The sequence below is a fragment of the Macrobrachium rosenbergii genome, chromosome 18 (genome assembly GCF_040412425.1).
Source record: "Macrobrachium rosenbergii isolate ZJJX-2024 chromosome 18, ASM4041242v1, whole genome shotgun sequence".
Lineage (NCBI taxonomy): Eukaryota > Metazoa > Arthropoda > Malacostraca > Decapoda > Palaemonidae > Macrobrachium > Macrobrachium rosenbergii.
The window spans coordinates 17,739,586-17,811,674 of NC_089758.1; the positions used below are offsets into that span (position 1 = coordinate 17,739,586).

General features: G+C 38.9%; 1 protein-coding gene and 2 long non-coding RNA genes across 6 annotated transcripts in view; 2 read left to right on the plus strand and 1 right to left on the minus strand.

Moving 5' to 3' along the window:
• Positions 1 to 2,886: 2,886 nt before the first annotated feature.
• On the plus strand, positions 2,887 to 46,472 carry LOC136848161 (F-box only protein 27-like). 4 transcript variants are annotated; one of them, XM_067120441.1, is made up of 8 exons: positions 2,974 to 3,179; positions 6,410 to 6,506; positions 11,513 to 11,616; positions 19,754 to 19,907; positions 26,159 to 26,310; positions 35,635 to 35,860; positions 39,923 to 40,055; positions 45,620 to 46,472. In XM_067120441.1, the coding sequence occupies exons 3-8, from the start codon at positions 11,538 to 11,540 to the stop codon at positions 45,752 to 45,754; spliced, it is 879 nt and encodes a 292-aa protein (XP_066976542.1). In that variant the 5' UTR covers positions 2,974 to 3,179; positions 6,410 to 6,506; positions 11,513 to 11,537; the 3' UTR covers positions 45,755 to 46,472. The 4 variants fall into 4 exon arrangements, with proteins under 4 accessions (XP_066976541.1, XP_066976543.1, XP_066976542.1 ...); XM_067120439.1 differs by having other exon boundaries at positions 3,065 to 3,303; XM_067120440.1 differs by lacking the exon at positions 6,410 to 6,506 and having other exon boundaries at positions 2,887 to 3,303.
• A 9,006-nt stretch (positions 46,473 to 55,478) lies between these two features.
• LOC136848163 (uncharacterized) lies at positions 55,479 to 67,555 on the plus strand. Its single transcript, XR_010855957.1, has 4 exons — positions 55,479 to 55,658; positions 57,267 to 57,374; positions 57,782 to 57,841; positions 67,185 to 67,555. It is a non-coding gene; the product is annotated as an uncharacterized lncRNA (long non-coding RNA).
• A 316-nt stretch (positions 67,556 to 67,871) lies between these two features.
• LOC136847976 (uncharacterized) overlaps positions 67,872 to 72,089 on the minus strand; it is a 12,266-nt gene continuing 8,048 nt past the window's right edge. The window contains exon 3 of the long non-coding RNA XR_010855888.1: positions 67,872 to 68,372. This is a non-coding gene — a long non-coding RNA (uncharacterized lncRNA). The remainder of the gene's footprint in view (positions 68,373 to 72,089) is intronic.

Genomic DNA, 72,089 nt, shown 5'->3' on the forward strand with positions numbered 1-72,089 from the left:
CCATTTACGAGTTGTTTATTGAGCAAGGGTTCGCACTGACATAAGGCCAGGTTGATCTACGCCAACGATAACAAGTGACGAAGTACAGTATATTCAGCTGTTAGTTTGCGTGAATTTTCATGAACGCGTCACAAGTAAATGCATCGTCCTAGTCCTTATCTGGCACTCAAAAAAAAATTAGAAAATAAGACAAACAATAAGTCGAAACTAAACTACTTCACTGTAATGAGGCATCATTTAAAAAAAACTATAATAAAGAACGCGCACCCAGGATATATGTATGTATATACTTGTGTGTGTATATATATGTATACATATACACACACACATATGTACATATAAATACTATATATATATACATAAATATATATATATATATACATAAATATATATATACATATATTCATATCTGTTTGCATGTATTTTTTCTGAAGTTAAATCATATCAATATGTATATATGCATACCCACACAGAGAGGTTAGGCAAGGAAAGCAGGGCAAGGTAGGCTAGGAAAGCAAGGCAAGGTAAACTAGGTAAGACAAGGCTATGCATTTCTGCAACAAACTTCATGTGAAAATATGTCATACTTTTCTAAAACCAAAGTTCTGACAACCACAATCTCAAGAATATTATAGACTATAGGCTAATATTATAGAATATACAATCGTTCAGTTCATCATGATTGTAGTTCAGATGGCCATGATCATTATTCATAGGTAATCTTGCCTACTTAGTAATACTAAAATCATTATACATCATTTCAGTAGATCGTGATGTATTTTCTTACATTTACTAATAAATCTATAAAGGAAAACATGAAAGCATGAATGAACCAAAAACACCATCCCTTTAAATAAACGTACGTGCATTTAAAGGTCGAATTTAAAGACCAACATTTAAAGAGCGCGGTGACACGGGACCACGCCCCCTACTCAGCTGTTTTGTTTACCTTTGTGTTTCGTCTTGCCGGCACAAGATGGCAGCAGCTACTAGGAAGACACCTTAAATAACTTTTCTAGGCATATTAAGCGTCTTTAGCTTTACTTTCTTTAAGACTTCACTAAACTGAGTGTTTATTTTATTCCTTGAACATTACCCTTTCCTGCAATAAGCACTTAAAACAATTCGTCGACAAACGTCAATCAAGCGTTCTTCTTCATAGTGACAATTGCATGGAATTTAGAGGTCGAGGAGGTAAATGATGCATAGTTTGTGAATTGGCGCCTATCAAAATGCAATTTCTGTCATTCCATGGAAATAATAATAATAATAATAATAATAATAATAATAATAATAATAATAATAATAATAATAATAATAATAATAATAATGATGATGATGTTGGTTACAATAACCAAGAATTTTCGTAATCGAGAAAAGGAGCGGCAACAGCAACATTCGTGACACTACGACCACAGATCAACATCACCATTCACATAAACCTTATCATTGATGTTAATAATGATGTCTGGAGACGATTAAGTGTAATTGCCCATGAAATCAATATTTTCCAACAATGAGCTGTGTCATAGCTTCCGGGCCTTTATCTTTAACTAGGGTTGCCACCTCGAGCTCAGAAAAATACAGAACATAGCCCAGTTCTATAAAGAGGGAAAGTTATGGCCAGCGGAGCGACCCCTTTCAGCTGGGGCATGCTGAGGCTGTGCGCAGCTAACATGAGGGTGAGGAAGACATGTTTCATATTTGATGAGGACTGGAAGATCACTTCTCTAGTTGTCAGTTACCAGTGAAGTGACAAGTATATAGAAATTCAAAACTAAATGACATGCTGTGACATAGACAATGAAATAATATATATATGTATGCCATCAAGTTTATTTTATTCCTTCAGAACTATACAGTGAAATGCAGGATTTATTTCCACTGCTAAATTACTGTACAATAGCCATTGAAAAGCAACATCATACAAATTTTCAGTGAATCAAGGACACAGACAATGGGTATCGGCCACTCCCAGGTTTCCTACTTTTTCCTTGTGTTGCTCCTTGCTGCAGCAAGAAGCCTTTTATCCTTTGCAATGGTTGTGAGAAAGTCAGCACAACTCTGTTCGAAATTGAGGGTTACAAGGAGTTCGGATTTAATGAGCTCAGTGGAGCACCTATCCCTGGTGTCAGTCCACTTGTATTGCATAATTGAGAATTTCCTTTCAATATAACCTGTTGAAGCTGGTAGTAGCCAGACCCCTCGTCGCTCACTCGCTCATGAGTCATCTAATACCGCGTACTTAAACGTCCGAAGGCAACCATTGACAAAGTCATAATTTTGCAGTCTGGCAAGAGTGACTGAAAAATACGCTCATGTAATTTTTTTTTAAATAATGATGTTCAGACAGCCAAATACAGAACAAATGGTGTTCTGTATTGGTTCAGTACAGAACGCGACGTCTCACTCTCCAACACAGAACCAATCTGTATTTTAACAGAACCTGGGGAGGCTTTAACTTTCTTTTTCTGTTCTCTCTTTGCCTTAGAGTTCAACTCAAGCCCACTCTCCTTTATTTATTCATTTTTATGTTTATGTTTTGCATTTTATCACACACACACACACACACACACACACACACACACACACACACACACACATATATATATATATATATATATATATATATATATATATATATATATATATATATATATATATATATATATATATATATATATATATATATATATATATATATATATATATATATATACATATATACTGTATATGTGTGTGTGCGTGTGGGGTTTTGTTAATGAATGTTTTAACAAAATACACCCTTATATACACATGTGTGTCTGTATATATATATATATATATATATATATATATATATATATATATATATATATATATATATATATATATATATATATATGTGTGTGTGTGTGTGTGTGTGTGTGTGTGTGTGTGTGTGTGTGTGTGTGCGCGTTTTGTCAATGAATGTTTTAACAAAATAGGCTACACCCTTAGTAGGCCTATAACGGACAAGATTTCTATATGAATCGTTGTTTAAATATATGAAATTTACGTAAATATCACATGATTCTGACCCTAGCACGACTGCATGAGTATCCTCTCTGAACAGCAATCGTGCAAGACATTTATAATGCAAAGCAAACAGATTAAATGATGAAAATGTTCTTGTGCTATTATTAAACGTTACGTGAATGGTAAGTAACAACGTGAATGTAACATGCGTTTGTGAGTGACGAACTACTGTTCCCCGAGGTTGTTTTGACGGAGAAGTATCGCAGAGGAATTACATTCATTACCTGTGATCTTTCAAGTTGACAAGTAAGACCCGTTAAGTGTTAAGAAGGAATAATTGAGGAGTGTCGTTCTTAATTTTAATGCGGTTGTGTCGATTACGGTGCCAGGTTTTATCAGCCGATCAAAAACTGGCGGAAATTGCATCACATTATGCATAACACAGAGCGTCATATTTATGCCGTGAATGCCTTGATTTGAGAATATTTCACCCTGCTGATTATATCTATTCATAATTTTTGTATTCTGATTTACGTAGTATATATCTGTATGTTATGTTAATGGGTTACCCTCCTATGTAGTCTGAGTAGGCCTAAGCCAGCCGAGCTTTTAGGTTTATCCTCTGTAGAACGACGGCTTATGTTGTCCGTCTGATGAAAAGATCCACCAGTCGAAAAATGATATATTATGAACGTGTGTTATGTCGTATGGCTGCAGTAGCTTAGCCTATGATGAATTAGGCTAGACCTAGGCAACTCGCATGTCTGTGCTAGGCCTAAGGGGCCGTTGTTGACGAAAGATTAAATCTGCATAGACTTAATGCATTTCTGAATGTTGGGCATTTCTGAGTATTAACTCCGAATCTTAAAACTTTCCTGAGATGGTGGGGGACCTTGACCCCCGAACCCAGACTTAATCTCCGGACCCCCCATATACCTAACTTAGGGTATCAGGGACTTATTTAGCTGGGGTGGGGAGGTTTGGTTTGCCCCCCCCCCCCTTTGGAACCCCACCTAACCTTATATGGGGCACTTTAAATTAAAATAATTGTGTTGCGACGTAATCAAACCACACCTAACCTAACCTAGAGTGTTGGGGCCTTACCTAGACAGTGGGCCTTCACCCCTGGCCCAGGACCCACAACCTAATCTCTTCATCTAACCTATGGCACTGGGGCCCTTCCTGGCTGGGGGCTTGATCCCCCCCCCCCCCCCCGCCCATCTTGACCTAACTTATGTCACCGTAACCTTGAATAACAGGGTTGTGATCTAATTGAAGCTATCCTAGAATACCAGGTTCTTACCAGACTCGCCACTAACATAACTCAGGTTACCAGGTCCATCACTTATGTAAGGTAAATGTAAAGGAGATGGCCACTTGGAATTATTGTGTATTATTACAATTTTTGGGTTAAAGAATATAGAAAAGGGTGTATATAATGCAATACAGGTTAGATGATTTGAGACGTCTACAGCGGTAATGAGAAATTTACTCTCTTTTGTTTATATTTCTACTATCATGCCCAAGGAGCTGGTACTAAACATGATGTTCCGCAAAGTTTCCAGAATGTTTAATACCACCCCGTCGGTGATGAATATGAAAACATAAACAAAATGTCATAAATTTCTCATCATCTCAGTAGATATCTTGATTATCCCACCTGTACTGCATCATATAAACCCTTAACACAAAAATTTTATTAATTAACGATACCTTCACGCGGCCATCTCCTGTAATAAACGATATCTTCTTGTGTGTTTCTCCTTTACATTTACCCTAACCTAATGCATATTGCCACATTGAAATCCGTCAATAAACCTTACCCTAATCACAATCAGAGTTTGTAAAAGTATCACAGACATGTTAGAATGTGTCCTTGTATCTCACTCTTTTTGTATTTTCCTCCACCCAATAACTCTAGTTTTCCATTATGGTCCAATATATGTAGGGTATGAGAGAGGGTCTCAAAAATTAGGCATGGCCTACAAATTTGCAACCAAAATGAACATTAGACACATTTAAAACACACTAAAGCACGGGAAAATTGTTTTGAACTTTTTAGGGATGTTGGAATATATACCTCCTTGTAGGCCTGTTTCACTATTTTGTATTTTCCTCCATGTAAACAACTGTGGTCCCCCATAATTGTAGGATATAAGGATTTCCAACATCCTTAAGCTACTCACTTGTTCATGAAATGAATATTAGAAATGTCAAAAAAGTAAAAAATCCAGGGACAAGAATAATACATCTGCACCAAATGAAGAATGACCATGAATTGAAGCTGGTTTTTTGGAGCAGGAGCCCCAGAATTCTCAATTCCCCCGTAATTGGTGATGCTTAAAAGAACCAGTCGGCTTTCAGCATAGTTCACGTACCCACACTTGCTAGTGAAAATAATGAGAGATGTTCTAGATACGTACACTAACCATCCTTACCTATAGTGCACTGGGACAAACAAAATCAGATGGAGAACTCCACTTCTGCGATGGTGGCAGCATAAACAAACGATTTGGAAAATATCTGATTAGGTAACAACATTTGTTGGTAGATATCTCAGTAACGGTAAATTTATGATAGATTTGAACATGGTTTTCATACTAATCATGTCAAGGAGACTTTAGATCATCTAGTCCCAAGACAAATTAACATAGTACCGAAGGCCCTAAAAGTAAAGTTGAATGATCATGCAGTAGGCCTAGGTTTACTTTTAATCTTATGTAAGTTATTCCATAAAACTGTTTTCCATTACTTTTATTAGGCTGACGAAATATTTGGAAATGTGAATTGAATGATAGAGAGGCTGAACTTGGTTAAGCCATTCAGTTCACATTATCGAGTCCAAGTGATTGCATCTTTTTATCACTTTTGATGCTCTTTGTCAAGATTAATGGCAATAATTTATTTTGCACCACAAATGATATATCTTACATGTTTAGGCTAGCCTACAGACTACAGAAATCATTTTAATTGAATTGTATGTGATCTTATCCAGAATGTCAGATGGAGTCAGACTGCACATCCATATGTGGAATGGAATGAAAATAATCAGATTCTTTGAAAACTGTAGAAAAATAATCTTGAGTAATTGTTACTTATACCCCATATGATAATTTCTGTGTGACATAATAAATCGCAGTCATGATTGCTTAATAAACCTCAGTCATGATTGCTTTGATTTATTTTTGAGGAAGTACCAGATCATTTTGGTTATTTTCTGTTTTTTGTTGGTCATTGATGGTTTTTAAAGAGTCTTAACAGTCCACATCAAGCATCTTATCCCATTTAGCACCTTACAGACTTTTGAGCAGCTTAATCCAAACCACTCAATTCCACTTGTGTTTTATGCATTGTTAATTGTTATTTAAAATAAAAACCATTTGCTTTTATGGATATTTTTCCCTGTCTGTAGGGCCCTTTATCAGACAAAGTGGTAGCAGCCCAGAGGATAACCAGAGTTCTTTTGTGGCGGAAAGCCATTACCAAAAATGAGAAACTTGCTGCAACAGGTATGGAAAAAATTAGTAAATTACAAGATAAGCTAAATGATAAGCAAGTTATAAATCATAAATATGTGGTAAGGGCTATTATATATCTTAATAACATAACCATAATTAATGTAACCCAGGGTATCAGGTCTTACTTTGCTATATGAATTATAGAGCAAAATACAGGGATGCATCCTAAACTAACCTTCCCTAACTTAATTTGTGGTGCCATGTCTTATCTGGCCAGCCCTCTTGGAACTCCTCGCTCCAACCTGACCTAATGCATCACAAATCGTAGAATGAAATACAGGGATCCACCCTAGCATAACTTTCCAAACAAAATCTATGATGCTGGGGCCTAACTGGGAAGGGGTCCACTTAAACTTGATGTTGCATATGTTTAGTGTGTCTTCTTTTTCTGCACTGTTTCCCACTTCTTTTTGGGGTTGATGTTTCCAACAGCTTTCCTCCACCTAGCTCAGTCAAACACATTGTCCTCTGACAATTTTTTGCCTCTCAGATCTTCTTTAACTACGTCCATCCACCTTTGCTTCAGTCTTCCTCTCACTCTCCTACCAGGCACCTCCATCTGCAGTACTCTCCTCCTTACAAATGTCTCATCCCTTCGCATCACATGGCCAAACTGTAGTAGTTTTTCTTATTTTTTCATTCTTGATCCTGTCCATTTTCGTCACTCTACACATCCCTCTAAGCATTTTCATCTCTACCGCAACCAATTTCTTCTTGTGCGCTCTCTTTACCAGCCATGTTTCATCTCCATATATCAAAGCTGGTCTCACTGCTGTCTTATACACTCTTCCATTAATCTTTATGTTGTTTCTGTGGTACTGGTCACACAACACACTTGACATCTTTCTCCAGTTTTTTCATCTAGCTTGCACTCTGTAATTTCTACATCCAAATTTCCACCACCGGCTACTGTTGAACCAAGATACCTAAATTTTTCTACTCGGTTCAACCTTGTCCCTTCTATGCTAATCTCAGTCTTGATCTTTATGAACCTTAAATATTCAGTCCTCTTGCTGCTGATCTGTAATCCTCTGTCATCCAGTACCTTCTTCCACTGCCCTAGTTTTGACTCCACTACCCTTTTGTTGGTGCTGCATATCGTGATGTCATCAACAAACAGCATGCACCAGGGGGATTGATCTCTTATTCCTTGAGATAACACATCCATAATTAGGTCAGAAAGATATGGACTTAAAGCAGATCCCTGATGTCAACCAACTCTTACTGGTATCCATTCAGTTAACCCAACACTGCTTCTATCATTAACTTTGGTGTTAGTCTGATAAGACGTGATTTTCAGCTTCTCTTTGGATCATACTTAATCTTTGTTTCATGTTAGTATTTTTAAACCTGGAGAAACATGACTTGTTAGGTTGCACTATTAGTTACAATATTTGCATAACTTGGTGCATTATCCATTATCACACAAGTCCTTCATTGCCAGTGATGGTTTAGAGTGAAACTGGGATGTTTCGAAATACTGTGCATCCTTGTTAACACTGAATAATTTCCTAGTACATCACTTCAACTAGATCTTCTTTAGCATATCTAGCTGACACATATTTCCTTGCTGGTTAATGACGGTGCAATTCACACATTTCCATACAAGTGACCTAATATATAATGATCTGAAATGTAAAGTCATATCCACTTTCTTCATTATACAAATGGGCTTAAATATGTATCTTGAGCATCCTTCATCTGCAATCAATTTTAGGATAATGCTAGTATGTATGTCATAACACATCTTAAGGAAATTCAAGAGTCTATTTAAGTGTCTGTTGATAGTAGAATGTGACACAAAAGTTCTATGACGGCCATTTTTGCTCATTTATGAATTCAAGTTAGTGATGGTTATGACTAGGTTAACTTCTGTTAACAGTGTTAATGAGTCTAGTACGTCTGCATCCACTTGTGAAGGGTATCTTGCCATTATCCAATGCCTTGGAATCATTATACAGTTGAATGAATTGTTTTCCTTTTAATTCTTTATCAACAGTCTCCTGTTGGGTTTGAAGTCCTCTCCCTTTCATAACTCTCAGTTATTCTCTGCCGATCTTGACGAGAAATCTTAAGGATATTGGTATCAAATGGAGAACTATGGTTATGACCTCTTCTAGAAGGAATGTTGGGTAACTTCTAAATTCTAACCAGTCTTGTACAAATTCTGGATATCGCTAAAGATTATGTAACAACATGGCCAGATTATCCTTATTTGGCTAGCATGCTTCTGCTTCATCCCAGAATTAGTTTAAAATTATGGTATGCTGGATTAGTTTGTGTCTGTTGAAAGAATTAACAGGTATTTTCTTTATAAGCACTTGATTGTTTCAGGTTTATGTAAGGTGACCATACACTCGTCTTTAGATCTTTGACCATTGTTCAAAGGGTACGAGGCTGTTATTCTTTTTTATCAGTTCATCACTCAATTTTGCATACTGTTCATTTCAGTCTGCACAGTGATGTAAAGAATTGCTATTTATTTATCTTGGGAGCTTGGTTGTTTTGCTGTAGATTTTTGTTTTCACTAATGAAAATGTGATGCATTAATGTAGAATATAAAAAGTTTGTATGTTATGAAATTAAGTTATTTCAGGATTTTTTCTTGTACTCATAAACTACAAGAATGCTTCTGCACTCAAGAACATTTAGTTTTATTGTTAATGTGTAGATAGGTAAATTATTAAACTCACTAATACTGTATTTGAATACTTTTTTATATAAGTAACTTACCAAATAATTACATAGCTATAGTTTCTACTTTACACGGCAGCTCAAAATTCAAAATTCGTGGTAACGCTCTTTTGTTTTGGGTGTAGGTATACTGCCCAGCCCACTTTCGGGGAAGAATAGGTACAACGTAGCTAAAGAGCTCAATTCGTTTCTGCCGGCTAATGACTTAACACTGGTTATTAGAAGCTCTTGATTCGTTTTCACCGGATGGTCAGAGATCGTCTTTTGGTGAAGTACTTTTTGCTTTTGGTGGCGCAGCTATTTAGCTTAGCTAGAATTCTGATATATCTTTTGATTGTGACTATCCTAATTGGACTGTAGACTAATCTGACACTAGTTTGTCTGGCATAAGGTATTGCAGTAAAGGCTGCAAAACTACACTCACTTCTGCAGAATATGACTCTCATACCGTATGTGGTTCTTGCAGGGAGTAAATTTGCTCTCCTGAGCTTGCTTGTAAATAATGTAAGGACTGGGATAAGGGGAAGTGGAAGACCTTACAGACACACTTAGATAAATTACAGCATGACAGATAAATTACAGCATGACCGAGTGAGGAAAGCTACAGCTAGGGCTGAAGCGAAGGCTTCCGCTAGTGCAGTTCATTCTCCAAGAGTTGATACCGCTGTTCTGCCTATCCCTTCAACACCTGTGATGGCCTTTTCTCCCATTTCTAGTCCTCCAGCTTTTCCTGTCACTCCTTTACCTATCTCTCATTCTGCTGATCCAATGCCATTGCCAGCTTAGAACCATGGGTAGATCAGAAATTTAATTTGCTTGTGAATACTGTTTCCCAGATTGGAAATTCTGTAAAGGTCCTGATGGACAAATTTAATAATGTAGTGATGAGTGCAGTGTCAGTGGAGGGGCAGGTGTTCGTCCCACCAATGCTCCTAGACCAAGGTCCCTGCTAAACTCCCCTTGCTCACCTGGGAGGAAATATTTCGGAAGCACATATGGGGGTTCAAGATGATTTACTACCCTTATGTAAATTAAAGGCTCATGAAATAAGAGCAGTGGCTACGTCCTTGGCTTTCAGACGTAATCTGCCTCTCTCTTCAATCTTGCAAGCAACATATTGGAGGTGCAAGTCAGTGTTTGCCATATTCTACCTACAGGATATTGAAACTATACAAAAAATGCAGTACTGTACCTTAGGTCCATTCTTTACAGCTGGCATGGTACTGTATTGGGGGATGAAGGATAGGAGGAATGCCTTCTTTTCCTCTATCCACTCTCCTTGAATAAGGATAGCTGTACTTCTTGGGAAGTCTGGTAAACACTGAGTTGTGAGTGTCACCGATCCGTGTTTTTATGGTTTTGGTTAAAATTTTGTGGTGGTGTAGGTTAAATTTTACAGTATCTGGTCTTTGTTTTTTGTTGTACTGCACCCAGGGCAAGGGCATATACTGTACACATATTTTATGTGTCCTTTTTTGGATTGTAAGCTTTGGTAACATGCAATAAACCTCCTATGTTGCAAAGCACCCACTCAAGTAGAGGCAACCCTTGGCTCTACCGCCACGCTGCTACAGATCGAGAGGTGCTTCATCCAGAGGCAGTACCCATCTGCCTTTGCTCCCTCACCAGTTAAGGTTGCAACAAGCATTTCAAAATGCTAGCTAACTTTCTATTCTTAACTCTTCTCCATATCAGTTTTTTGGGGTAGTATGTCCATTCATCCCACCTCCAATCAATGTGGGATTCAGCTATGTAATTATTTGGTAAGTTACTTATATAAAAATGACATTTTTATAATAAATTAAAGTTTAATATATACATACCAAATAATTACATGATCAGAGGTCTCCCTCCTCCCCTCTCATGGACTTAGAGCATAAATGAATTGAGCTCTTTAGCTACGTTGTACCTATTTTTCCCCGAAAGTGGGTGGGGCTGTACTGTATACCTACACCCAAAACACAAGAACGCTACCACAAATTTTGAATTTTGAGCTGCCGTGTAAAGTAGAAACTATAGCTGTGTAATTATTTGATAAGTATATATAAAACTTTATTTTATAATAAAAATGTCATTTTTTTGTTGTGAAGCTTCTCAGTGTCAGTGATAAAATTTGGTTCCTTTTAGTTGTTCTCTCAGTTACTTCAGTACTTTAAAAAAGAAAATTGTCCTAAACTGTCAGATCCAGTGGACTTGTAGGGGGCACTGGCTTTGCTATAAATGAGTACCACTTGTGTCTCATGTTCGAAGTTGAATGTTAAAATGATGATACATACAATTATAACTGAAGTACTTCTTTTCAGGGGAATTGAAGACTGTTTTGTTGATATGTACTGTAGTGCCATGGGGAACATAGAATCCTCAGTACTTTCTAATGCTGCATCTTCACCATTAGATATTCCTGAAGGTAAGAACAGGAGATGAATTGTCTGTTGGCCATTTATGTGTTTTATGCTGTCATATACAGTATTTTACCAATTTCTTGTAGAGATAATGAATCTTACTCATATACTGTAGCAGAATTGAGAGTTTATGCACCGGTAACTCTGTGACATTATACACTAAATCCCTTTCCCTGTTTGTCAAGGGTAACTACTGAGGGATTCAGAGCCGATGAAACACGGTTTTTCGGGCAACATCTTTTTACCAAAGCATCGGATAAAGGTGAAAGTTGGCAAGTGTATGTATTATAACCCTACCTAATTTTTGCAAGTATTATTTAGTATCTAAGTTCAGTAGTTCTGGTACATATCAGAGTAAAAGTGTGTTTCCTTTGCCAGAGCCATCACAATCGCAGGTAAGGGTTTTGAACACAATAGTGACATTACCTATGGCGTTATGAGGCTCCACCCACAGTGAAGAGAAGTTTACATATGGGAAAAATGTCTCTTCTATGTGGCTCAGCCCACTTGCCAGTGACATATTCACTAATTGATATTAGCACCCAAGGCCAAGAAAAAGAGAAGGTCTGCTCACATCCTCCCCCCAAAATCCCCCATGTAATGAGCAGGTACCTCTAAGATACATCATCGCCTACGTAGTTACCCCAGGTGGGAGGTGACTCCGCCCAACCGGGTAGACCTTGTCTCTCTTGGCCTTGTTAGTACCCATCCTAGGCTTCAGTGATATCAGTGATGGCAAGCAGGATTTTTCATCGTCCCTTTGATTGCATTATCTTTCTCAATAATTGTATTATTATTATTATTATTATTATTTTGTGGAGGTTTCATCGCAACTTCCACAGCAGTTGTTGGGACTAAGTTGTTAGCTTGGAATTCTTCCATTTTCTTGATATTTGTATTGTTTCTACTTTACAAATAATTCAGTGTATGTAATTCATCCACATAATGAACCAGTCTATAGCTCATTTGTTAGAAATACATCTATTCAGGACAGGAATACAAAAAGACAATCCGTTTTGTTTTTCCTCAGGTTTTGACAATACAGTATAGCCTTCTATTTACAGCAAAACAGGAGCGGCCACTAGAAGTAGAATTCAAATGAAAAGCAATGATACCTCATTTCCCTCAACTGTTAGAGGTGTAAAGGTCAACGCCAATGTTTTATTTCAGTTAAGGTAACACATTGCTGTCTTTCTTTGTTTTTTATTTATACCATGCAGCATCCTAAACAGCGCTCGCATACTCGTTGCAAATAAAAGTGATGATAGGAGTCAAGATTTTGATGGCAAGCTATTATTTACCTACTTAATATCAATCAAATGTAACACAATTTATATGCGTGGAAAGGAAAATATATTGAAATCAGTTTGAATGAGGAACATATTGTTATATTCATTGCATTATAATAAATATGTTTTAGATGTACAAATAAAATGTCTAACACTGCTCAATTTATTTACAAAATGTCTTCATTGTCACTCTCGAGGAAGAGGTCATCATCCCTGTCCTCATCATCGCTAACGATGTCAATGATGACTGGTTCCATGCTCTCATGGATATTGTTTGACTTCCAGTACTCCTCCTCAAATGTCTAACAGCCCTTGCCCACACCTCTGGGGTGGCCAAGTAACTATTACCCACTATAGAAATAGTTACCTATTCATGCTATAGTAAATCTTGCCACGGGGCTTCTCACTTGCATACAAAGTGGCAAGCCTTAGCACAAATGCAGTCTTGCAACCACGGGGACAATTCCATATCCTGCTGGCCATTATCAAATTTGTTGAAGCTTAGACTGTGTAAGTATATCCATTCACCGCCTACCTGGTGGATGGGCAGAGCCTCTTGACATCATATTATGTTTACATCATAAATTGCTTTAGGATCCTTATCTGTGATTTTCTCGGTTCCGGCATTGGAGACTTCATTTTATTACTCTACAAATGTCAAAACTATCAAACTTAGGTAGTAAATAATGCTTGCAAAAATTAGGTCAGGTTATGAAATATACACTTGCCAACTTTCACATTTATCAAATGCTTTGATAAAAAGTTGTCGCCGAAAACCGTGTTTCATCGGCTCTGAATCCCTTAGTAGTTACAGTGGTAACCAACAAGGACACTGTGTTCCATCCTTTGTTTAACTTTGTTTAAGAAGAGTAATGGTAACTGATTCACCTCTTCATTTATTCACTGAGTGCCACTACTCGCCAGCCTTGCAGATCTTGCAACAGTGCACATGTGAATACATTTTTCTGTTTGTGTCCTGTGTAGTTCTTTAGTTGTAATACCTATGTTTCGAGAATATTTATTTGTTATTTAATGAGACCACTGAGTTGCATCCCAAGACTTGTAGGGTTTACTGTTTGAAAAGTAAGGAAGTAAGTCGCATAGAATTATTATTATTATAGCCACTGAATTGATTTGTTTGGTCTTTTTTGGACAAGTTAAAATTGATTGCATTGTAGAGTAATTTTATCCTTATTTTAAACCTTTTTGTTTGCATAACTATTAAGGTCTTAACGACATTTAACGTATGATATATTGAACTTTTTTGCATGTAACAGTGTTTTAGATTAGATAACAATAATGGTTGGAAATGCCAACATAGACACTTCATGGTTTTTCTGTACGTGTTGCACATTATTGATTACAAGGTGTTAGAGTGTGTGTTTTGAAGCGTTTTATCAGATTTGAAAAGGTAAATCAGTAAAACATTACAGCTGAATAGCTCATAAAGTATTTTGTTAACCAATGCCTTATAAAGAATAAGCAATTCCTCTAGAAATGGCCCTCCGGTAGCTTGTACTGTCTTAAAGTGTGCCATTGGCATAGTCCTTTTGTTAACATATTTTTACAGTAGGCCTTGGTTGAAAGGGCAACCATTTATAATTTCCATGTTTGTGACACCCTTATGTCCAAATGCACATGACCCTTAAAGTGTATGTAAAGACTGATTGATGCTAATTCACTGAAGGGATGTAAGCACCACAATAGCAAAGTTCATCAAGGATTAAAAGCAAAGTGGAGTTATACACTATACAAATTTCTTATTTTATTTTTATACTACAGTATCTGGAATACTGCAGTGTCAGTTGAGAATTAAGTCACTGTTATTGGCTATTCATATATATGTACAGTTGGCCTATCCCGCTGTCAAATGAGATCTTTTTCTCAATATAAATCGTATTCATGGTTAGCATAGGCAAGCGTAAAATTTGCCATATCAATACAGCAGCTTAAGTGAGTTCATTTTTACCTGTACTGTAATTGCAGAGAGGAGGCATCTTTATCCATTTGCAGATGATGATTGCTCTTATGATCATAAGATTTTAGATAGTGATAGCAGTGATATAGATGATCATTCGTTTAAGAAGGATATGGATGCTTATATAGCTGAGGTAGAGGAAAGTAATCAAAGCATTGAAAGCCATGTTGGTTATGACAGTGGGTATGGTGACATGTTGCTGAATGGCATTAATACATTGATGTGGGAAATTACTTGAGCTAGGAGTGGATTAGCAACGTTGATTGTTATCAAAGTTGCATTTTGTGTAGCTCCCATCTTCAAAGAATTCCATATGATCAGAAATTGTAAGAATAATGATTTATGGGATATCATTAGTAAAGAATACATGTTAGAAATTGCTTCAGTAAATGTACCATGGATCCTATTGGAGAAAGAATGACAGAAATAGTAACTATGACAAAAAATGTGGGTGGTGAAGGGTTAGAAGAAATGGATCTTTAAGAAATTGAAGATTTAAATGATACCATCCCAACAGCGTTATTAGAGAGTCACTTGATGGAACTGACCAAAACAGATGGTGCAATAGACAAAGAAGAAACAGGAGTGCTATAAAATAAGTTTACATTAGCTAATATTGTGGAGGGACTGTCAGCTTACCACTCTCATGGACAATTTTCATATCGGGCAACCAATGATAGGCACATTGAAAGTGAATGAAATGACAGAGATAATTATTTAAAGAAATGAAAGGGTAAGAATGCTAAGCAGAAATCATAATCTTTCATTCCTCCCACTTCCTCCCTGGCCATGGCATAGGTGCTAAAACCAGCCATTCTTCTTCCTCCTCACTTAGAATTTATTAATGTAGAGGATGAAGATCCTGAGGAGTCGCAAACACTTTTCGAGAATTATGGGTGTTGTACAGTTAGTAAACATTTGTCTTTTGTGTATATAATCTTTTGTTCAAGTTTAATACTTACAGTCAGAAATGCATCAAGTGTTTGTGTCGCATCATCATCATCATTGTTCAATATTACTGAGTCATCCTGCAAAAGATTTAACTGGAAGCATCATCATCATCATCATCATCATTACTGAGTCATCCTGCCAGAGACTCAACTGGAAGCATCATCTTCATCATTGTTCAGTTTTACTGAGTCATCCTGCAAAAGACCTAACTGGAATTAGCTAATAGCATATTCTTACATATGCATAAGGTTGAGTGGTATTTTTAAGATTAATACTCTTTCTATAGGTATCGTGTTTTATAGACTTAATGTTATATTTATGGTGAATCTCTCTCTCTCTCTCTCTCTCTCTCTCTCTCTCTCTCTCTCTCTCTCTCTCTCTCTCTCTCTCTCTCTCTCTGTTTTTTGTACTGAACGCTTAAAAGGTATTTTATACTGTATTGTGTATAATTTTATAAATACTGTAATTGACGGTTTATGTTAAAAATCAGTAAGGATTTTGAGCAACAGTACACTGTATAAGAACTTAAGGTTTAGTTGGTGAAGAGTTATTAACAATTTTTCAGTTTTCTCTGGGTCAGCTTAAGTTGAGCTTAACCTTGCTAAGAATAGGGCATGGACTCTCAAAACAACTCAGAAGAAGAAGAAGAAGAAAAAGAAGAAGAACGAGGAAACATCGAAGATGTAACAGAGAGGTCAGAATGGTTGGAAAAGATCAGACAATGGATGAAGCCAGATACAGAAAGAACAAAGATCCCCTCCATAAAAGCCTATAACACAAAGAAAGTAAGGGAAAAAACAAGTGAAGTTAATGAAATAATGAGACTAATCCACACCACCAGTATTACAGAAACAAATAACCTGGCATATGCAGGAGCAAGACTAGTAGTAGAACTCATGGGGGTACAAACACCACCATCACAACCAACCCAACAGAAACCAAAACAACAACCGCCTTGGAAAAGGTGCCTTGGAAAACAAATCATGGTGATGAGATCTGACTTGAGTAAACTGAAAGAGATGGCAGAAAAGAGGCTAAGAAGCAAGAAAACAAGAGAGGAACTGAATGAGAAATACAAAGTACAGGAGAAGGGACTAAACAGTTCAGTAGAAGATATAAAACAGAGGCTTAAAGCCAAAGCACATAAGATCCAACGGTACATGAACAGGAATAAAGGATACCAACAGAACAAACTCTTCAGAACCAACCAGAAAAGACTATACAGCCAACTAAGAGGGAAAGGCAACCACCAGGAAATTCCTGAAGCTGAACCAAGTAAGAGACCCTGGGAAAACATAGCTAGAACAATCCGGTATCACACAACAAACATGCAACATGGGTCCAGGAAATCAAGGCAGAAGAAATGGAGAGATCACGACAGACACAGTTAGACACCAACTAAAGAAAATGCCCAGCTGGAAAGCCCCAGGTCCTGATGAAGTCCATGGATACGAGCTCAAAAACTTCAAGGCCCTACACCCATGAATAGCGGAACAACTCCAGCATTGTATCACAAACCACCATACGCCCAAGTGGATGACCACAGGGAGAACATCCTTAGTACAGAAAGACAGAACAAGGGAAATGTAGCAAGTAACTACAGGCCTATCACCTGCTTACCAATAATGTGGAAGTTACTAACTGGTATCATCAATGAAACACTTTGTAACTACCAAGAGGATACAAACACCATTCCCCTCAACAGAAAGGCTGCAGAAGGAAGTGTAGGGGCACAAAAGACCAGCTCCTGATAGACAAAATGGTAATAAGAACAGTAAGAGAAGGAGAACCAACCTAAGCATTTCATGGATTGACTACAAGAAGCCTTCGACATGATACTACACACGTGGCTAATATAATGCCTGTAAATATATGGGGCAAAGGAAAACACCATCAGCTTCCTTAAAAATACATTGCGCAACTGGAATACAGTACTTACAAGCTCTGGGATAAGACTAGCAGAGGCTAACATCAGGAGAGGGATCTTTCAAGGCGACTCACTGTCCCCACTATTCTTCATAGTAGCCATGATTCCCATGACAAAAGTACTGCAGAAGATGGATGCGGGGTACCAACTCAAGAAAGGAGGCAACAGAATTAACCATCTGATGTTCATGGACGACCTCAAACTGTATGGTAAGAGCATCAAGGAAATAGATATCCTAATCCAGACTGTAAGGATTGTATCTGGGGACATCAGGATGGAGTTTGGAATAGAAAAATGCACCTTGGTCAACATACAAAGAGGCAAAGTAACAGGGACTGAAAGGATAAAGCTACCAGACGGGAATAGCATCAAACACATAGATAAGACAGGATACAAATACTTTGGAATAATAGAAGGAGAGGATGTAAAACACCAAGAGATGAAGGACATGCTCAGGAAAGGATATATGCAGAGACATTAGGCGATACTCAAGTCAAAACTCAATGCCAGAAACATGACAAAAGCCATAAGCACATGGGTAGTACCAGTAATCAGATACAGTGCAGGAGTAGTGGAGTGGATGAAGGCTGAACTCCACAGCATAGACCAGAAGACTAGAAAACACATGACAATACACAAAGCGCTACACCCAAGAGCAAATACAGACAGACTATACATAACACAAAAGGAACGGGGGAGAGGGCTACTAAGCATAGAGGACTGCATCAACATCGAGAGCAGAGCATTGGGGTAGTATCTGAAAACCAGTGAAGATGAGTGGCTATGGAGTGCATGGGAAGAAAACTGATAAAAGTAGATGAAGACCCAGAAATATACAGAGACAGGAGAATGAAAAACAGAACAGAGGAATGGCACAACAAACCAATGCACGGACAGTACATGAGACAGACAAAAGAACTGGTCAGCGATGAAACATGCCAGTGGCTACAGAGGGTAGAACTCAAGAAGGAAACAGAAGCAATGCTAACAGCGCCACAGGATCAGGCCCTAAGAACCAGATATGTACAAAGAACAATACAGTAGATGGAAATAACATCTAACCCATATGCAGGAAGTACAATATGAAAGACGGGACCATAAACCACATAGCAAGCGAATGTCCAGTGCTTGCACAGTACCACTACAAAAAAAGGAATGATTCAGTAGCAAAAGCCCTCCACTGAAGCCTGTGCAAGAAACGCCAGGTAGCCTGCAGTAATAAGTGGTACGAACACCAACCTGAGGGAGTGATAGAAAACGATCAGGCAAAGATCCTCTGCAACTGTGGTATCAGAACAGATAGGGTGATACGTGTCAGTAGACCAGACGTGACGTTGATTGACAAAATCAAGAAGAAAATATCACTCATTGATGTGGCAGTACCATGTGACACCAGAGTAGATGAGAAAGAAAGAGAAAAAATTGATAAGTACAGTATTAAGACCTGAAAATCGAAATAAGGATATGAAATATGCCAGTGGAAATTGTTTCCATAATCACAAGAACACTAGGCACGATCCCAAGATCCCTGAAAAGGAATCTGGAAAAACTAGAAGCCGAAGTAGCTCCAGGACTCATGCAGAAAAGTGTGCTACTAGAAACAGCACACAGTGAGAAAAGTGGACTCCTAAGGAGGCAGGATGCAACCAGGAACCCCACACTATAAAAACCACCCAGTCGAATAGGATGACTGCAATAGACCAAAAAAAAAATAATATTAATACTGTGGTTAACACTGTTTGGTGTTGTATACTATGTAATATTGAAATTATTTTAGGCCATATCCTGTGCTTTTGTGCCATTTTCAGTGTCACATCCTGCTGTTTGTTTATAAAAGCACTCAGGATTATTGGCTTCATGAATAGGATAACAGTATACGAGTTGAAAGAAAACATGCAAATATTTGAAAAAGAGCAAAGTTAGTCCCATTTTTGTTTTTTGTGTGTGGTGGCATTTCTCTTTTGTTTTAGGTAATGGAATTTTCTCTTTTGTTTTAGGAAATGGGCTTTTATTTGCTGGAATATCTTTACCTCATGAGATCTTGAGGTATATCCTCTCTTATGTACCTGCAAGTGATCTGATTGTGTCTGCTACTAGAGTGTGCAAGTACTGGAATGATTTACTATCAGACACTCATTTTTGGCTATATAAGTAAGTTGTCTTTGTATTCCCTTGGTTATATAAATATTTATAAACTAAATATCTAGATTACTTCTGCTAATTGTTATATACATGTACATATACATATACATATACAGGCAGTCCCCGGTTTACGACGGGTCCGGCTTATGACATTCTGAGGTTACGAAGCGTCGTACGCCGATCCGACGGAAGAAATATGGCTCCAAAACAGCAAAATAATCTAAATTTAGAGTTTTTTTTTTTTAATAACTCAATAAAAATGCAGTTTACATCGTTTTCTATACACCCAAAGCATTAAAAGTAAGGTTTTCTTAGGATTTTCGACGATTTTCGACGATTTTTCGGTTTATGACATGGCGGAAAAACGGAACCCCCATCGTAAACCGGGGACTGCCTGTATATATATATTTTAGTAAAATTATAGGGCAGCATATATTTTGAAAATAAAGGAAACAAGATTTTGTCAGTTAGATGTAATTTTCATACAGTAATTACCTCACAACCCTCAGATCATTCCTGTAATATCTCTTTTGGGGTTTTGTAAAACTTGATTGCACTTCATGACTATTTATGATGAGGCTGTTTAAAATAATCATTATAATAGTTTTCATTGCTACAGTGTGCTGTTATATTTTATTTCTGATAAGAATAAGACTTGTTAAATAACTTTTAATTTCTTTGATAAGAGCTTTTTCTTTTTATCTTTCTGATGAAAGCTCATTACAGATCAAACTACAGTACTTCAGTACAGCCCTGTCATTTTTTTCCCTTGCTGACATTTTAATCTATATTCATATTCATTATTACTTCAACTTCATACTCAGTATGTACAGTATCTTTTAAATGTTAATCCTCTGTATGCTCTGGAGACAGGTCATTTTGATATTTTTCCACAATCTTTCATTATTTTATGTAAGAGAATGCCTCACTACCATGAAGGTGACTTAACCTAAGTATGCATTCCAAGTTTTATAATTAACTTATCAAGTAAGTACATAGCTATAGTGTCTAACTAGTTCAGCAGCTAAAATCTGAAAATTCACAGTAGCGATGCTTTTGTTTTGGTGTAGGTAGATGGTCTCACCCACTTTCGGGAAAGAGAGGAACAACTCAGCAAAGCGCTTTAGTTTGTTTCTGCCGGCTGACAACAAGGTTGTTAGCTCTTAGCTAAATTTGGATTTCATTACTGGTGTTGATTGAGGTCAATTTGGTGAAGTACATTTACTTGGTAGCTTTTCAGCAATTATTTAGAGTTAGGGTTTTTTCGTAAGAGGTTTTTTCGTAAGACCTTAGTTTTTTCAAGATTTGATCATTTTTTCCTTACTTTGACTTTTGGTTGCCAACTTGTCTGACGATGTCCGACACAAGTACGTCTTCCACTTGTTATTGCGGCAAAGGCTGCAATACGAGGTTAACTTCAGTGAAATATGACTCGCATACGTTTTGCGCTGATTGCAGAAGTCAAGTTTGTTCTTTAACATGTGAGGAATGCAGAAATTGGGACCCCAAACAGTGGAAAACTTTAAGTTCTCATCTATCTAAGTTAGAGAGGGATAGGAAGAGAAAGGCATCTCCTAGGAACAACAGTAAGACCATAGTTAGCCAGGAATCTGATAAGTCTTCAGTCAATGTTGATATACCTATTATTTCTGCTTCTGTATTATCCCCTATTCCCAGTTCTCTTGCTGTACCACCTGATCCTTTACCCAGCTCCCACACTTCCGACCCCAGTGCCATTGCCAACCTAGAGTCAAGATTCGACCATAAGTTTGAGTTAATTGTGAATTCTATGGCCCAGTTGGCTTCTGTTCTTGCCCTAATGGATCAAGTTAATAAAGTTGGTGTTATCAGTGCAAATGAAGTGTTAGTGGAGGAGCTGGCTGCCTGTCCTGCCTACTCTCCTAGGCAAAGGTCCCTGGCACACTCCCCTGAACCTGGGGGAGGCCATACCAGAGTCCCAAGGGAGGTCGGTGTGGTCTGACCACGGGTAGTCGGCCCCCTCAGTTGCCCCTGTTGCAAAGTCCCAGGGCGCAACAGACAGCCATTGGAAAGGTGTCTTTTCGGAGGTGCATCGTCTTTCTTCAAGTTCGGAGGCATCTAGCCCCGATGTCAGGCGCCAGTGGTGCAAAAGTGATAAATCTAGGCCATTGAAAAGGCCAGCAATGGGTGTATCCCACACCCCTCAGGTGCCCAGTAAGAAGTCTCACAGTACAGCACTTGAGGAGCCTTCATGCAGCTTTTGGGACAGTCTCAAACATTTTTCTCCAGTTTGCTCAGATTTGAAACGATGAGTTTTGGCACCTAAGTGCTCGTCTTCGGCGCAGAGATGCAACCATTCCATATCCCCTGTGGAAGCTACGGTGTCTGAGTGTCCGTTAGCGCCTGATGTTTCGGTATCTTCGGACCACCCAGTAGCTCCTAAGCACTCAGTGACTTCCCAGCGCCAAGTAGCTTTGAGCCCCCATTAGTGCCCGTATGTTCGGAGATTTCTGAGTGCCCATTAGCACCCGAGAGTGCTCTCCTCTAAGGGCTTGGTGCCAGCCCTGTATTGTCAGCACCAAACCCCAGACTTCAGACTTTTTCTTCAGTTATGAACCCATTTTAGGTTTTATGAAAAAGCCTCCTTCTGCTGCTAAGCCAGCTGCAGACATCTCTTTCTTTAGTGTCGCCAGACAAAGAGGAGTCAAATAAGGATGTGGAAGAGGATTCGACTTCTGCTTATGTGGCGTTCCTTCGTTTTTTACTACGGAGTTTCCCTGCCTTTTTCTCGCAAGCGACCCCATCTTTTCTGGTGTCCACTTTGTTGATAAGTAATCAACTTGCTGAACACTCCAGGTTGCCCAAGATGGTGCTCTCTGCTTCCTCTAGGAAGGCACCCAGTGAAGTAGATGCTTGGCTCTTGGCCAAGAGAGAGCATGGGATGGCTTCTTTTTCTTTCCTCCTGCCCGTCTTTTGCATAGAAGGTATTCTTCTTAAGCCACTGGAGAGGCTCCTTCCCTGGGAGCCGCTGCCTCCTCCCAGGGGTATTTCTCTGGCTTGATTGATTCTTCTAGGAGATAAGCTTTTTCATCAGCTAAAGTGACGTTTTCTTCGGCAGAGATTGATCATCTACTTCGAAACCTCTTCAAGGTGTTTGAAGTACGGTAATTAGTTTCTTGGATTGGTCAGTAGGCGCCTTGGCATGGAAAATACAGGACTGTTCCTCTTTCCCCGAGGACTTCGTCTCGGATGTTCTGGGTGTTCTCTCTTGCACCAATAAAGGAGTTAGAGAAAGGACTAGGGAACTAGCCTCTCTTTTTACATTGAGTGTTTTAAAAAAGAGATATGGTGTTCATACACCACCAAAGGAGTGACTACAGCACAGAAGTCTGTTCTCGTTTTTTCTCCCTTGGTGAAGGATTTTCTGTTCCCACAATCGACGGTTAATGACATTGTGTCTCATCTACACAAAAAATCAACCTAGGACCTTCTGTCTCAGCCAGGGAGACATCCTAAGGACCCTCCTTCGTTTAGTGGGAAGTTGGCCTCTCCTCTACAGCCTCGTCCTTTTCATGGTGGGAGAACAAGATCTTCCAGACCATGTTCCAATGTTCGCTTTTTGTCGTGAACAGTCAGAAAGTCTTACATAAGCAAGCAAGGGGGGAACACATTCCTTCTCCCTTTGCAAGGCAGCAAGGGATCTTCTACTTTGGGCAAACCAGAATCAGACAAAATTAATAACGAGATTTGTCCAGGGCAGACTGACTGTCCTGGCAGACCAGCTCAGCAGGTGCGATCAAGTAATCCCACAGAGTGGACTTTTAGGTCCACAGGTTTTCCTGGATCTTTGGAGACTGTGGGGAACTCCGACTTTGGATCTCTTTGCAGATTCCAAAAATCATCGTCTACCTCTTTTTTGTTCGCCAGTTCCAGGCCCCTTAGCATAGGCTATGGATGCCATGTTACAGGACTGGCCAAACAAAGATATGTATGCCTCCCCACTGTTCGGGATGATATGAGAAGCCCTGAACAAGTTCGGTCACACCAAAATGTGTCGATGACACTAATAGCCCTTTTCTGGCCTCTAAGGGAATGGTTCCCGGATCTTCTGGATATGTTGGTAGACTTTCTAAGGCTTCTACCACAAAAATGCAATCTGCTCAGACAACCCCACTTCAGACGGTTCCATATAGGGTTGTCAAATCTAGCACTGACAGGTTACAGATTGTCAAGAAATTACTCAGAGCTAAGGGATTTTCAAAGGCAGTGGCAGACTCTATTGTGAGATGCAGATACCAGTCATCCGCCAACGTCTATCAACATAAGTGGTCCATATTCCACACTTGGCGCATAACTAATGGCATCTCGTCTACTAAGACATCTTTAGCGGAAATCGCTGATTTCCTGTTGTATATGAAGACCACCAGAGGTTTGTCCCTGTCTGCAATTAAAGGTTACAGGTCCATGCTTAGGTCGGTGTTCTGACATAGGGGCCTGGACCTTTCTTCCAAACAGGATATTTCTGATGTTATAGATCATTCAATACATGCAAGACAAGGGATTTGCAACCAGTATCTTGGAACCTAGATGTTGTTCTAAAATGGCTCTCTAACCCTGCCTTTGAACCTCTTAATTCCACATCCCTTAGGAATCTTACAAAGAAGACCCTCTTCCTGATAGCCTTAGCCACTCCTAAGAGAGTCAGTGAGAGACAGGCGATTGACAAAAGAGTCAGATTCACTCAAGAAGCGGTTTGCAACTATGCTCTGGGGTTTCTGGCAAAGAACGAGACTCTGTCTAAACCTTGGCCTCGTTCTTTTCGTATAAAGAATTTAGTGGAAGTGCTTGGTTCAGAGGATGAAGAGAGAGTGCTTTGTCCAGTAAGGGCTTTGAAGTTTTACCTGCATAGGACTGAGAGAATAAGCAGTCCTGCCAGTAACCTATGGTGTTCAGTCAAAGACCCTTCGCGGCCCCTTACGAAGAATGCCCTTTCTTCATAAGGGACCTCATTCGTGAAGCACATTCTCAGATTGAAGAAGAACTTCCTATTCTTAAAGTCAGAGCTCACAATATTAGAGCCATAACTATGTCGTTAGCTTTTAAGCACAATCTCTCCCTCTCTTCCATTCTCCAAACGACTTTTTGGAAATGCAAGCCAGTGTTTGCTTCCCATTACTTAAAAGAAGTGGAAACCATTTTTAACAGTTGCAGTACCCTAGGTCGGTTATCGGTGGCTGGCATGGTATTGGGGGAGGAAGGGTAGGAAGTGTCCCTTCCAACCTAATTCTCGTCGCCTTGACATAGGTCGTTGAGTTTTTGGGGAGTATGGGGGTACTGTGTGCTTGGATACCTGCCGTTTTGTGCTTTTAAATGGATGGGTGAAGATGATTTAATCTTTGTTGTAGGTAATAAGCCTGGTTTATCTGGTTGTCTTTTATGGTACTGCACCCAGGGCAGTGGCAAATTTTGTACGCTTTACTAGCAATCAGAATGGTCCTTTGCTTAAAGCTCCCACTTACATAGCAGACGACTCTTGGCTATACTGCCGTGCTGCTGCGGTTAAGATGAGTGCCAACCAGAAGCAGTTCCTTCCTGCAGCAGCTCTCTTAACAGGTAAGGAAACAACAAGTATTGTCTCAATACTAGCAAATTTTCTGTTCTCAAATTCATTACATTTACTAATGTTTTGGGGTAGAAGATGTCCATGCATCCCACCTCCTGTCAGTGTGGGAATCAGCTGTGTAATTACTTGGTAAGTTACTTTCATAAAAATGACATCTTTGTAATAAAATAAGTTTTATATATACTTACCAAGTAATTACAGAATGGGAGCCCACAAATTGAAGGGCTTTGCTGAGTTGTTCTCTTTCCCGAAAGTGGGCCGAACTATCTACCTACACCAAAACAAAAGAATCACTACTGCGAATTTTCAGATTTTAGCTGTGGAACTAGTTAGAAACTATAGCGATGTAATTACTTGGTAAGTATATATAAAACTTTATTTTATTATAAAAATGTCATTTTTGTCATCTTAGGTGATTTTCCTTTTCGTAATTAACAGATCCTGTTGCCTGTCTTACCATTTTTTGTGTAATTCTCTTTTTCTGTATTATACCAAATGCTACAGTGTGGAGTCTTAAATCTTATATACATAAATTTTCAGTTTCAGAATAGGAACATATGTAACAAGAGGAACACATTAAGCATTTGATAAAATTAATTTTTAAGGAACAGTATCTTACATGCTTGGTGTTTAAGTGTGCTCATAACATTTGATTTAGGTTACAGGTTGATGGAATTGATATACCTGAAGCTGCACGTGTAGAATTAACACAGGATGCCAGTTTTTCAAAAGGGCTCGTTATTTTAAGAATGATATGCAGTGGTCATCTGCCACTAGGTAAAAATCTCATAAAGAACCCATCAGGGGCTGGTAAGTGTTTTACCTACATATTAGTTATCCTTTACATTGTTGTGCTTCCATCATATTCTGCTTTATGTCTGTACTCAATACTGATACCTTTGTGCACAAATGCATGGCTTACTTTTACTCTTTGAACATCGTGTATGGCAGTGATTAATCAGTTGAAGTACTTTCTCCAACCTGTTTATTGTTAACATGGGTTACATAGAAGTTTCCTGTGGCTAATTAGAATTGACATAAAACAATACAATTGTTTTAGTTTTTGGACCGTAAAGTGTTATTAAAATATCGTGAAATGAGCTAACATTAACAATTGAATATATAACACTGCAAAAAATTTCACAATGAAGTTTTGGTATTTGAATTGTAAGGTGTGCTTAAAGGTCGCTTGTGATTGTCAGAGGCAAGGGACAGGCAATTTTACTCTTACACAGTACAAACATAAATATGATCAGTGATCAAACCTTATCCACCCTAGCTAGAACAGGTGAGAAACAGGAAGTGATAGCTTATGACTCAGCAGTTAGGCTTATAGGCTCCTAAAAAACCTCCAATCTCTAGTTCATCATCCCACAAACTGGGCTTGATCTGGGGACCATCATACTGCGAACTCCAGCAAAATCAACTTAGGTATAAAAATAACAAATCAAGACAATTATTTCACAAACTGGAACAGTAATAAAGTGATGATTATAAAATTTATATTTTGAAATCAGTCACTGTAAATTTAGATTTTTAAATCAGTTAATGTAAACAATGCAATCATTGTAGACTATCAATATTTAATACAAGTACAGCAAACCCCCCGTATTTGCAGGGGATGCATACTGCACCTCCCCGCGAATGGCTAAAAGCCACGAATACTTAAAGCCCCACTAAAAGCACTTAGAAGTGCCTAAACACTTAGAACTGCCTGTTTTGATAGTTAAAACAAAAACCTCTAAAAATGCTTATACCAGAGTGTTTTAATAGTTTTACCACAAAAAGTGCATTTAATCATGAAAATATGAAAATACAGCAATTAGTGAATATTTCTCGGTGAAAAATACCGCAAATGGGTGAATTTTCTGTGAATGATGGGTATATACGTTCCACAGAGAAGTCTGCAAATAGGTGAGTCCGCGAATAGTGAGACCACGAATACGGGGGGTTTACTGTAAAACAGTTGCATAGAAGTTCATTTTATTTTTGTGTTGAGCCAGCCCACATGCACTTTCGAGAGAGAGGGCCTGCATCTTATTTTTTTTTTTTTTAATATTTTACTACATAATTTGTACAGTAGATATTAATTTCTAATGCTAGTTTGAGTAAATTAGGCCAAAATGGGTTGTTGAAAACTGTGAAAGCATTAAGGCTAAAGAAGAACAACCATGCTCAGCTTCTACTGTACTGGGCTACCCCAAAACCTTAGACTAATCAGTACAAACATTGCCTGTTATGCAGGAGTATTCCTCAGTATGAGCTGAAATCAGTCTTTGCACCTTTTTTAAAAGTGAAACTTCTTTCGCCTTTTCTGAAAAGTGTGAAAGACATAAGCAGGTGTTTGGTCACTGTATGTCCTTGGTGTTTGTATAACCAGTTTTGTTCCTCTGCATTGGTGCTAGGAGTATGCTGGTTGATTACCACAGTGGAGAGGTTTGGTAGCAGTGGAGAAAGATGTTCACCAGTTTCTATGAAGGGGATTACTCTACTTTTAATATTTCCAAATCTTTTTTATTTCTTCCTCCTGGACTGCCCACTCTCTCTTTCCTCACTTCGTGCTTTAAACCAGGGGATTATACTCATGATGTTAGGTGATTAGCCCAGGTTTTCCAACAGTGCCAGTCCAGGTGCTTATGTTAAGTTCTCCCCAATTCAGACAACTGCATGCTCATGGTTTCCCACCTACTATTAATGCTTCATTGGGCTTAGAGCCTTAGATGAAGTACTGACAGACATCACCACTCAGTATCCCAGGTGACCCATTTCATGTCCACTAAGGAACTCAATGCCGTTGATCCTCTTATAGCAAATGTGTTGCTTGTAAGGATACCCACATCTTGTCTGGGAGGAAACCCCCACAGTACTGTATTGAGTATAGGCCATACTCTGATGCAGCTTTCGTCCTCAGCACATATTGTACTGTGCAGCTGTGGAGAGTAAAACTCATAGGCAGAGTGAGGTAAAGAAACTCTGACCTGTATTTTCATCTCCATCTTTCGCCTCCTCTTCCTGAAGCCCTTCTTTTTCTTCATCTGCATCTTCTTCCTTTCAGGGGAAGGAGAAGAGGAGGTCTTGGAAGCCCTCGTGGAAGCTGTTTTATTGGATCGAGCAAGCACCTTCCTTCTATGTGTTGATGATGGTATTCGCTTATATGTGGGTGAGACACATGCTATAAGAAGGGTTGATGTATGGTTCCCTGATCCTGCTCTTGAACCATTGTTTCCCTGTTTACCCTTGAAACCTGAGGACTGCGCACATTTTTCCTGTTTGTACTTCAGCCAAAGGTATGGAGAGAAGAGTTAGTGCTATTGTCTTCCTCTGATTATGTATTATCCCAGATCCTGTGCTTGAAGGCAGAAGGTTCATGTGCGACAGGTTGCCACTGTACGTTGCCATTGGGTATCGTGTCCTGAGGGTTCTTCTTCTTCAGAACTTCTTGGCTCATTGTGAGCTAAATGATCTTAGGGAAGCAACTAATGCACTATGATGGGCCATCTTATCGATAGAGCATACTCTAGGGTGCACTGAAAATGTGAGACACTTACTCCATGTGGTCATTGCATGCATATGGTGTCTTAGATCAGGTTCACAGTCTGATCTGCAGATCAATAGGATCCCTGCTGTCCAGCAGATTGAGCAAGCTATTCCTGCAAGTGACATGCCAGAGGAAGTTCATGCTTGAAAATACATAAACTACTTACATCTGTGCTCTTCTCCTAACGTGTTTTGACTGAGACTAGTCTAAGTGAAATGGATCGGTCTTGGTGCGTACATAAAACCCACAAATTTGGCATTGGTTGTAATTGAGAAAGTGAGTGCCCAGAGCGATATAAATGAATGGCCTTAAACACCTTCATCAGAAGAGTTTTCTTGCCCTGTTCTTTTTGGAATTACACAGGTATAGTGGAACACGTTGGCCAGGTTATCATCAGTAATGGACATACAAATCATGTCATGAACAGGTGCACTAGAAGAGTTAAGGATAGATGATACCATGAGGAACCTCGCCCTGCCACCGTTGATGACATCAATCTCTTTTATAGGAGCATATTCCTCAATAAATATAAAGAAGACTAGTGCACCCTCAATTCATCATTGAAGGAAATGTCAGCCTATTCAACCCAGAAAAAAAGTTCAGGCTCAGTATATATTACAGAAATAGAGATGATGAAGAATAAACTGGTCTCCTCCATGCAGGGTCCCTGAAGAGAACCAATATGGTCTACTGATACAAATGCCCTGTCCGAGAGGGCCTTGCGCCTGCATCAGTAGGACTACCATGCACTTCTCTAAGACGACCTCCTGCCAAGCTTAGGAAGGAAGGTACCATATATTATCACCCAAGGACTGTGTGCACCATCAGAATGAAAAGATGTGACATCATCCCCAACATTGAAAGCATTAATCATACAACCAATCATCGCTGCCTACATTACTCATGGAAGCCCTACCCATCAGGAGAGAGAAGCCTGGTCTAAATAATACACAGGAGACTCTCTTCCTCCTGACATCAGCATGAAAGGAATGGACTACCAGTATCCCTGATGAGCAAACCTGTCAGGAGCCTCCATTCACTGGCAAAGATCCTTCCAGTACCTCCACCCCCAACCTCCCATTCTCCAGCACTTGCGCTAGGCGAAGGGTACAACCATCAGTGTCTGGGAGAAGGCTTTGCTCAGGCAGAATAATCTCCTAGCAACCAATGAGAATTCAGCGATGTTCCCGCCTGCAGTGCTTGCCTCCTATATATACCGCCACCTGCATTCCTTGTCTCCAAAATCATCTCATCCATCTTGAGAATGACTATTGGTGATGAGAAATGCCAAAAGGAATATCTGAGCTACGACTCCATAATCCATTTGCCAGAAACCTGCTGTTGAATTTTATGGCTTCATTCCCTGTATTTTACCACCACTTTTGTTGGATATAGAATAAAAACTTCTATACACACACTCTGCTAATATATTTCCCTCTACCAGGGTATGAATATTGTCCAATTATTGTCCACTGTTAACATAGAGAAGAGGAGGATTTTACAGAAAACTGAGGGCTCAGTATAAAATTAACTTGAATGATACATCCATCCAATTTAACGAGACATATTATCATAATACATGGTGCTTGGATAAACTGGAGAAGATTGTCAGGGATATTGTGTGACAGGAGGATTAGTGCAAAGGTCAAAGGGAAGTTTAACAGTAACAGAAGTGTAGTTAGATCAGCGATGATTTACAGAGCCGAGACGTGGCCTATGAAGAAGTCTCAAGAATGGAAAATGGATGTGGCAGAGATGATGATGTGGAGGTGGATGTGTGGAGCCATAAGATGAGATAGGATCAGAATGAGCCCCAAGATTTTATCATTTTGTGTGCTGTTTCTGTTAGCACACACTTCTGCATGAGCCCTGGAGCTACTTCAGCATCTAGTTTTTCCAGGTTCCTTTTCAAGAATCTTGAAATCGTGCCTAGTGTTCCTATGATTATTGATATGTACAATTTCCACTGGCATATCCCATATCCTTCTTATTTCTATTTTCAGGTCTTGATACTTGTCAATTTTTCTCTTTCTTTCTCATCTACTCTGGTGTCCCATGGTATTGCGACATCAGTGAGTGATACTTTCTTCTTGATTTTGTCAATCAGCATCAAGTCTGGTCTGTTGGCACATATCACCCTATCTGTTCTGATACCATAGTCCCAGAGGGTCTTTGCCTGATCGTTTTCTATCACTCTCTCAGGTTGGTGTTTGTACCACTTATTACTGCCAGCTAGCTGGTGTTTCTTGCACAGGTTCTTGTGGAGGGCTTTTGCTACTGAATCATGGCTCTTTTTGTACTTGTCTGTGCAAGCGCTGGACATTCGCTTGCTATGTGGTTTATGGTCTTGTCTTTCATATTCCACTTCCTTCATATGGGTTAGATGTTATTTCCATCTGTTGTTCTTTGTACATATCTGGTTCTTAGGGCTTGATCTTCTGCTGCTGTTAGCATTCCTTTTGTTCCCTTCTTGAGTTTTCCCCTCTGTAGCCATTGCCGTGTTTCATTACTGGCCAGTTCTTTTGTCTGTCTCATACTGTCTGTGCATTGGTTTGCTGTGCCATTCCTTTGTTCTGTTTTTTATTCTCTTGTCCTTGTATATTTGTGGGTCTTCATCTACTTTTATCAGTCCTTCCCATGCACTCCTTAACTTCTCGTCTTCACTTGTTTTTAGATATCGCCCCAGTGCTCTGCTCTCGATGTTGATGCAGTCCTCTATACTTAGTAAACCTCTCTCTCCTTCCTTTCATATTATGTATAGCCTGTCTGTATTTTCTCTTGGGTGTTGTGCTTTGTGTATTCATGTGTTTCTTAGTTTTCTGGTCTATGCTGCAGAGTTCAGCCTTCATCCACTCTACTACTCCTGCGCTGTATCTGATTACTGGTACTCCCCATGTGTTTATGGCTTTCATCATGTTTCTGGCATTGAGTTTTGACTTGAGTATCACCTTAAGTCTCTGCATGTATTCTTTTCTGATCGTGTCCTTCATCTCTTGGTGTTTTATATCCTCTCCTATTATTCCCAGGTATTTTTATCCTTTTTCATCTGTGTTTGATGCTATTCCCATCTGGTAGCTTTATCCCTTCAGTCCTTGTCACTTTGCCTTTTTGTATGTAGACCAAGGCACATTTTCTATTCCAAAAATACATCCTGATGTCCCTAAATACAAGCCTCTCAGTCTGGATTAGAGTATTTGTTTCCTTGATGCTCTTACCATACAGCTTGATGTCATCTATGAACATCAGATGGTTAATTCTGTTGCCTCCTTTCTTGAGTTGGTACCCTGCATCCATCTTCTACAGTACTTTTGTCATGGAAATCATGGCTACTACGAAGAGTAGTGGACAGTGAGTCACCTTGAAAAATCCCTTTCTTGATGTTAACCTCTGCTAGTCTTATTCCAGAGCTTGTAAGTACTGTATTCCAGTTGCTCATTGTATTTTTTAGGAAGCTGATGGTGTTCTCCTCAGCCCCATATATTTTCAGTTATTCTGTTAGCTACATGTTGAAAGCTTTCTTGTACTGTACATAGTCAATCCATGCCATTCTTAGGTTGGTTCTCCTTCTCTTACTATTCTTCATTACCATTTTGTCTATCAGGAGCTGGTCTTTTGTGCCCCTACACTTCCTTCTGCAGCCTTTCTATTGTGGGGGATGGTGTTTGTATCCTCTAGGTAGTTATATAGCCTTTCATGGATGATGCCTGTTAGTGATTTCCACATATTGGTAGGCAGGTGATAGGCCTGTACTAGTTACTAGCTATATATACCTTTTTCTTGTCTTTCTGCGCTAAGGATGTTCTCCCTGTGGTCATCCATTTGGGCGCATGGTGGTTTGTGATACAATGCTGGGTTGTTCTGCTATTCTTGGGTGTATGGCCTTCAAGTTTTTGAGCCAGTATTCATAGACTTCATCAGGACCTGGAGCTTTCCAGTTGGGCATTTTCTGTAGTTGGTGTCTGACTGTGTCTGTTATGATCTTGGTGAATCTTTGTTTTATTCTCCCCATTTTTTCTGCCTTGACTTTCTGGAGCCATGTTGCATGTTTGTTGTGTGATACCGGATTGCTCCATATGTTTTCCAATGGTCTCATACTTGGTATGACTTCAGGAATTTCCTGGTGGTTGCCTTCCCCTCTTATTTGGCTGTATAGTCTTTTCTGGTTGGTTCTGAAGAGTTTGTTCTGTTGGTATCCTTGGTGTTGGTGTTTGTATTTCCATGCATTCTACTACTAGTCTTGCTCCTGCATATGCCAGTTTATTTGTTTCTGTGATACTGGTGGTGTGTATTAGTCTCATTATTTCATTAATGTCACATGTTTTCTCCCTTAGTTTCTGTGAGTTGTAGGCTTTCATGGAGGGGATCTTTGTTCTTTCTATATCTGGCTTCATCCATTGTCTGATCTTTTCCACGCATTCCAACCTCTCTGTTACATCTTTGGTATTTCCTTGTGTGCCGTTGTTTGGTAGCTCATCATTCCTGTCGTTTCCTGTGGTAACGTCTCTTAGTTCGTCTTCTTGTTATTCGTTGCTGGGTATTATTTCCCTCTCCAGCTCCTCTCTATCTGTTGTGGAGAGTCAGTTCTTTATCTTTATGTTTCTTACTTGGTCTGCCAGCCTTTGTTGTGTTTGAGGGGTGTTGTTTCTCTCATTCTAGATGTTGACCAATCTTCTTCTGTATCCTCTTCCTGCAGGGTGCCTCTGATGTAGCATCTCCATATTTCCTTATTTTCTTCTCTTGTCCGTTTCTTCTTCTGGTTTGCCTCTGTAGTTCCAGTCTCTGGTTGCTGGTTACTTTCGTTGTGGTGGTCAGTTGTTAGATGATGACCTCCAAGTACCTGACCATCCTCCCCGCTCATTGGGCCGTATACCTGGCTGCCAGACGAAGCTACTCTGTTGCCAGAGGCTCCATTTACATCGTTGTCATTTAATCTTTCATTTCTTTCCATCATTGCTTAGTTTTTGCTCTTTAACCCATAACTGGACCCTAGTCCATCAGGAATAGGTACTCATTTACAGCTGAGTAGCCTGAGGAAATTGTGGTAAAGATCCTTTCCCAAGGAATCAACGCCGAGGAGAGAGGTCACCCATCCAACGACTGACCAGCCCCAATGTTGCGTAACCAATCCATCAATGAGCTAAACTACTATGCCACGGCACCCATTTATTATTATTATTATTATCATTATTATTATTATTATTATTATTATTATTATTATTATTATTATTATTATTATTATTATTACCATACTTTATGTCATGTAGAACCCACCTTTTTTCCTAAAACTGTGCCATATATATCATCTGGTTCTTAAATGCAAAGCTGAAGTATCTACTATATTAGACAAATGATTACTCATATACCATAGACTATCGTAATATTGTAATATTACCAGTACTGTATTTACTATAATTTCGTCATTATCATTATATTGCAATTATTATCATTGTCATTGTTATTATTATGATTACTTTAATTATAAAAGAAATTTTCATAAAAATTAAAGCTGAATGTTTTTTCTGATACCAATAACTTTGATTTGCACCCAACTGTAGAATATAAAAAGTAACTGTTTCTGTGTTACACATGTCTGAGTCATACCTGCCACATATATCTTGTTATTAGGTAATGTTGAGTAATAGTGATCATCATGAAGTTGTAATTAATTGGACAGGTAGGTGGGCAGAGGCTAAAAGAAACATAAAAAGAAAGAAAGCATTGATGAATGCACGTGTATGTGTTGAAAGGATGCTGCAAAGTTAAAAAAAACAATAAGTCATAGGTCTCATTTTTTTCTACCGCAGATGAATTGAACTTATCCAGAAAGTGAGCATTAGCAATACGAGTTTTAGTTTACCTTTCATTTTTGTCAGTTATAATTTACTGTGATTTTTGTGGATTTAAAGATGGTGTCATAAGATGCTTATGATTTTGACAAGATTGTGAAATGCATCACCTTTCATAATGTGCAACTTTATTAGTGTATGTTTGTATCTAAATCAAGTTTGATATTTTAGGTTTCTATTAGTGAAATGTTGACCTGAATTAAGTTTAATATGTTTAAAATTTTATTAGCCAACTTTTGGACCTAAATGAAGTTACATTTTTTGAAATACTTTATATGTTATGGAAGCCATTCAAAACAATTTTGCAGCTGGAAAGTTAGTAATTTGACCAGAGAACTAAATCACATTTGTAGTTTCATAGATCTGATCTGAATGATTTATTCTTAGTTTAGAGGTGCTTTGAATATCAGGTGAGGAGAGACTAAAAGTCCTGCATGAAAAGTAGAGCACCTAAGGCATTGACCAGCTTAGCAGTTGCAATGCCAGATTCCATGAACAAGCAAATATCACTGCCTACAGTATTTTAACATGAGGTGCACTGTTGGTAGTACATACCTCCTCACTTTAATGAAAAGTCGAAGGAACAATGTGATATTAGGCAATTCTGATGGACAGTTTAAAAAGATTAAAACCTTGTAAATCAGTGGAAGGTGTAAAAAGGAGAAATACTATTAAGTCATTTTTATATTTTGTCTTGTGGTTGCACAGACAAATGCAATTAATAATTACAATATCATAATGTATTTACAGAAAGTTTCTCACACTGGAGTGTTGTACATGGAGGTGATGGCCTCATTGTGGAATCTCTTCCAGCTGGGAGTGATCCAATTCCAGAGGAAGCAAAACTCCCGACACAGCATTGTTTTGTCTCATCTTATGGCCTCTGTAGCAGGCGGCAAGTCATTCATCTACCAAGCTTGAGAATCACACCAGTGGTATTAAAGAAGCTAAAACCAAAATTTATCATATCTGAATGGTTTGTTCACTTCTAAAATGTATTTGGTACTGTTAAGATTTAATTAAAGATTATTGCTACGAAAATAGTTTTTGCTTTGCTTTAACAGGTTTTAGTTTCATGGTAATGATATTTAAGAAGTTGGAGTCTGTGTATATCAAATAATATGTTTTCATCTAATGGTATTTGTTAAGCTCAATGTTTAACAGTAGATTTTTTTTTATTACAAACCCATTAATCATAAATATCCTTAATCTGTGCGAAACACGTTCAGAAAGCGAGATCCCAAGCAGGCATGACATGAGGTGGATGTCTTTGTCATACTACCGTGGGGATGTTTTGCCAGTCTACCCAGGACCATCAAGCATTTCTTCCTGCCTTTGCACTGTCATTCTTGGATTAGTTATTGTATATTTTTTCTCATTTCTTACTTTTTACCTTCTGGCCAGCAACTGACACGCTATCTTAGTTCCTGTTTTCAGTGCCTTTGTAGTGATGTTCACTGTTTCATGAGTTCCCATGTGGTTTTCCTGTAGATTTCAATAACTTTCAATAAATCTCAGTAATTTGAGTACTTTAATAGCTTCAGGTTTACATAATTGTAACTTGAAGTTTTTCTTTGCCAAGTCTTGTGAGTTGTTGAGAGTAACTTTTAACCCTTACCCTGCTTTTATCAGAGTTTTTGTTTGCTGAAGGATATTTGCATAAACTTTTCCCCCCTACCACAGCTGCACAGTAAAGATTGCCTTTGGTTAACTGTTCTGTCAGCTTTTCACAACATTATTTTGTATTAATTTTCTAGTGCATTATCTTGTTCATTATGCCTTACTCTAGTTGTTTAGCTTAGTGCAGTTAATCCTGTAATATGTTTATATTCTATAGAAAAGATCTGCAATTACACTCCCTTCTTACAGAGGTGACAACTGCTCTCCTGCCTTATAAGGACTGGCCTATTAGGTATTGATACGGGTACAAACAAAGGTGGGCATACAAGTTATGATATTCTGCTTTGGCTGTTGGTAAGTCATTGAACTCTCCTTCATGGTACCTGATGACACAAGGGGCTAATGTCAACTAAATAAGCCTTCTTCAGTCTCAACTCCTGTATTATCACCTGAAGAGCTTTCACTTCCCATGGATGTGTCCCTTTCTTGAGGATCTTGTGTTCATCCATGGCTTAGATTTCCTGATTTCTTTTTCTACCACTCCTGTCATATTAGCCTTTGGAGTACTTGTTCAGCTTCCTCCTTTTGCTCTTGTTTCTGTTCAGGCTGAGCCTTCCACCTCGATGTCCTTTCTTTGCTCTCTTCAGGATGGCTTTTTGGTCAGACTTAGAACAAAGGTTCCATCTGTATGGTAAGGCCAGTTCCATGCTTCTGTTGATTCTTTCATGCAAAAATTGATCGTGGTCACCCATCCCTTCTTTGGTCTTGTGCCAGAGTCTGTGTCTCTTCTTGCCACTGGTTCAACCTTTAAAGCTGCTGTCCCTTTTGTTTTAACCCTGTTTTATGTATCTATCTGATTCTGAGTATTGTTTTTTCTTATGGAAATATGAAACATTGCCTTTTATATAGAAGTATCCTTCAACCCAAGCTGAAGTGGTTGTTGAACTTGGTAACAAGGCTGTTAACTGCTGGAGATTGGGGTTGAGAGGGGTAGTACCTCTTTCTCACCTTGCATCTTTATTCGCTTTTTCTTTGGCCTCTTTGAAGAGTGGACATGTTCACTCGCTGAGGTTGGTGATCCCTTCCTCTGATGCTACAAGTAGGAGGTTGACTGTCTCGCTACTGGACAAAGTGGCGAGAGTAGGGAGTAGTTTCAGTCATTCAGGACTGGTGCAGGACCCTGTTCAAGGGCCACCAGTCTCCCATACAAATGCACTGAAACTGTTCCAACTATAAACAGCCATGACGGGACATCAGGTAGTGTTACAGTGTCACCAGTAAAGTATCTTCAAGAGGCAGTGGTAGCTAAACAATCAATAACTATAATTGGACATAATGGGACTTTTGTTTTAACTAGAACCTCGGCAGCTGTCTTATTTATTTTTTCTTAAACAAAACAGGACATCAAGAAGATAGTTGACAATGGCCTAGTGTTGTAGTTTAAAATATCACATATACAACAAATACTTCTTTTGGTATGTCTAAATTTGCCAGTTTAGGTTAAATTGCTCAGTTAAAATTACCTTTGAGGTAGAAATCTTTATTTGATATTATTGTTGTTATTATTGTTTTTATTATCATCATGAAAATATAACTAGATGACCAAGCTCTTTTGCAACAATTTATTCAAAATATATGCTGTTTTCATGGACTTGGATTCCATTTATAAAAGATGTTCATGTTGCACTATATAGAGTTTTGTGTACTGATTTCTGTGCTCTTTGGATGCTATATAGTGGGTTATTGTTATTTCTGAAATGTATCCTGTATGAGTTTATTCCTTATGTATTACACAATTTAAGAGTGTTCATACCATATTGACATTTTTACACATCAGCCTCTCCATTGAAGCTTACCACAAACAGTGCGTCTTGCCTTGAATAGCATTCTTTAGATCATATGAAAGGTTCTGTGCTGTGTCCCTTTGGCCCCCAGCTGCATTGCTTTCTTCTACGTATTTCTCATCTGTTTGCTTTGGTTCCATCATATATGATTGTCCAATTTCTTTTAAATTTACCCTGTTTCATTTTCATCTTCATCTAAGAAAAAATCTTTAGGATGAACCTTGTGATAATCTATAAATGGGACTTGACACATAGAGAGTGAAGCAGAAAAGAAAAATGGTATAAGAATAATTTAACAGAGCAATAAATGATGCACAGACACAAGAAAAAGGAGCATTAATGAAAGCAGTAAAAAGAAAGATTCGGAGTAAATAAGGGACACAAAGGTTACAAGGTAATGAGTTGGAGCTGTCAAAACATTGTGGATTAAGGCATTAACATGTGCTCATCATCAACACTCCATGTGGTCATAAGACTTCTTAGCTTTTCGCACGCATATAGGACATAAAGAAGAAAATAATATTGTGTGGAAGTTACAAAGTCAGTTGTAGTAGTTGTCTCATTCTTTCGTTGCATGCACCTCCAGACTTGAATTCTCTGTCTTCTGTTTCCTAAAATTATTAAGCCTGTTTCTTTCCAACATACAGGTTTTTTTTTTTTGCCCAGGGTGTGAAATCCATTAGAAAATTTATGTAGTGGGACTGGGCTTGATCTAGGTAGCATTCCCCAATTTGATATCTACGCCATAAAAAAATAATAATGTAAAGCTTGTATCTTTAGTCAGCAGTAGCCCATCAAATGTTTATATCTTTTTCAAACTTCATTTTAGAAATCAAATAACTTGTGAGGTCATGTGAGTAACTGATATATCAATGACACTGTTAATTCAAAGGCATTCAGTGATCCTGTTACACCTCACTTCACAAGAAAGGTGTCTAATAACCTGTTTCAGAACATGGTAGTTGATTTATTTCAAAATTATCTTTGAATGGAGATTTTGGGGTACATGAAGGAGAAAGAAAGATTGGTATTTTTAATTAGTTTTTGGCCTCAATATGACACATTAGTTTTTTATATGGCTTACCCAAGGAGCAAGGTAAAGATGTTGGGCAGTTAGGTGGAAAGAGACTGAAGGAAATAGATGACAAGTAAGAAAGCAGAAAGCAATGCAGTTTGGGGACCAGAGGGACAGTGCTAAGAATCTCAAACTCCTTCTACAATACTCCATACAAGGCTCATTGTAGGTGATGGTCTCTCTACAGTTGGAAGTTGGAGAGAGAACTTTGATAATGATCTTTAGATTTTGTTGAAAAGTGTATAAGCTCTTTTTGAAACAGTCTTATTACATTACATTCTATGTCAACTTGAGATTTAATTAACTAGAACAGTGAGAGACATTTATGAGATCCTGCCTATTGACTGTTGTGAAGTTTATGGGTTAATTTTTACTTGTTTTTAAATTTCCTTTTTTTATAGCCTGTAAATCTTTTGGGGATTTATTAATACTACATAGTTATGTGTCTATTCCTGAATCAAAGGTGGCTAAGTGAAAATCTGTATATTTTTCTCAATAGGGTAAGTTCACGATGGGACTGCCGGTCAGAAAGCAGATTGACTGTTGACTTTATTGGTAGAAAATCCACCAAAACTATCAATCTGGGATGGTCCTCGGATGATGATGATGTAGTTCAGCGCCACTGGTATGAGGTAAGTTGGTAAATGAACTTAGAATATATAATCATTCTATAGAAATTTATAGTAATATTCTAAAGTGCATGTCTTGAAACTTAATGAAAATATAGTATTTAGTTCAACAGTGCATCATTTGTCATCTTTCTTTGATACGTAACTTGAGTTTGATAGTTTGTCAAGTCACCCAGCGCAGCCAAGTTCATTAGAACAAGTGTTCTCTCCTCTCATTCTTCATCAAGCTTTCATAAACAAATAAAATTTTTACTTCATAAGTTATGTGAAGATGATAAAATTGTAGAAATAGTGTGTGCTGGATTCCTATCCATGTAGGCATTAAAGGCAATGAAGATGCTAATAAAGCAGCCAGAGCTGCAGTTACTATGACAAGGTCTCGCGCAAGTATTCCTAGTAATGATTATATAACATCTCAAAAATAGTTTCTAAAACATGTCATAGTCAGCAAATGACAGAATATTTGGAAAGGTTCATATGATAGTAAAAAAAAAAATACAGCCCGATGTTGAAATATGGAATTCATCAAAGCAAAAAGACGGGCACAGACAAGGAATTTCGACTCATCTTAGAATTGGTCACTCTTATTTGACTCATGGATATTTATGAATGTCCCTCATGATCCAATCCTGATAAAGTATGTACAGACTGGAGAGTAACACTGATTGTCAAACCCTCTTGTGTGAATGTCCAAAATATAATTGACAATGAATGTGAGGTTTTGGAAACAGATCTGTTCAAGAAATTTTATCAGATTCTCCATCATTTTCAGTGAACCCAGTTATAACATTTTTTAAACATTGTAATTTAAAATGTTATAATTAATAAATACAAATCCTTGGGCCTTATGTAAGAGCTATGTTAATTTGTTCACTGGTTAGGTTAAACTACTTAGTAATAATATTGATAATAATATTAATAATAATAATGATAATAATAAAAATAGTAATAATGGTAATAATAGAGATACGTAATGCACAGGTAGTTTTAGCAGGCGGGTGGTTTACAATTGGTGGGTCAGTTAGTGGACTAGATTTTGATGTGCTGGCTGGAAGTGGCTGCTGGCTTGGGTACCCCCTACTTGTGGCTGATATTATAGATCACACAGGTGACATGCTGTCAGCATCTGGTGCTCTCTCTCTCTCTCTCTCTCTCTCTCTCTCTCTCTCTCTCTCTCTCTCTCTCTCTCTCTCTCTCTCTCTCTCTCTCTCTCTCTCATCATCAAACCATGGCTGGTCATTTGTTCTAATCTTGATGACCTTTCTTGGGAGATACCGTACTAAAATAGCCATCAGCATTTCATTTAACTTCTTCTTGGGATCTGGATCTGATATAACATCTGAAATGTTAAGTGCCTGACAAGCTTTAATAATACAATCCCAATGGTGGCATTAGGAATATAGTGATTAGCAGATATGTCCATCTCAGTGGCACAATGGTCGGAAGTGCCTGTATACTCTCAGACCTTGGACTTCATGATAGCAGGAACATCTGTGAGTATGAGTTGTAATCTAATATCAGAAATATATGTGAATTCTGTAATTAGCGGGACAAAATCGGAAGACACTCAGAACTCAAAAGAAGACCGGGTATGCTGATCTGTGGAATTTGAATTAAGCCATATAAATAAGTTTCATCCTCTGAATAATAATAATAATAATGATAATAATAATAATAAACAGCAAATACATAAACATTGTAGAACTTACTAAAAACCTTGAAAGAAAGAACTTGATGATAAATATATTAGCCAGACCTAGCATATACAGCCATACCTTGTGCATGTGGGATGTTACAGTGGTAAATAAATTTAGGGCCACCTAACCCTGGGATTAAAAATTCAGCCTTTGGCTTATTACTACTTACAAGTGTCTCAAATAAAAACACCATATCATATTTATGGGCACAACCCTAGAGGTCAAGAATTAAAATTAACAACATAAAATTAGAGGCAAAACTAACAAACAGATTCATAATGACAACAACATAGTAGAAATCATGAGTAATAAACAATAAAATCAACAACAGTATTTACATTACTTACACTGTAATTTCATTAAAAGCATGAATGAAGCTGACCATATGTCATTAAAGAAGTGCCAGAAGCAACTGGTTGACAAGTGGAGCTGGGGCACTTTAAGGCAAAAAAGAAACCTGCCAGGTTTGCCACAACAACTGGGGGAGGGCAGTCAGGGTGGATTTAGAAATTATAAAAAACTGTGAATAAAAGATTAGGATAAGAAAAAGACACTGTCTTGATCTTCCACCAAGCAACTTTTGTTTTCTCATCAGCCTTACCTACATGATTTAAAAAAACACAGGACGTCAACAAAAAAAGAAAAATGCCTGATTGTACTCTCAAGCAAGGGAGCTCAAACCCAAGACCATGGAAGGCCACAGTGCAGTGGCTATGGCATAGTCCTAGGTTGGAGAACTGGGTTTGTATTCAGAGTAACCTTCTCTTAGAAGGGTTGCCTGCCAAGGCTGAAAGGTCCCTTCCAACCTCTGGTGTAATTTTAGAATGTCCATCTCTGAGAAGTTTCCTGCCAATGCTGAAGGGTCTCTTCTACCCTAACTTGTGCAGGCAGGGTTGTCACACCTTGAAGTGACATATGCTAAGGAAAAGCCCCTACCCAGTGTGTTAACATTTTGGTAGTTCTCTACCATTTACTGAAAGGTGAATGAAGCCAGGAGTATAATAATGCCATACATATTTATATCTGCTGGTGGGTTTACAGAAATTTTAGGCAATTTTTGGTTGGCAGTCAAAATGGAGGGGAGCTCTTTTATTGGTTGGCAGAGGAATTTCTCATTCGAGAGAGTCTGGCTGACTGACAAATGTGCTGGTTGGCTGGCACCAGGTCCCAGGACTTCTGATCCTATGGCATAATCCCATAAGTAGCAGTTGGCTGAAGGGTTTTCCAGGCGCATACCTTGCCGTTCTCTTGATGGTGGCGGGGAGAAGAAGGGTCTCCAGGGTTGTGTTCAACGATGGCTTCCATCGAAGTATGGCAGTGGTAGCTGATGTTGCCGTCCAGGATTTTTGTGCTCCTTACAATCTGTTGGGTTGGAGGGCGCTGCCGTGTTCCCTCATGTAGTAATGGTAGACCACCCCTCTGTGTAGCTGGACAGCAATCCTTTTGGGCAATGGTATTTGGTAAACTACTTTCCTCTTTGCTAGTGATAGGGCTGTTTTTCATGAGGTACTGGGCAGTCTTCCCATCTTTATTCTAGGTCTTAAGGTTTACTTTTCTCTCTACATCGGTGGGTTTTACATGGGTGCCAGTGATGTTCTTCAGGGCTGCCTTGTCTTTCTTATACAGCGCATCCTCAGTTTATGGTGGGGATCCATTCCAGCGCCACGCCATAAGTTGATTTCCTCTCTAAGTCAATTTTTCTTTGTTATTGGCACTTTAACAGTGCTTATGGTGCTGTAACTTGATGTTGCATCAAGTTACAGCACTGTAAGCACCATTAACTTGATGCCTGTTCTTGCTGTTAGCACCGTCAATGGCACTTATGGCACCGTAACTTGATGCAGCATCAGGTTACAGTGCTGTAAAACACCGTTAATGGCACTGAAAAAGCCCCATAAGATCGAATCACTGTAAGTTGGTGGCACCATAAGTTGAGGACGCATTGTATTCATATAGCCCCTGTAGAACAAAGTTTAATGTTCTTCACATCCTCCCGGGGACGTGGGTTTCCTGGCGATACCACTTGCTGAAGGCATGTCTTGTCACCCTGGTAACCCAATGCTAAGAGTACCTGTCATCCATCAGGTTTTTGCCGACATGTTTGAGCTCATCAGAAGAGGTATTCAAAGAAGAACAGTGTTAGAGGGCACGACAAACATAGGTGTTCACAACCAAGGATTTTAATTTTTCTTGCATTCACTACTGTCACTGAGGCAGAGCCTGATGTACGTTGGCATACTGTGGACCTGCACATGAAAGCCTTGAGGAGTGCTGGCAACGCTGATGTCCAAAAAAGGAATGGTGCCATTCACCCGTGAAGCAGAGAACTGATTCCTCCTCAGAGGTGTATCTTGGTGCCTCCAGTTCATTTTCTTCGGCGATGTTGGTGGTGTCATCAAACACCAAACATATACAGCTGGTCTGGTGATCCTACTGAAGACACTCCTATATCAAAGTTGATGAACAGCTCACCAAGGTGAGAACTGATGGCTACTCTGTCAATTTGCATCCACATTTGCCCTTGTTGATTGATGAAAGGGGCCTCCTTAGTGCAGATCTCAAGCAGGCACTGTAGGGATGTCTCTGGAATCTTCAGTGTTAGGGTAGAATCGTCTCTGTAGACTCTGTCAAGGATCATCCGTATTGTTTCGTCTGTGGGCACGTTAGTGAAAAGATTCAACAACCAACATTGCTGGATCAGAGAATCTTTCTCAGTGATAAAGAAAGGGTATGAAGAAATTTCGTGGCAAAAGTCTTGGGGATCATAATGAGAAACCTTTCATCCTTATGAGATCTGGTCAGAGAAGCAAAAGAGCTTGTTCAGGCTCTGTGGTTTGTTTGCAAAATTCAGGATATGGGGTTTTGGAAAAGGACAGGATGAAGGACAAATGTCCAATGCCGCCAGGTAAAATCAGTGGCTTTTGATGCACAAGCAGTTTTGGGATCCTGACCACCCAAGCAGTGTGATAATTTAGCTCTAACACTATACAGTAGTTGCTTTTATTCTTGTCCATTTTACACTTCTAGGGAGAGTTGTTTTGCACCATGAAATGTTAAACTTTTTTTCATTAAATTTTGTCCTTATGACAACCAGTCAGTTCATGTTGTTCATATTTGTGCTTCTCTGATATTAGTTTTGGTGTCATTTTCAATTCTTTTATCAATAACAGTTCATCTGGTTGCTGTATGAAAGAAGAATGTTGATGATAAACTTGCTTGCTCAAAGTTTGAGGTACATTGATAGAGGAGGTTAACTGTAGATTGAGGGTCAGTGGTCATGATTGTCATGACTCATCTTCCACTACATGCATAACTTCCTATTCTATCAGTGATGTCTTTTAGTTCATATTCTGTCGTTGATGTCTTTTATTCCTAAAATGCTGAAGTTATTTGATGGCAATATAGCTATTCTTTTGATATATGATTAAAGAATATAAGGTACTGGGGCAGTGACTAATGATGTTGGGAGTATCAATCGGATAACCAAGATTAGAGAGAGCGTAACCAGTTGATTTATTGATTTGTTTTATTAGGAAAGAGAATTTGAGGTATCTTAAGTAGACCAAAAAGAGTCAAAATATGTCATTAGTTAGATCAAGAAAGGAAAAGATTTACTTTCCCAGAGATCAAGAGAGGATGCTACCAGAATTTCTGTAAGTTTCATGAAGTTAGTGTCATTAAAACTTTGAATCTTAATAGTATGGTGTGCTCTGAAGTTCTAGAAAACCTTTAACTTATTAAGATTTGAAATAGTATTCTGTTAAAGGGGTTATAAATTTCAACAAATGTCAGACTACAACCCTTATTTTTATGTACTTATTCTTTTTTTTATATTTTATATTCCTGTTTTTATTGCAATGTTTTTTTCAGGTAAAAAAAACCGTAACAGATTACCCAGCTGATCTATATAAAATTGAATATACCAACGTCAGCAAGGATCGCCAGTATTGGGCAGGTCACTATGGTGCAAAAACTGCTGGTTCTTCAGTAAAGTTATTGTTGTGATTGTATTTACAGCTACCACTTACTGTTGGTAGAATTTATACATTATTTAGGAGTCAAAGTTTAACCAAATGTACTTGGTACTCAAATTCAACTGTATATGCTAAACTAATGTGTATTTAAGTTAGTAATTACTGTTATATGACAATATTAGAACCTCATAAAATAGTTGTTAATCTTGTTACCATTATTTTGACAATAATTATTTTGTGTTTTATTGTACATAGTGGAATGCAGATTTGTTACATTTTACGGTTAAGGCTTGATCCATGATTGCATTTGAATTGATCTGAGTTTCATTTTGTTTTGCTTTCAAATGGAAATAACTTATGTCAGCCTTATTCTGCTGAGGCATAAGTCTTTCATTATGATTGGCATTGACAGTAATGACAAATGACAGGATATATCCGTGCTATGGAAGAAGTGTTATATACGCTGTGCAGTTATACATAAACTATAATTTACAACTGCTGTGCTTTAGATGTAAATTACAACAGTAAAAGTGTCTGTTTGACAGTGTTCTAATTAAATTGTTATAATGTTGAGCTAACAGCATAGCAGGAAGTGACAGTGAAAAGGAAAGTATCATTTGAAGTAAGTTTTATTTTAATATTTTTTGTTCAGTAATAATGTATAGAGTATATCTTACTTGGATCAATTATTTTTAATGTGCACTGTGATAAGATTTATTAAACAAAAATGCAGATTTTGCAGGATAAAAGTGTTTTTTTTTTGGCATTATGAACAAGGGAAGATAAATCACATCACAGTAAAAAGAGTTGCAAAAGCATATGGAAAGGATTTTAAGGAATATATCTGATCTAAAAGGAAAGTAACCTTGAGTAGGTAAACTCATATGGCCAATTGTTTGTTAATATACTTTTTGCAATATTTAATTACTGTCAACCCCTGGTATTCATGGGCCCTCAAAAAATGCTTATGACGGACTATTTTGATAGTTCAGGCACCAAAAAACCTCTCTAAAAATGCTTCTACCTGAATATTTTAATAGTTTTATCACAAAAAAATGTATTTAGTCACAAAAATATGAAAGTACAGTAATTAGGGAATATTTCTCTATGAAAAATACCACGAATAGGCAAATTTTCCTTGAATAGTGTGTATATACGTTCCACAGAAAAATCCACGAATAGGTGAAGCTGCAAATCCAGAACTGCAAATAGGTGGGCGTCCACTGTATTTTCATTCTGTTGTTATAAGAGCAGCAACTGAGACAGATGGCTCCTTACATTGTAAAAATATTTCATAAGAATGGACAGGAAATGTTAAAAAAATACGGGAGACAAAGACCTAGACCTGATGGAAGTCCAGGTAGAATTTTTTATAGGACAGAGGAGATTAGAGAGAATTCATAAAGGGGAAAGCTAAAGAAAAATGGTTGATGATGGACATAGTAAGAATGGCTAGATGAATACAGGCAATTGTCACTGCACAATTGGGTTGTTTTACAAAAGTGGATCTTTAGGTAATAGATCCCATATGGAAAGTGTTACAAATATGAGTTTAATGTTGATACATTTTTAGCCACATTCAAAACTAATTGTATCAGAAAAGAACCCTCAGGTGACATCATGTATTTGCAATATAAATCATTGAACCTAAAAGATATTTTAAGAAATATCATTACATAATGAGGTGGAATAAAAGACAGGAAACAGGCAGAAACAGATAGATTACCCACTCACTGAGCCCCCAACGTAATGGTAATATCCGAGCTTTTACATATCATTTGCAGTAGCCTTGCACCATAATATACATTTTTACGCAATTATATAAAAAAATAATTTAAATAAAGAGAAAATTTCATAATGAAAAATAAAAAGTGGAAAAAACTTTTAATGTTCTTTCATCACCCCATCTGGAAAAAAAAAGAAAAGAAAAGGCAGGAGCACTTGCATACCTGTATTCTTTATCAACAAATAACATATACACAGGTAATTCCACACAACCGTGTAATCAATGACTACCACTGAAAAGAAAATAGTTATGTACATTTGATTAAACAAAGCATCAAATGTATGTAAATATGGCCTATCACAAAAACAACAATGCTACGCTCTAAAAATTTCAGTAAAAGAAAATTGACGTAAACAGAAAAGATTTAACACCAAATTAGCACTAATTCTAGTATTTTATATCTGAAATCTTTTAGTGTAAACATGTGTTCCCTGCTATACAGGAATGCTATATTCCCCTGTGGCAAAGGCATGAGTAAGAGCGAGCATCTACAAACTCACTAATTTATCCAAAACAACGGACAGAAGGGTCAAGGGCTCTTGCAAGCGGAAATGTAGTTCCCGACACGAGGCCTTGCTACTGGGACTTGGAAGTATCCCTTCAGCAGATCTATTTTGGTGAAGACTTTGGCGCTGTTCATTTGGTTGGTGATGTCTGCTGTTTGGCAACAGGTATCTGTCGGGCTTCATTTTAACGTTTAGCTGCCTATAATCTACAGTATACACGTCCGCCATGTTCCGTCGGGTTTTGGTACCCTGTGGAGGGGGGATGCTGTTAGGGCTTCCTGAGAGAGGAACTGTGGTTGATACGTACGAAATGCAAGAAGGTTTGCACAAAAAACTCAACCTCTTAAAAGTAATTTATTACCTAACTAATCAACAATCTTTACAAAAACCACATGAAATTTGGCCACCTTCACAGCACTAGGCAACCTAAAAAAAGAAATAGTATACATATATAAAAATAATAGGAAATTCAATCAATGAAATTTTATCAATGGAAACAATCCCTTCCACTCCACACACTTACCCTCTGGTACACATCAGTTACCTTAATCTGCGTAACTAAATTACAAAAACATAAAATATATACATACCTTGCCCTTTACAACACCAGGGACTTTAATCAATTAGGATCAGTCAATACAGAAAATATACAGTCAACACAAAAATCAACAATACCACATGCCTGTGGGCATAGTTCCTTCACCATGTTATAACTCACTGCAAAGCCAACACCTTTGCTACTGTCAAATGAAAGTAGAATCCCTTTCCAAGGGGAAAGGAAGCCTTACAAAGCTTTAAAAACTAAAATTAGACCATAACATTCCACCTGTAATTATGCACCCTCTGTTTCACGCACATATTCTTGCAGTGAAAAGTATATCGGCTTTGTTCGCAGATAAACTCTATAACCTTCTGTTCTATCAGTTCAGGATCACAGCACCAAACATTTGCCGGAGTTACAACTTCATCCAAAAGCATATTCATAACATGTTTCTCAGCCACAAATTTCCATAGGTAATGAGCATCAACTTAAACTTGTTAAAGACCAAACTTGCTAAATGTGCATTGCCGGACACTCTCCATCAATACTAATACTAAACTGCAAAGACTTCACCATGCAACTTCAATGACTTCTACATGCAAAAAAAAATGGGTGGAGAGGTTGGTCCCACTCGTTCACATGAGCAAGCAGGTGCTTACATAGGCTATCAGCAACAGTTCACTTCATTTCCTCCAAGGGTAAATAGACTTGCTTCTGAGAGGACCAACATTGTAGTGATTTTGTGTTAATATAAGGTCAATTTGGTCTTGTCTTTAGAAATTTCTCCACCACCAAAAACTTCCGTCCAGACGCCGTAACTTATCATCCTTACACTGTCAGCACTTAAGCCACTGGAGAAGATGAACAAAAAAAAAAAACTTTTACAACAATCAACCACACTAAAGCTCAAAAACAAAAACAAAAAAATTCAAGAACACATCTAAACAAAAAAACATTACATTTTTCCATTTTTCACACAAACCAACACCTTTTCAGAAACTTACCACATTGCCCATGGGCTGGGGGTTTTCTGACATATTCCTGCCCTGAATACTTGTTTGGCATAGGCAAGTTTCTATGGGGCCAAACATCTGAAGCGGGCGTGGACTGGGGAACTTTCGGTTTCTATGTGGTGCTGGATGTTGAGCTTTGCTGGTTTGGTTAAGTTGTGTTGCAGGTCATTTTTGAAGACCTCTGGGAACTCCTGTAGGAGGCAGCATATTTCTGGTGGCGGGGTGGCTAATGTGTTGGGTACTGTTTGTCCTATCTGCTGTTGTGGTGACGATACGGTGGTGCGTTGCTTTATTAGTTGTTGCAGTGAAGATGCAGGGCCAGTTTTCGGGATCAGCTGTTTTGATGCTACGTCCACTAGCAGGTTGTGTTCTTTTAGGAATTCTCCTCCTAAAAGTGCTAACGTTATGTCTACCATGATGAACGTCCAGCTGTACCCTTTCCCATTGAATGGCAGTTTCATGGTCCACCTCCCGTATATCTTGAGTGGTGCTCCGCTAGCAGTGGATACGTGAATGTTGGTGGGTGGGGCGGGGTTGATTCATGTGCAGGCTGGCTGGCACAAATGATTTGCATGCCCCAGTGTTGACAAGGAAGTCTGTGTTTGACCTCTCATCCCATATGAAGAAGCACATTGAGCCTTTGCGTTCACAAATGGAAGAAAGACAGCGGAAAGCAGGCACAGCTTCTTTTACAAGGCAACCAGTCTGCTCACTGCTGCCGTTGAGTTGTTTGGGTCGCTGATGCGACCCTCTTACATGTTATTTGAGAACAGGCAGCCTTTGTCACATTTGTGGGCTTTTCTTCCAGTGGAAGAAGCACATTCCCTCTTGTGGTTCGTTTTTCTTCTGCCTGGTCGTTCCGTTGTTGAACTGTTTGGGAAAGCTCTGCTTGTGGATGGGAGCAGCCAGTCCCTCTGGGTCGCTGTTGGATTCCATGCCAGTTGATGCTGGGACTGTCGTGCTGCTGCTGCTGTGGGTGGCTAGGTCGGCTCCGCTGTTTTGTGAGCCATATGTACTGTATCAACCAATCGTAGGAATTCTTCGGTGGGCATGGTGGAGGCGTTGGGCATGGCCGTCACTGTTTGGCTGGGCAGTTTTTTAAAGAGGACCTCTCTCTCAAAGTCCTGGGTTGACTCGGGTTGGCCATCTGTGACGGGTAGCGTTACCAGCCTCCACAGTTGCTTGTAGATGTGCAATGGCCGCTCGTCACCTATGGCTGTCCCCACATTGTCCAGGAACTTCTTGGCTCTTACAGCGAGTGGCATGCTGAAGGATGACTTCAGCTGGTCCTTCAGTGATTTGTAGGTGACGGGTTTGAAGTTCTGCGAGCCATTTTGCGACTTGCTCGAAAACATTGTCGGCAGGAATTTGAGGACAGCGTCTGGGTTGCGTGCTGAGGAGGCGATTTCCTTTGACCAGAAGATTGTCTCTACCCTGGAGAACTAAGTTTCCGGATCTTGGGTCGTGAAGGGGACAGAACTTATGGAGACGGTGGCAATGCTGTCGCTGGAGAGGCTGGTATTGTTGGGGCTGGCTGGGCTGGTCATCTCCATGGTCACCAATGTGGCGAAGGCGTGAGTAACAGGCAGCATCTACAAACTTACTAATTTATTCAAAACAACGAACAGAAAGGTCAAGAGCTCTTCCAAGCAGAAATGTAGTGCCTGCCAACAAGGCAAACAAAGCAGAGATTAGTATACAGTCAACTCTGTTTCTTCGAGAATGGAGAATGGTATATAATTCTACATACAATTTGCAAACAGAGTTCTGATAAATATAGCTGGAAAGCTGACATTGTATTGCCTCTATTAGGAGTGATACATTTGACGTGACATGATTATGGGCAACAGTATACATAAAAAGGATGTATGATGTCGGCTGTGTTTCTTATATGCGTGTGCTTGGCGCGTATGTCATAAGATGCTTGTTGTGTGGAGCGGATGCCCATAGGGTATGAGTTCGGACGGCCAAGTAAGATGGACGATTGTGTAGGTCTGTGTGGGACCCAACAGCATTATAATGATGTTCTACGTTATCCACATAAACAGTGTCAGCGTTTAAAATGCAACGGCTTGTTCATTCGCTTTCAGTCAAGGGGACATAATTTAATGACACCAGTGATTATAACAGCCTATCTGCTTGGTTCTTTTTCATTCAGTGACCCGTCTGTTGGGGTGATTGGGGGTCGTGGGTGGGGGCGCTGGTAATATCATAATCCCTAAATTCTGAGTGAGTTATATTCCATAATTTAATTATATAATATATGACAGATATCATAACTACAATTTCTGCAATATTTTTAGCCCTCATAACAATTCTTATAACCTTCCAAGTAATACTTATAACCTTGCCTAATTTTCATGACAAGCCCATGGCATTTACTAGAGTTCCTGGTATGAATTTTTGTTTTTAAATTTAGTTACTCAAAAACAGTAATTAACTTATAGAGTGAAGACGTTTCGAAGAATGTGTGTTTCCTGCTCCTAATATTCGCTGAGAGAGAGAGAGAGAGAGAGAGAGAGAGAGAGAGAGAGAGACGTTTAACGACACGCATTGGTAAACATCACTGACTTAAAGTGGAAATCTCCCGGAACTAGGTTCTTGAGCTGTCTTGTCAAAATAAGTATTTTAATGTTTTTCCCCTGAAGTGGTACTAAGCATTCACGTGTAGCTCTCTCTCTCTCTCTCTCTCTCTCTCTCTCTCTCTCTCTCTCTCTCATGCTTGAGACCAGCATGTCTCTGTGAACCTTCACGTTTTTTAGGCCTATCGAACCTCTGTCAAAAACCCTCCTGAACAGAGTGAATGTGCTGATATTTTACAAAGTGCTCGTTTAAATCACCCGTTCAACTTTCCACACGCTCCTTCCCGTGCTCAAAGAGAGAGAGAGGGAGGGAGGGAAGCCACGCCCACCTTGGGGGACGAGTAACTGGAGTGTCCTATAATAAAAAAAAATATGCCCAGTGATATACTGTAGATGTTTTGTCACACTGGCTTAGTGACAAAATGGGGACAAAATAGATGGTATTAACCATATCACAGGTATTCGGAGCCAGGCTAAACAAACTATTATAGAAGAGAGAGAGTTAGCGGGAATTGTTTTTAGACCTATCCTGGCGAGCCGTAGATTGCCAGTAAGAATGCGGAAAATTTTCAGATCTACGGTGGTTCCATACCGTATTTAAATGACTGAGAAAAGTAGAGTAAAAAGTATCAACCTTTAGGGGTAGGGACTGATAGAGGAAACGGAAAAAATGTTTAATGGGAGAAAAAGTAGTGGTCTTTTTTCTTTTCTTTTTTTTTTGCCTAGACTGAAGAGAACGCGTAGTTTCTCTCTCTCTCTGAGAACTTGTGTTCTGTCAGTACATTTAATGGCTCTAATGTTTAAGTAGAAAACAGGGCTATGGTTGATAGGATTCGGCCTTTTATAGTAAAAGAATTCAAGTATAGACCAACTGGACCCTTAATGGTTTCCACGAAACCCCACACTGCGTTAATCAGACCTCAGAAAACGATATTTGAATGACGTCAGTAGGTGGTATGGTGTGTACCCGCCTTCCGTTGGTGGGAGGGGCCTGTTTGGGAGGCCAGGTTTCGAGTTTTTGGAAAACGTTTTATGCAATTAGTGAAAGGCCCCTTATTGGCTGTTTTAGCCGGCAGTGTTTTCTTATTTCCGTTATTTCCTGATGTTTCCGTTGACTGTGGCTGTACTTCGAGCGTACTTCGAAGGTTAACCTATAGTGTTTGTCTTCGTAAAAGGTGTCTCTCTCTCTCTCTCTCTCTCTCTCTCTCTCTCTCTCTCTCTCTCTCTCTCTCTCTCTCTCTCTCTCTCTCTCAGGGCCTTTTAATCTAGTGAAGAATGACCAGAGGCCGTTGGAAATAATTTCAGTATCTCATAACACTATTGCTGGCATTATTCTAGAAGGGTTAAGAATCGATCACTAAGCCTATTGGTCATGCTCAAGCGCTTCCTGTGCGTTATTTATTTTATTTATTGCAAAATGTATTGTAGTGTTGCCATGCATCCGTATGCCCAGCTCCACCCCCTTCTCTCTCTCTCTCTCTCTCTCTCTCTCTCTCTCTCTGTGTGTGTGTGTGTGTGTGTGTGTGTGTGTGTGTGTGTGTGTGTGTATACGTCTGCCCGTTTCCCGTCAGCGTTTTTCCTCCATTAGGCCTAATGCAAGCAGTGGCGTAGCGGGCCTTCCATCAGTGGGGCGCCTAGGTGGGCCAAGATATTTTTTGGGGGGCCAAAGAAAATTACACAAAACTAATGTACCAATTCTATAATTAATAAAATATACTATTCTCAAATATATATATATATATATATCCATGTGAATGAAGGAAAATTATAGTATTAGTGATGAGTAAACCTGTATTTGAAATGATAGAGCTCAATTTTCAATTAATTTTCATCTCTTACTACTGTATACCCAAATGCATCAAATACGTTAATGTAAATTTCCTTACAACCTTATATTCAACACTAGCCTAATTTCTATGATCAAGTTTTAATTTTCAATTATAGTATAATATCCTTGTTCTGTAAATATATCAAAATGGTGCATATCATCAATAACACAAAAGACTTGTGATCCTCCAAAATCTCTTCAAAATTTCAACCTATTTCATTCCCTCCTCTTCATCTCCTCTCCCTGGAAATTAAGTCTAAGCAGCAGTAGCAAATTGCATTGCACTTATTCAAAACTGTAATTATAGTTTCAATCACTTCATACATAAGTTGATTACATTAAGTTGGATCAAAATATCATGAGCGAACATGTCATTTGTGTTAAAAACCTATAACTATATCCATTCATTTCTCAGCTCTGTATAGGTTGTAAAGGGTAACAAGAACCATTGGATGTATAGCACAACTGTAAATAAACTAAAAATATTTCAAATAGTTTCTCAGATAAAACATTCCAATGGCATATAAATGGATCAAATAGAGAACATTAATACCATTAGAATCGATCAAATCCGATCAAAACAATAGCCTCATCAGCAGTTTTCGACTGTTGTAGGACATGATCGCTAGGGCGAGAATATCTGCTGTTGACCACCAAAAAGTTAAAGTTTAGCTTCAAAAGGAATTTCGAGGGGGGGCGGGGGCCCAGTTGAGGCGCCAAGCATCTGATTGGGGGGGGGGGGTCCGGGGCCCCCCATAGCGACGCCACTGAATGCAAGAGGTGGTGATTTTAAATTGTGAATTGTGTAGTTGATCTAATGGGCGTCTGGGATGCATGCCTCCATCTTATCTTATTATAATCTGTGACTTCAACTCTCCGTAAGCAGCTATCATTCCTCTTGCGTTACAGTTTTTTATTTTTTTATAAAGTAGCTATCATCCCTCTTGCTTTACAGTTAATTTGATAAAGTAGCTATCATTCCTCTTGCTGTACAATTATTTTGATAAAGTAGCTATCATTCCTCTTGCTTTGCAGTTTTGATAATGAACAGTTAAACATTTGTAACGTAAAAACTTAACGAAAATAATAAAGTTCGTCATTCAAAATAAATCCCCCCCCCCAAAAAAAAAGAACACTCAGGAATTGCATTATGCAATGGCTGAATTTATCGAACTGATTACTGGTTGCGTGTGGCAATATGGATTTGGGTGATATCACACTCGTTTGGTGGGCACAAGTACGCAAATTCAGTTGTCAAATCCATGTGATTGGAATATAATTAGGAGGCTTGAGGTAAAAGGTTGAAGTAAAAAGGGTGGGGTAATGGATTCTGTAAGGATGAACAGAGGGGTGGGGTGTGTGGGTGTTTGTCGCCACCTAACCAACTTAACCAGGTGCTGCTTCTACTAAGGGTTGTCTGGTTGTTTGGGGCCGTGTTTCTTACTGCTAGTAAGTCGGTTTTCGAGGAACAAGGGCAGTTGCTGGTTTGATGGGTTTGTCTTTGCCATTCCCTGTGCAGTGAACGTCAGTGATGGTTGGCATTTTAAGCCTTCCGTTGCCCGAAACTAGGCCTGTTCATTTGAAGGTAGCAAGAATCTAGGAGCTTGGTTCCCTATCTCCGGGCGTCAACGATGCAGGGGAGTTGCAAAATGAGGGTCCACAACAGGTAGCTCTACTGGGTAAGTGCAGATAATGAATGACCTTATAGAGTTTTTCTTTGGTGTTTAGTTAGCCTTCAGATGGTATCGCTCGAAACTGCGGCAGCGGTAGATATTCGTATGTGCCATAGACTTGAAAGGCAAGTGGAAGGTGAGGGTTGAAAGGATCGAGTGTTAAATTTAGTGAGTGTTTCAGCCGTCAGATGAGTGGAGGAGGAGGCATGAGGATTCAGGTGGTGTTGACTGGTTTCCTGTAGCCTTCTTTGCCGGTGGAGGGCGGAGAGCTTCGTCGGTATAATAACCGGTAGGGGGCTGAGGGGTGGCGGGTCTCCTCTTCCCAAAACGAGTCGTGTCGTGGCGTGTCTCCTCTTCCCAAAACGAGAGGTGGCGGGTCTCCTCTTCCCAAAACGAGTCGTGGCGTCTCAGGAAGTTCCAAGATCTTCAGACACTTCCGATCGTCGAGGAATAAACCAATTAAACAGCAGTAAAACGACGATTAAACCGTGATATGACGCAACAGCTATAGGCTTAAGCTGACGGTTAAGGAGTGGCGGTATTGAAGCTAATGCTGTTTCACATCGAATGTGCCGAGGGTAAATGCATTCAGGGCAATGAACTTCCCAGATGGCTCATAAGTAGGCCTATATCCAAACAAACTGCAAACTTTAATAACAAAAACGGACGTTTCTGAAGGGTCGTTCGATTCAATGAGGGACGGACTAAAACCTTAATATTGAAAGAGCTGGTTTGATAATCTTAATTTTTTCCTGGAGTCGGAAACATAGGTCTAATTGGCGCAATAATTCAATGCTTGGACTTTTTAAAATCCCATATGAGTGGCCATATTCGTTTCTTGTATAAATGACATGCAGTTACAATTTCATATGAACTATTCTCTATTCATTTATATTTTCGGTGTAAGTCAGTTTTAGCATAATTGTCCTTGTACTTTACCCCTGTTCTTGCTTTCTAGACCCATATTTAGAGCCTTGCATTTTATCTTTATTTTCTGGTTCCTTTATCTTGCTGTCCAACCACTTCAACACTTTTAATAATAATATAAATAATATACACAGGTCTTCAAACAATTTTTTTTTTTATTTGGGTAAACGGCACTCTGAAAAAGATAGTTTGCATACTGCTGGAGTAATCAACAGAAGGGCCCTGGAAGAATAATTCCTCGATACACTGAAATCATGGTTTGTTGGGGGGGGGGGGGTATATATTCGTTCATGATTGTTTTGGCGTCACAATTCCCTTGGTGAGAGATTCACGATCTGTAGTGTTAAAAGGTTTTCGCATATATAATACATTGATCCCTCATCTCTTACCGAAGTTCCAAATGGCACTTATTTTGTGGTGTAGAGTGAAATGATTCACTAATAGTGAAACCAAATGAAATATACTGAAAGCAGTGTTTACCAGAAATAGCTGGTTAAGTAAAAATATGATATATGTCTGATGTTGCAATTGTATGACCGGCAGTAACATGATCAGCTAGTGTCTAAAATGACGTGGGAGCATGTTGTAGACATTAAATGTGCTTACTTATTAGACCATATTATTCAGGAAATATGCCTTTGTTCTCTCGCCCCCATTTTTTTTCAAATGTTTTTTTCTTTTTTACAGTTGTCAGAAAAATCCGTGGAGGAAAACGGAGCGGACTAAAGGCCATGTCTGTCTAGCTGTCACCATGTCTTCTTGTAGGGAATAGGCCTATTCCCGTTTTATTAAGAGGTAAGAAGAAGCTTGCTTGCCTAAAGATGGGATTTAAGCTATTATATACATAATTTTTCATGTCATTCTATTATGAAATTTGCTTTCATTTTGTTTTAGATCGTTCATAATCTAAGAGCATTGTGTGTGTATTTACTGTTTAGTACTTTTTGTAAGGTTTGTGTTTGGTGAGGTGAGAGTTTTCATTTTACTTAAAATTTTGAATTAGTTTTTTATTTTTTTTTTATTTTTAGGTTGGTACAGCCCTCGCTTGAAGACCCTTATTTTATATTTCTTTTGCAATAATTTTTTCTTAAATGTCTGATTGTTTGAAATTTCAATAATCCAGTCTCATTGTGTGTATTATATTTTGCTATTGTTTGTGTATTTGTATGTGGTATTCACATTCTTAATTCATTTTTTTTTAGGGTAATGAAGCCATCAGTCATACTATCGTTGAAGGCATCCTGTCAAGAAATTTGCTCGAAGTAAGTGTTCCTGTGGCTGTTTTTGACAGTTTCTTTATTTACATATTGAGAAGTCTTTTATTCTTCTGCTTTGGGAAAAATAGGTAGGAATTTTGTAGGGATTATAAAACACTTTCTTTGCATTTTGGGACACTGTCCAGTGCTCGTCACTTTTGACGGTACATTTTGCAAGTACACAAGAGAGACATAACTGTAACTGATCTGTTTACACTTGGATGTCTTCATTGCTTCTGTCGAGGAGATTTTTTTTTTTTTTCCTTTGTTTGGTTCGTTTATCTGTCTGTTGATTCACAAGATTACTCAAAAATTGGGTGGAATTTTATGGTATTACCTATAAAAGGTTGGCGTCGTTGCTGACAACAAATGAGTTAAACTCTGAGAACAGGAATGATTTTCATGAATTATCGTACGCAGTCTTGGCACCTTGAGGCTGTCCTGACCAGCCTTTCCAAATATCTTCACTTATCACTGAAGAGCATACTTTTTGACGAGCCGTAGGCCTAAACCTCAGTCTGGGAATGATCTAGAGGTTTCTTTAGACTACCATTGTGATGATGACAGCTGTTATAAATTACAATTATAAGCTTGGTTTCAACTTTTTATTGGCGATTATTGGGTTTTCGTTAATTAGGCTGTTATGAGGCTGAGGAAAAGGATAAGTTGGTCTCGTATGCGTCTAGGTGAGGGTATTAACACGTTTTAAAGGTGCTTAGTGGTGTCCTGTAATTAGCAGCCTTATCTGATTGTGATATCGCAGTACGCTACTCTCTCTCTCTCTCTCTCTCTCTCTCTCTCTCTCTCTCTCTCTCTCTCTCTCTCTCTCTCTCTCTCTCCATACAGAATTGTTAGCTTGCATGCCCCAGCGACTTTCAGACTGCCTTTTTCTTGCACCAGTGCCAATAGGTGTTGTAAATTATAACTTGCAAGATATTTTTGGATGTGTACGTCTAAACCTTCCAGTAATTTCCATGATAGTTTAGAGATGAGAGAAATGCTTCTGATGGGTTGTTCTAAGGACTAATGAATGATTTTGATGGCCTCTCTCTTCCATTGACTGGTTGCTATGTATTCAACCGGTGGCCTCTCTATCAGATTGCATTCTTGTTGAATCATTACGACTGTGTCTCATATGGTGTGGTAAAATGGCAGTTTCCGCAAAACCTTCATGTGTTTGTTCCATATGGAGGCGTCGCCAGAATTATATATACTGTCTGGTATGGATAGAATGGTTGTCAAACACTTTTCGTGTTTTGATACTTGGTTTTCAGTATTCATCGTGATGAACTGCCAAATAGTATATCTACTATTTGAAACAGGCATCACATAGGCATAACATGCGCAACGCTCTCTTTAAAGAGTTTTAGTATGGGAAATGAGCCGTTGTCATGATTCCTTTCCCTTCTATTCGCTCGTTTCGAATTGATTAGCTCAGCTGGAGGCAATCGGGCATCATTGTAACCCATGGTAGTTAGACCCTGAGTGGCGGAAGAGGTGAGGTCTTAGATGACTGAAACGGAAATTTGATTGAACTTGTACGATTGTCATTGTGGCTGAATGAACTCTGTGGGGAAATTCGCGTCTTTGTTAGGAATGAGATGAAGTTATGAATAAGATAGTGAACAAACTTCTATCAAACAGCGCTTGGTGAGTCGTCTTGTTGACCTACTGTACAGCGATTAGTACTCTGTAGTACTGTAGTTAGTTTCTCTACAGGCAATGTTATTTGGTTTGTATTTTAGCCCTACTTCTAGTACTGTAGTTAGTTTCTCTACAGGCAATGTTATTTGGTATGTATTTTAGCCCTACTTCCAACCCCAGAATTTTAGGTCTACTGGTCGCAAAACTTTTTTTTTTTTTCGGTTGAAATGATCAGATACGTGAGAGCAGTCAGCAACCCTAGTATTTTAACCCCCTCTCTCTCTCTCTCTCTCTCTCTCTCTCTCTCTCTCTCTCTCTCTCTCTCTCTCTCTCTAGAAGATTCTGAGGAAATGTTTTAAATATTTGTAATGTGCAGCGTTGATATTCACACTTGTGCGTGCGGAGAGAGAGAGAGAGAGAGAGAGAGAGAGAGAGAGAGAGAGAGAGAGAGAGAGAGAGAGAGAGGGGGCAAGTTTTACTTGTTTTCTGCTAACAACTTTTATCGGGGGGAAGGTTTAATCAGCATTTCCGTCGAAAACAGACGTGTTTTTTCCACACTGGGTCAAAGTTTGGAAGTTTAATTTTAGGGGAGAGAGGTAGATTAAATTTTTTTAATATAGGTAAACATCTCGAAAGACTTTGTTCATAAAATTTGATGCATAGACCACAATTTCGTTTTGCAGGTCTACTTACTTTTCATGAGCAGTATTGTTTATAAATGTAGGTAGAAGGAACTTTTTGCATGTAGATTCTGTACATGGTGGAGATTGGATCTTTTATAGGAAAGGTTTGGAAATAGACTTTTGTATATGTAGTTACAAATATAAAATTCTGAAAGGCAATCTTTCAAAACTGGGATGTTTTTAGTAACTGAAGCCAAAGTTCCTTCTAGAACCCTGGTTGATAGTTAAACGTTCTCTCTCTCTCTCTCTCTCTCTCTCTCTCTCTCTCTCTCTCTCTCTCTCTCTCTCTCTCTCTCTCTCTCTCTCTCTCTCTCGCTAACAGAAGGCGTGATTCGACTTCTGTCCCTGAGGGCCTCGACGAGGTAACCTCCATTCCTTTCCTTCCTTTTTGATATACTAATAAAGAAAATGATTTAGTTCGTACCAAGCGTCAATTTTGTGTTCCAAGTTTCTGGATTCTGTAAATTTACGACTACCTTTTAACTTTCATTATTGCTTCCTTGTGACGTATATATGGTCTCAGATCCATATGAAATTCGATCTTGTAGTATGGGCCACTGTTGTAATATACTTTTGCGCTTTAATTTCAACCCCTAACTGGAGTTCAAAGTAGCATTAGTTTTCTTCCCCGTTGCCTGGTGTGCTTTCTGAAAAAGCCTTTATTCCATGTATCTGGTCGAAGTCTTCAGCTACGGCGACGACTCTCGACAGGAGTTTCTTCCATATCTGGTTTTATTCTTGGAGGGAATAATGTTACCCCTCGTGGTTCAGAGAGAGAGAGAGAGAGAGAGAGAGAGAGAGAGAGAGAGAGAGAGAGAGAGAGAGAGAGAGAGAGAGAGAGAGAGAAAGTTAATCTGTTCAGAATTTTCTTTAAGGCTCTTTTTTTTTATCAAGTGAATTTATCAGTGTATGTATGTACGTGTACGTATGTAAAACGTAAATTGTTCACATTTTCCACTACTTGGGAACCACTGGATTAATTCCAAACAAAATCAGTACAAAGCGTTCTCGGGTAGGCGATTTAGCGCTTATAAATTTGAGGTCACGCCCCCTTTTTCCTCGAAGTTTCTAACTTAGTGGATAGGCGTTAGTTAAGCTTTTAGTTTTAATATTTTAAGTATTGACATGGCCTTAGTTCCTTGGGTAGATTATTGATTAATCTTAGGGCCACAGCTTTAGGAAATTGGTAGCATGTTTCGGTTGGGAGGGCAATTTTTAAAAGGTTATTTTACTTTTTGTGCCGCTGAAGTGATACTTTCAAGGTGCATTGCTGTTTGCCACACTTGCTTTAAAGGGACAATTCTCTCTCTCTCTCTCTCTCTCTCTCTCTCTCTCTCTCTCTCTCTCTCTCTCTCTCTCTCTCTCTCTCAGAAAACGGTTTTTGGTATCACAGAAAACTGCTTTGGTGCTCTCTCTCTCTCTCTCTCTCTCTCTCTCTCTCTCTCTCTCTCTCTCTCTCTCTCTCTCTCTCTCTCTGTAAACGGTTTTTGGTATCAATAGAAAACGGTTTTGGTTTTCTCTCTCTCTCTCTCTCTCTCTCTCTCTCTCTCTCTCTCTCTCTCTCAGAAAACGGTTTTTGGTATCACAGAAAACTGCTTTGGTGCTCTCTCTCTCTCTCTCTCTCTCTCTCTCTCTCTCTCTCTCTCTCTCTCTCTCTCTCTCTCTCTCTCTCTCTCTCTCTGTGTAAACGGTTTTTGATATCAATAGAAAACGGCTTTGGTTTTCTCTCTCTCTCTCTCTCTCTCTCTCTCTCTCTCTCTCTCTCTCTCTCTCTCTCTCTCTCTCTCTCAGAAAACGGTTTTGGTATCACAGAAAACTGCTTTGGTGTTCTCTCTCTCTCTCTCTCTCTCTCTCTCTCTCTCTCTCTCTCTCTCTCTCTCTCTCTCTCTCTCGGAAAACGGTTTTTGGTATCACAGAAAACTGCTTTTGGTGTTCTCTCTCTCTCTCTCTCTCTCTCTCTCTCTCTCTCTCTCTCTCTCTCTCTCTCTCTCTCTCTCTCTCAGTAAACGGTTTTTTTTTGACATCAATAGAAAACTTTGGTGTTTCTTCTCTCTCTCTCTCTCTCTCTCTCTCTCTCTCTCTCTCTCTCTCTCTCTCTCTCTCTCTCTTTCTGGTCGTTCCAGCGGACTTACCACCACCCGCGATCAGACCTCGACCTGTCCCGAAGGGCCTCGACGAGGTAATTAGTTACCTCCATTTGGGGAGAGGTGAAAGTAGAGTACACTGGTGAAATCTGGTGCAACCGATTTGTAGCATAGACAGTTTTGGGATGTTCCTGATTCCCCTCCCTCCTCTCTCATAAAACAATAATAATGAGGAAATGAATGATTTAGTTTGTGCTAAGCGTCAACTCACCTGTATGACTCCAGTTTCCTGGAGTCTGCAAATTGACGGCTGTTGACTCCGTCATTCTTTCTTTATTGCCGCCTCCTTCCTTTGTCTTATAATGATCGTCCCAAATCGATTATGAAATTCGATCTTCCAGTATGGGCGTATTGGCTACACTCATATTTTTGCCAGCTGCTTTCCCCCTTAGGGCTGAAAGTCATGAGTTGTCTCCTCCTCTTCCTATCAACTGGTCGAAGTCGTCGGTGTCGTCTTCAGCCACGACGGCCCTTTCCAAGTTTTGATGTGACTTCCTTGTCTGGGTTTATTTTTGGAGGCATTGATATTGATATCAGTCCTCCCGTGGTTCCTGTGTGTGTCTTTATCTGTTCTAGTGCATAATTTTCTGAAAGGCTTTGGATCTCAGGTGAACTTGTAAAATGTAAACTTTTCACATTTGGCACTGCTTCAAACAAAATTAGTACAAAGCATTTCTAGGATAAAGTCTGATTCAACCCTGCACATTTGGAGGGGCCACGCTGCTGCCCAGGGGGCGGGGTGGGGAGGGTGAGGTTGGGAATTAAAACCTGTGAGAACAGGGGGGTCATTTAACTCTCTTCAAAGTTACTTTGTTAATACCCAGATCCTTCTAATCAGTTCTGCAATTTTCCTAAGCTTGCTAGAGAATGCACATTCTCTCTATATATACTGTATATATAGGGTGTTTGTCACTGGGCCATGTTTAGTCCTTCATTGGAAGCACAATTTTCACTTAACTTTCTGCCACAGCTTTCCTTGGCCTGAATACCAAGTCAGTCGTGTATGTACGGGGCAGTATACATAGCGAGTGTTTTCATTTGGATTGCACTTCTCGTCTGTTATTCATTCAAATGGTCTGTTCACTTAGTGAGGCTGTCTCTTATAAAGCCTTATTCTCTGCAATAATCACACTATTTTTCAGTCATACTTGCATCATCTTGCTTTCAGTATCATTCGTGAAAGTGTCAATATTCTATGGGCATAAAATCAGATGTTTCTATGGCTGAACGTTTGGGGGAAAGATTCATCGTTCCTTCTGAGGACTTTCTGCAGCATTGCTGTATTTGCCCTTCTGCTTGTTTATGGACTCGTGTCTCTCTCTCTCTCTCTCTCTCTCTCTCTCTCTCTCTCTCTCTCTCTCTCTCTCTCTCTCTCTCTCTGCAGTATTTTGCTGGTAATACCATTGCAGTGTCTGACTGGATACAAAGGGGAAGTGTTAGGGTTTGATTAGCTTGTAACTGTAAAAACGGCCTTGAATATCAAAAGTTGTGAAGATACTTTTCTTAATCTTGACCAAATTCAGTACTTTAATTTCCTGCTGTTAGCGTTGAGTCAAGTATATGTTGGTGTTCATTAGACACTCATTAGACACTGCATGGAGATGCTCCTTCCTTCCTCATCCACTTTGCAAGGATGTTGAAATGAAGCATTAGTCTGGCTGAAGTTTTTTATATATCAATTTGTGATTTATTGAATATGGAATATAGTTTTCCTCAAGGGTCTTGAATCAGTCCACTGACTAGACCAAGATCTTATTAACACGCAAGTGCTAGGTAGTAGGGTTAACTTATTACGTCGCTTACCGAAAAGTCTCGGCCTCCTTTTTTCTGTCTGCGTATTTGCAAGGGGCGCTATTCTGTATCATGGCTGTCCAGCATATATGAAATCGCTCTACATATTAAGCTTAATTATACGGTGACTCTTGACTGCCTTCTCCCCATCTGGTAAATAGATGAAGCTGGTCAAGCCTCTAGCTTAATGAAACCACAACTTCTTTCACCAGACTGTTATGTTACTGTTGCAAATTTGAATAACTCTTCTTCCAGTTTTCATAAGGCAAAGGCGTTAGCAGCGTTCACTTGAATCCCCAATCTTTTGTTTGCATAGACTACCAGTGCTTGGTCTATTCTATGTAACTCTTGACAATTGGTCATTGTTTAGCGAGAAAGTCCCTTTCTCAGACTGGGTCAGTAGCTCTCTTTTTGGCTATACACATACCTACTTACGGTGCTTTTCAGTCCCAAGAGCTCTTCCAGGAGCCTTTGGAATTTTAAGAGATTTTTACCGGAGCATTTGACATTGCAAAGCAGAGGTCCGATCTGCTTTGGTCGTCATTAAATCGCACCTGGGGTGACCCTTCTTGGTGGTAATGTTGGTGGTAGGCCTACTCACTCCCCTGATTGTTCCAGATTTTCGGTTGTACCGTTTATAGTATGGCTAGTGTGCTACTTGTATACGAATTATATGGATCTCTCTCTCTCTCTCTCTCTCTCTCTCTCTCTCTCTCTCTCTCTCTCCTGTTTTTAAGTGAGACGTTTATGTTAGCACTAAAATCAGTGATCTGAATGGTAAGGTATTTGTCTTGTCAGTGAACTTCATGTGGTTGCATAAGAGTAAGTCTGCTCTAAATCTCTCTCCGTGAAGTTTTTGCATAAGAGGAGGGTGGGAAGGGGGAGTTAGTAATGACGGAACAGTTCAACGTAGGCTTATGTTGATTAAATTGATGAAATACACCGAATATATCGACAATTTATAGATGGACGTGGCTATTCATCCGTGTTATCAAACTGATGAAGATTTGGTAGCTTGAAGATATAGCCATGGCCTTCAAAAATTGTAGAAATATTCAATGTTTTCAACATTTACGGTTACTAAAGCTAAAGATTTTTCAAGTGCAAATTGACTCCAAAATGCGCTTGTTCATATCCGTTCCCTCTATACACCTCTTACTCTGTCAGGGAAGCATGATATAGTGTTTGTCCCAAACTAGTGAATTCAAGTGGCTTTTGCAAAGATATTAAAAATTCTACTAATGCTTATTAGCGATCTGGCTCTTGCTGATCTCTCTCTTTTGAAACGGTGTTTAGTCACTTATAGCTTAGCACTTTTACTTGCAACAGCCCTTATGTACTGCAGGAGGCATTGTGTGTTTGCCAGTACGTGAGGTAATTTTAGTGAGATTTGTAAGTATAGCTTGAACTTTAAATACATTTCAGAGATGATTTAGTTTTGAGACAAATTACTATTACTTACAGTACCATTGTGTAAACTTATCTTTCCAACATGTCATTTAAAATAATGATTTGAGAAAAGTAAGGTCAAGAAGAAATCTTTCCAATATGTCATTTAAAATAATGATTTGAGAAAAGTAAGGTCAAGAAGAAAAATTACTTATTTTAAAGAATGGGATAAAGAAATAAGACCCTCTTTCCTTGTAGAATAGGATAAAGAAATAAGACCCTCTTTCCTTGTAGAACAGGATAAAGAAATAAGACCCTCTTTCCTTGTAGAACAGGATAAAGAAATAAGACCCTCTTTCCTTGTAGAACAGGATAAAGAAATAAGACCCTCTTTCCTTGTAGAACAGGATAAAGAAATAAGACCCTCTTTCCTTGTAGAACAGGATAAAGGAATAAGACCCTCTTTCCTTGTAGAATAGGATAAAGAAATAAGACCCTCTTTCCTTGTAGAATAGGATAAAGAAATAAGACCCTCTTTCCTTGTAGAACAGGATAAAGAAATAAGACCCTCTTTCCTTGTAGAATAGGATAAAGAAATAAGACCCTCTTTCCTTGTAGAATAGGATAAAGAAATAAGACCCTCTTTCCTTGTAGAATAGGATAAAGAAATAAGGCCCTCTTTCCTTGTAGAATAGGATAAAGAAATAAGGCCCTCTTTCCTTGTAGAATAGGATAAAGAAATAAGACCCTCTTTCCTTGTAGAATAGGATAAAGAAATAAGGCCCTCTTTCCTTGTAGAATAGGATAAAGAAATAAGACCCTCTTTCCTTGTAGAATAGGATAAAGAAATAAGACCCTCTTTCCTTGTAGAATAGGATAAAGAAATAAGACCCTCTTTCCTTGTAGAATAGGATAAAGAAATAAGACCCTCTTTCCTTGTAGAATAGGATAAAGAAATAAGACCCTCTTTCCTTGTAGAATAGGATAAAGAAATAAGACCCTCTTTCCTTGTAGCATAGAATATACAATTTAGGCCAAAGGTCAAACGCTGTGACCTGAGAGATCATTCAGCGCTGAAAGGAAAATTGAAAGTAAGAAGTTACAAAGTTGTAACAGGGGGAAAACCTCGCAGTTGCATTATGAATCAATTAGGAGAGGACTGAGGGAGGAACATGGGAGAGATTTTATGAACTGTGGTATAGGGGCCGAAGGGACGCTGCAAAGGACCTTAAGTAAGTGCACCGCATGAGGTGCACTGACGGCACTCCTCCCTACGGGGCTCTTTTGTTGTGTATAAAATCTCGATTTTATTGGTGCACTTTGGAGGCTTGACAAAGAAAGTCTTCAGATGTGTTTCTAACGAGAGATCGAGGCTGAATACACAAGAGAAAATGTTTTTTTTTTTCATATCCTAATCTTTAAAAAATGTGACATTTGTTACAAAGGGCTATGAAGTAATACTGCTTGACATTGTTTGCATTTAATTTTGTCATTTCCCGTTACAAAAATATGCTTATTCAATGAAACAAAATTAAACAATTTGCTGTTGCCTAAGATATAGATGGGTAACATGCCAGTTTATAAATTTTGTAGTTGTAAATCAGTTTGTTAGAAAGCTTATGAATTTTGTACAGGTTATATCAATTTCAGCTTATGAATTTTGTACAGGTAACTAATATATCTCTTCCTGTTTTGCAGTTGAGAGAGAGAGACAGCCTGAGAGGAACTCAGAGCAGAGAGCAAGAGAGAGGACTCGAGAGCAAGAGATGATCATCGTCGCAACAGCAAGCGAGAGGACTCGAGAGATAAGAGCAGCCTTATACTGTTCAGCTCGAGAGCAAGGGAAGATCGTCGGAACAGCAGTTGTATAGAATATTAAGCCGGTAATCCAGGGCTGTTTAAAAAAAATTTCTGGACGCCTCAAATTTTAAAATTATCATTTTTTTTTTTTTTTTTTTTTTTTTACTATGGGGCGGCAGTCGGCCGGGAGGTGATTTCAGATTCTAAACTGTAAAATTTAGTTTGTAAAATTTATGAAAAGCTGCTTCTAATAAAATATATAAAATGTTCTTCAGTGTTTCCATTTACGTCTTACAATGGAAGGAATAATTTAACAAGTAAAATCAGTTTTACAATAGTAATTGTTTTTATATATAAAATCCAAATAAACATCCAAATATAAAACATCCAAACAGCCGGATTTTTAAACCTGCTTTACTCGTATAGTATGTATTCGTACACTGTATAACCATTGTTGCCAGCTGGTTATATATGCAGTATATTTTTTCGACATACTGCGGTTCGTAGTGAGCCCCTTAGTACCACGGGGCCGAGCCCCTTAGTACCACGGGGCCGAAATGACAAGGTGGTCCTCGAATATAGTGAGCCCCTTAGTACCACGGGGCCGAAATGACAAGGTGGTCCTCGAATATGAGTGTGAGGACGGCCCGTCGGATCTCCTCAACGTCTGTCCGGAGATAAGTAGGGGTCAGTTTTCATCCATATGCTCCTCAGTCACCTGAGAAGGTTCCTTGTTTGTAGTAAGCCCCTTAGTACCAGGGGGCCGCCTTAGTACCAGGGGGCCGAAATGACCCAGGTGGTCCTCGAGTATGAAAGTGAGGGCGGCCCGTCGGATCTCCTCAACGTCTGTCCGGAGATAAGTAGGGGTCAGTTTTCATCCATATGCTCCTCAGTCACCTGAGGAGGTTCCTTGTTTGTAGTAAACCCCTTAGTACCAGGGGCCCGAAATGACCAGGTGGTCCTCGAGTATGAAAGTGAAGGCGGCCCGTTGGATCTCCTCAACGTCTGTCCGGAGATAAGGAGGGGTCAGTTTTCATCCATATGCTCCTCAGTAACCTGAGAAGGTTCCTTTTAGTAGTAATCAGTCTGGAAGATAATTACAGTTACTCAAATGCTGTATAGTTAAATTCTCCAAAAATCCTAATAAATTTTTTGCCTCACTTCGAGTTGTCTGAACAAAATACAAGGACATTAAGCGGCAAATATAACTTAGTACGTACTATGTTATTAATTAGCTCAAAGGTTTTGCTGAACAGTAACTTAAGAGGCATGAAAAGACTTTCCAAAACTATTCAAGGGTCATAGTGCTTTGTGATTAATTTGCTCAATGGTTTTGCTGAACAGTAACTTGAGGGGCATGAAAAGACTTCCCAAAACTATTCAAGGGTCAATCGGCATCTTGCGTCTTACAGGGTTTATTATATATACTTCCTGACATAGGCTTAATTACGAGAGAGTGACGATTATAAACTACAACCTCCTCTACAGCAATATAGCAAAGGTAACTATCTACACGTAGGCCTAGAATAAAATTACGAGAGCATGGCGGTTATGAACTACAACCCCCCCCCCCTCCCAAACAGCAATAGCCTATAGCAAAGGTAACTAACTACACGTAGGCCTAAGATAAACTTTGATTTACAAAGTAAGTTCAAAAATAGATACATGCAAATTAGTTGGAACTTTAGGTACCACTAATCAAACTTAACGGAATAAGTCAGAGTTACGAAGTAGCCACTGGTACTAATAGAATTACGAAGTAGCCACTGGTACTACCACTGAATCAACGAAGAAGGGATTTAGAAAATTTACATGGTCATGACGATGCTAGAGAGACAGACCAGGACAGCTTCACCACCTTTTGGAGAAAGAAATACGTCCTCAGTGACGGTGTTGTAACGCCAGTTTTAGTAGCCATAATCAATTCAATCCTCAGCAAGTGATTTCATTTCGGTCATGACTTTGTCAAATACTGATCTTATCAATTTTATCCCATAGTAATAATATAACTTACATTAAGACATCTAACGAGTTGACGTATCTATACCAAACTCCATTTGCTCATTACAGTAATATCTGATATATGATTAAATCTGAAGTGGGAGAAGCAACTCGCTAACTCATGAAAATAATACTGTAAATTTACTCGACATTATGGGGAATTTTAGACTTACTAAAACGATACAGAAAAAGCTGAGGGCTTTCATTTACTCTAACACACAAAAATTTAGTCCATGAAATTAGCGTGGAAAAAAAAAACTTTGATGGGAAAAAATGCTATGAAAACATGTTGACTCTCAATCTGTATTCGTCCTCTTCACTAGGCTTATGCTTCTTTTGATACATTCGTGCAAGGAAGCTTTTACGAAACATTTCGCAAACTACGACCAAATGATCATTCTCGAGTTATGGGAATTGGATTATAGGGTTATTTACATATCATTTCTTTATTAATTACAAAATCTTGGACGTTACAGCCGTAATAATCACACTGCAATTAAGAACGGATCACCACAAACAAATCGATACTACACTGTCACTAAGTCCCATACACGAGAGAGAGAGAGAGAGAGAGAGAGAGAGAGAGAGAGAGAGAGAGAGAGAGAGAGAGAGAGAGAGAGATACTGGTGGCCGACCATGCAAGTTCACATGGTAGGAGACATTAATTCATATACTCTTGTTTATGAGGCCTACGCTACCATCTCATTCTTCGCAAGGCAGAATGTTAGTACTACAGTATAACTACTTAGACAGGAATAAAAGATCTATTCTATTATATTTGGCTTTATACTATAGTCAAAAGGCTTTTAATTCCTGCCACTATAAGGACAAGAGTATTGAGTAAGGTTACGTGTATATTTTAGGTCTATATTGACTGAATAGAAAATTTTAACGGTTAAGACAAGTAACTTTTAGAATAAACCTAAGTTTTGCCTGTATTTCAGTAATTCGATTAACCACACCTGCCTATTTAAACTTGGTTTATATCTTACTTATGGTTCCTTCCCCTAACACCAATGACTGCCAAATTGTCTAGAACTCTCCCAGCGTTTTCAATTTCTTTTTACCAACACTTCCCAGCATTGTATCGGTCAAGTATCCTACTTCCGTTTCTCGCAGACACCGTATCCAACTAAGTGCTCAACACAGACTATTACAAACATTCTTTCTTTAGTATTCTTTGCAATTCAACAATGCCCCTAGTCTTAGTCTCACTGAAAGCTTTTTCATCATTTTAGACTGACCAAGAGTTCCGGCACTCATTCAGGTTCCAAGACCTAGAGAAGGACTGTGACAGATTCCTTATTATTAGTTTTATTGTCTCGTTATTATCTTTCCTTCACAGATGTGCGGACGAATGATGAGTAAACGACACATTGAAAATGAATGATCTCATGTACTCAAATGATGCCGTTTCCTGCGCTGTGGGACTAGAATTTTAATGTGCGTTTTCTAGCCCTAAATGAGTTAATATGATTTTTTAAAGGTGACCACATGAACTAATGTGATTTTTAATGACGGCGATGTGTCTGTTAAAATACATGATAAAGAAACCAGACTGAAAGAAACTGTGCAGCATGGAGCAGTTAACTGCTAAAAGAAAAATGAAAGTAAGACTCAGGATAAGGAACGTCGAAGGTGACGACAAACCTGAGGATAGCTAACTCAAAACTAGACTCATACACAATTATGTGATGAACTTTATTGAATCGGATGAGAAAATGTTGAGCTGATAGTTACTCTCCTCAAAATCCAAAAATTAAAGCCACATGAAAGCTGTATGGCGAGTGACATTTTATTCACTGATACAAGTAAAAAGGATGTATAGCAGCCAGTGCCTGGCTTCTTTAAAATGACATAGCCTACACACACACACACACACACACACACACACACACACACACACACACATTAAATCACAGAAATTAAAAGTGATAAAAGTCCGTTCTTTATAACAGCAGACGTGAATACTGAAATCAGCGAAGTCCCTTTCATTCGATGCACAAATTGACAGACAAACTTTGCTTTTCCTCGACCTGCACACGACATACTCATGAAAAGAAAAACGCCACCACGACGTAAAGAATAAAATATAAATCAAATAATACGATTAGGCTACACCAAGGATATCCAACACAAGAATTTTTTGACAGTGGTAAGTAAACATTCTGAATATCGATTGATTAAACCCTTCTTGAATATCCATGCTAACCAACCAAGCCTACATGATGGAAAACTAAACAGTCCGTGAAACATCACATTCCTATGCATTGTGACAATGATATTGTGACAATGATAAAACTTGTATCACCTATGGTTGTTGAAGGCCCCAGTATCAGCTAATAGCCAAACTATTAGGAGCACCAATCTCCCATGAATAGTTTGGTGAAATCACTGACATTTTCATACCAAGCCGGCCAAGGCACCAGCCAACCGTTAATATGCTAACATTAGAAAGGAGCAGGTTCTTTCTGACAGTAAACAGCAAATGTAACGTGTAAGTGACAACATCTGACAACTTCAAAGGAAAAACTGACATAAAATGATGATGATGATGATGATGATGATGATGATGATGATGATGGTGACGACATCCTTACTATTTGGAAGAGGATTACCGACCCCGATGGAGTTGATAAACCATCATACTTTGACTCCCTTCTTTCAGTTAATTTTAAAAATAACATGGTAATTGCTTTGAGAAGCCTGTCTTAGAAGAAGTAAAGGAACACCCTATTCAATGACGATTCATAAAAAAAGGGGGAAAAAATTTCTCTCTAAGGCTGGACTAGGCTTGTTCTA

What these genes read in the sequence shown, in the direction of transcription:
- LOC136848161 (XM_067120440.1), top strand. Translation starts at nt 11,538, where the DNA reads ATGTACTGTAGTGCCATGGGGAACATAGAATCCTCAGTACTTTCTAAT. An exon ending in ACCATTAGATATTCCTGAAG is followed by an intron (nt 11,617 to 19,753) that starts GTAAGAACAGGA and finishes CTTTTGTTTTAG; the next exon opens with GAAATGGGCTTTTATTTGCT. An exon ending in AAAGAACCCATCAGGGGCTG is followed by an intron (nt 26,311 to 35,634) that starts GTAAGTGTTTTA and finishes ATGTATTTACAG; the next exon opens with AAAGTTTCTCACACTGGAGT.